The sequence below is a fragment of the Populus nigra genome, chromosome 16 (assembly GCF_951802175.1).
Source record: "Populus nigra chromosome 16, ddPopNigr1.1, whole genome shotgun sequence".
Classification (NCBI taxonomy): domain Eukaryota; kingdom Viridiplantae; phylum Streptophyta; class Magnoliopsida; order Malpighiales; family Salicaceae; genus Populus; species Populus nigra.
The window spans coordinates 10,484,012-10,553,440 of NC_084867.1; the positions used below are offsets into that span (position 1 = coordinate 10,484,012).

Here is a 69,429-nt window from a genome sequence, read left to right on the forward strand (position 1 = left end):
AAAGTCTCGAGGTAGTCTATTCCTTCTTGTTTAGTGAAACCTCTGGCAACAAGACGGGTTTTATACCTGTCAATATTACCATCTGCTCGCCACTTGATTTTATAGACCCAACGACTGTCAACAACATTCATAGAGGAACAATAAGGAACTAGAGTCCACATACCATTAGATTGCAAAGCTCGAATCTCATCTTGCATAGCTTGCTACCATGCCAAATGCTGAGAAGCGTCTTTGAACGTGAGGGGTTCATGCTCAGGAGAAGCAGAACACACGAGAGCAGGGGACTGAGCAAGACATACAGGAGCAGAGGATTGAGACACACTAAGATGCACCTGTTTTGGGTGGCGAGGATGAAGTGTCATGTGATGGTTGTGAGAGGAGTCAGCTGGCAGAATTGACGGACTATGAGAAACCTGCTGAAGATCAAAATTAGATAAATCAACTACCAAATTCAAGCCAGGAGAAGAGCCAGAGGAAGGACCCAAGGTAGGACTACTAAAAGGCCAAGATGAAGACACAATAGGAGAGGAGTCCACTGACAATAAGATCACCGTACCTGGAGAAACAGAGACCATACTTGGAGAGTGATTAGTAGTAGAGTAAAGTTGAGATGAAGTAGAGGGATTGTTACTCATGGGATAAGGTGAAGAAAACAGAAGGTGTTGAAATTCAGATCAAATATTTTAAACCATCTCTTTCTCCTTTTAATTTAACTTGAAGTGAGAGATTTGTATCAATTGGCATTATATATATATATATAGACACACACACACTCACGTGATTAATAAACACCGAAACCCCCCTCAGCTGACTTTCACTGGGGTGTCGTGCTTTAAAATTATTATTTTTTAGTTTAATGTGGGTGTCCGGGCTAGCGGGGGGTGTCGTGCTTTAAAATTATTTTTTTAAGTTTAACGTGGGTGTCCGGACTAGTTTGCGCGCACCTCGACTAATCCCACGGGTCCTGAAGTTAACAATTATGTAAGTCTCCAGTAGCTATCATATGAGTAACCATAAGATTCGAACCTGAAACTACAAAGAAAACAAACCTCTTGATCCAAGCTTTTATCATTGCGACACCACCTAGTTTGCTTTTAAATTTAATAAGGCTGTCGGAGGAGGGAGAGAGGAAAAGAAATGGAGACAAAAAAACGTGGTTACCGAGTGGCCAAGGATGGAAAACGAGAGGAGACAGTGCAATCGCGGTAGCCTTTATTTATGTATATTATAATAGCTTTATGGCTCTCCATACAACAACCATGTTTAACACAAGGTTTCGCTTCTCAAACTTAAAGTAATTAAAACAGAAGGTGTTGAAATTCAGGTCAAATACTATGGACCATCTCTTTCTCTTTTTAATTTAACTTAAAGTGAGAGATTTGTATCAATTGGCGTTATATATATCCTCACGTGATTAATAAACACCGAAACCCCCCTCAGCTGCCTATAAATACACCTGATCTCTGCAACTGTTGTTCACTGCTCTATTTCCCTAACCGATAAAAAACTAGCCATCTATTGAGCATCCTTGCCGAAGCAACATGTCTACTCCTGAAGCTCATCATAATGAGATTATTCGCCGGACAGCCAATTTTCATCCAAGCATTTGGGGTGATCAATTCATTTCCCATCTCCCCAAAGACAAGGTCATTGCAAGCAAAAAGGACAATACTGTGTGTGTGTGTGTGTGTATGATTCTTTGTTATTTTCTTCTCCCTTTAAGAAATTTAATGATGCGTTTAATTAATATGGTAACTAAAGCAGGTGCATGAAACCGTTGAATTGCAAGAAATTGAAAAGCTGAGGGAACAATTTAAGAGGGAACTCGTGGCTGCAGCTAGTAATTCATCACAACAGCTGGATCTTATAGATGCAATCCAGCGCCTAGGTGTGGCTTACCACTTTGAAACAGAGATAGAAGAAACACTACAGCATATCTACAATAACCGTATTGATATGGAAGATGATGACCTCTACAACACTGCTCTTGGTTTTCGACTGCTAAGACAACATGGCTACAACGTTTCATGTGGTAATTAGTATATGTATGGCCATTTGTTATAAGAAATGTGCATAACATAATCTTCATACAAATTTTCAAGTCCATTTGTTTGGTAATTTAATTCAGATATATTCAACAAGTTCAAAGATGACAAAGGTTATTTCAAGCAATCCAATGATGTTCGAGGCATCCTAGGTCTCTATGAAGCAGCACATCTAGCGGTGCATGGAGAAGATATTCTTGATGAGGCCCTTGCTTTCACAACCATCCACCTCAAGTCCATGGCAACTAGTCCAGACTGTCCACTAACAGCAAAAGTTTCTCATGCCCTAAAGCAGCCCATCCAAAGGGGCGTTCCAAGACTGGAGAGCAGGCGCTACATTTCTATCTATCAGGACGAGCCGTCATGTAACAAAACTTTACTAAGGCTTGCAAAGTTGAATTTCAATCTCGTGCAAGAATTACATAAAGAAGAGCTTGCAGAAATTACAAGGTGATACTTGTATCCAAATTTAGAATGAATGCACGTTGACATGTTAAAATGAATATTGACGCAGAGAGCAAGTTGTAATGCGTGCATAAGCGCCTTTCTTTCTTTTTCTTTTTCTTTTTTTGAGGATTACTTGTGAAGCTATTTACTTCTTCAGATAGTGCTCAATATTTTATTTGTCTTCAGGTGGTGGAAGGGTTTGGACTTTGCTAGAAGGCTTCCTTTTGCAAGGGACAGGGTGGTCGAGTGCTTCTTTTGGATAGTAGGTGTATATTTTGAGCCTCAGTACTCCCTCGCTAGGAAAATACTTACCAAAGTAATAGCCATGGCATCGACTATTGATGACATCTATGATGTTTATGGCACCCTTGAAGAGCTGGAACATTTCACAGAAGCAATTGACAGGTTTGTTGCCTGGAAACGGCTCTTTTATTTTATTTGATTTTTTTTTTAAGCAGACCTTAATTAAGAGACAAATAACGGTTACAATGCGATTACAAAAACCTGGAAACTTAATTTTCAGGTGGGACACAAAAAGCATGCACCAGCTTCCAGATTACATGAAAATATGTTATGAGGCAGTATTGAATGTTTACAGTGAAATTGAGGAAAAAGTGGCGAAGGAGGGATGGTCCTACAGAGTCCACTTTGGAAAAGAAGCAGTATGCGCCACACTCTTGACTCTCTCCTATCAAATACTAATATACTATGTTATAGAAATTACTCTATTATGTTTAACTTAGTAATGATTTTTATATCTACGATGTATAACAGATGAAAGCTCTAGTCCATGCCTACTTTAACGAAGCCAAATGGTTCCATGAAAATCATATCCCAACGATAGAAGAATATATGCAGGTGGCTCTAGTAACGTCGGGTTATTGCTTGCTCGCAACCGTGTCTTTCATTGGCATGGGCGACATGGTGACCGAGCAAGCATTTGACTGGGTGTTCAATCGCCCTAAAATTGTTAGAGCCTCAGAAACAATTAGCAGACTCATGGATGATGTAAAATCACATAAGGTATGAGCTTATTTTAATTTGTTAAAAAACATTTAAGTAAAGATTGTTTGAAATTCATTGAAAGTAATAGCTGTTGGAGTTAGGATAACATGATAGTCTGGAAATGGATGAACTGCATGGATTGTTGAGGAGGAAATAAACAACTAATTACATTGATGCCATAAATATGGTAGAAGTTTGATACATTTATTTTTACGTCAATTTATGGATTGCTTTACTAATTAATTATAGCTTCTACGGTTTTGTATTTCCAACCAATACAAAAACTCCACCCTCTACATGTCATGTCATAAAGGTCTGAGCTTCTTTTAATCTTATTATGTGTACTTTTCAGTTTGAACAGGAGAGAGGACATGCTGCCTCAGGAGTTGAATGCTACATAAGGCAATATGGTCTCTCGGAACAAGAAGTGTATAAAGAGTTTCACATGCAAGTCGTCAATGCTTGGAAGGATATAAATGAAGAGTGTCTCAAACCTACCGCTGTGCCTATGCCTCTGCTTGAACGCATTCTCAATCTTTCGAGAGTCATGGATGTCATTTACAAGGAGGAAGATGGGTATACCCATGTTGGACAAGTAATGAAAAACAATGTTGCGTCATTGTTTATAGATTCAGTGCCAATATAACTGCTAGCTAGGTTGCAGATTTCCGCTTGCGGGGGAAACAAATGCCTGCCTATTATAGCCTTTTTATTACTATAAATGCTAAGGAGGAGGAAAGGAGACTTTCTAATAGAATAAGGACACTTATTTTTCTTAATTTGTACCTTTTTCTATTTTAGTTTGATATATATAGTTGGTGTGCTGTCACATGCAACTAAAAATAAAACCAAGATTGTTTAACAAAAAAATAATACTGCGAGTATTTATTGTTTCCACAAAAATAATCTACCATAATATTGTACTACGCAAACAAAGATGGGGTTTTGAGTATGAAAAAACAGTTTAAAGAAAATAACTAAGAAAAAAATCAAATTAAAATATTGAAATCAATCAAAAGAATAATTCTTGGTCCAAGTCAACATTCATTATCGAATCTTTTACAACTGATCATCGATGCATATATATATATTCGCACTTTAAATAGTTATCATTAGAACTATTTTCCTATCTCTACTTAACTATAGTCAATTAGAAAACAAGAAATCTAATTAATCCTAACTACTAAATTGTTAAAGAAATTCAGATCAAACATAAAAGGAGGCTAGAATTCTCAATAAGATGTTTATTATGAGTGCTTAAGTTAACCTAAATACAAAGGAATTATATATAGGTTAAACTGAAAATATTATTCTACCCTTAATAAATAAAACTAGATAAATATTACTTAACATCTCCCCTCAAACTCACGATGCGGCATCTACAAGCATCGAGAGTTTGCCAACTAGAAAACGAAAACGAGATATGGAATGTGTCTTGGTAAAGAAATCTACAATCTGCAAGGAAGAATGAACAAAAGGCAAAGTAATGGTGTCATGCTTGAGATGATGACGAGTAAGATGACAATCGATCTCAATGTGCTTAGTTCGCTCATAAAAACCGAGTTGTGAGCAATCTGAATAGAACTCTGGTTGTCACAATTCATAGGAGTAGGATGAGAAAATAAAACTCTCATATCAGCAAGTAACCAACGTAACCAAACAATCTCGAAATAGATGCCATGACAAAAGCTGTAGGAAAGTCGAAATACCAAATTGTGCAGAAGCAGAAGACAAAATATCACTCCAAATTTTTTTATTTTTCTTGCAGAAAGTTAATTCAAATACCAAATTGCAGAAACTGAAGAGAAGACGAAATACCAAAAGAATTGCAAAAACAGAACAGAAATACCAAATTGCAGAAGCTGATACCAAATTGCAGAAACTGAAGAGAAGACGAAATACCAAAAGAATTGCAGAGACAGAACAAAAATACCAAATTGCAGAAGCTGATACCAAATTGCACAAACTAAAGAGAAGACGAAATACCAAAACAATTGCAGAGACAGAACAGAAATACCAAATTGCAGAAGCTGATACCAAATTGCACAAACTGAAGAGAAGACGAAATACCAAAACATTGCAGAAGCTGATACCAAATTGCAGAAAGTGAAGAGAAGACGAAATACCAAAACAATTGCAGAGACAGAACATAAATACCAAATTGCAGAAGCTGATACCAAATTGCAGAAACTGAAGAGAAGATGAAATACCAAAACAATTGCAGAGATAGAACAGAAATACCAATTTGCAGAAGCTGATACCAAATTGCAGAACTGAAGAGAAGACGAAATACCAAAACAATTGCAGAGACAGAACAGAAATACCAATTTGCAGAAGCTGATACCAAATTGCAGAAACTGAAGAGAAGATGAAATACCAAAATAATTGCAAAGACAGACAGAAATACCAAATTGAAGAAGCTGAAGAATCTAAAATAAAGTTTCAGATATTAATTCTTCAGCCGCAAGCACAAAACTTGATCTTCATCCTTCATCTTTTAATAGGTCAAACAACCAATGTCTGATGTTTTGAAAAATGAATATGAAGTTAAGCTTCAAAGGAATGCATTGAGCGTGCTGGAACATCTTACAGGGAATGAAGTGGATGATGATAACGATTTTGATACGAGCAGTGGCTCTGACATTGGTGAACATGATTTCTACAAGGACAGCGAGTTTCATAAAATTAACAAGCCAAGGGTTCGATCAACTAAGCTCTGATACCATGTTAAAGAAATTCAGATCAAACATAAAAGGAGGCTAGAATTCTCAATAAGATGTTTATTATGAGTGCTTAAGTTAACCTAAATACAAAGGAATTATATATAGGTTAAACTGAAAATACTATTCTACCCTTAATAAATAAAACTAGATAAATATTACTTAACATAAATAACATAAAACAAGCCTTAAAATTTAATCTAGTAGCTACCTTAAAAATTAGAGAGATTGATGAAGCTAAACAACACAAATACAAGCAACTACAAGCAGTTGCATTTAATTTAGTTGAAAGTTCTTTCTAGGATTTACTAATTTCTGATGCAGCAAATCATTAATTTTTAGTTGTTTCGTAGATTAGAGAGATTAAACAATTACATATTTGACATTTAACTTAGCAATAGATGCAACAAATAATAAACTAGAGGTGGATAAAATTGTTAATTGATTATGATTGTATGATCTAATATCACCTAGACAAGGCAAATGTTATTGTTGATGCCTCGAGCGAAATGTCTATGGTCTATGTGTAGTTTGGCTCATATTCAAAGGTAACGAGACCTTTAATGAGAGAGTTACATAGATTATTGGATGAGAATGTCAGTTTTGAGATTGGTGAATCTAAAGCATTGTTGGTTCGTTTTCAAGCTAGATCAGACTTAATAAACCAGATTAAACTAGCCTCTCGCCCCCCTCACACAACCAGTAAAAGGTTGTATGCAAGGATTTTAAGGAACTTTTAAGGGTTTTGTATGGAGGTTATTTTTCTTGTTTCTTGTAAAGGCTAGTGGAAGTTGGAAAATCAAGTAAGATCTTGATGTTTATGTTGATATTGGTATTAATAGAGAGTAGTTAGTATTTGTGCACATTGTATTTGTATACCTAGCTGGTGAGAGAGACATTAATTTTTATGCGCAAATAATCATCTCACAGTGCTCTATTCTAGAAACCTTAGGATTTCATATATTATCTATTATCTAATTAGACATGTATTTCACTACCATGTGTTAATATGCTTAGTGTATGGGTGTGTGCATGTGTGTGTGCGACTTACAATTTATAATGTCTAAGATGTATATCAAATGTTATTTTCTTACTGATTTGATAGAATTCACCCTTCCTTTTTAATATTACATTCAAATTCTTAGTTTCTATTAGCATATTAACTATATAATTTATATCCAAGATGTATATTAAATGTTATTCTCTCACTGATTTGATAGAATTCACCCTTCTTTTTTAGTTTCTATTAGCATATTAACTATATCGAGTATCTTGTTTGTTTCCGTAAAGCTTTCTTTTTAATCTTGATTTAATGTTACTTCTTTACTACATTGTTTTATTCAAAGTTCTAAGAAGTATTATGGATTATGATTTGTTTATATTGGTCTTGAAGGATATTTGAAATTTTACAAAAATGCTACGAGATTTTAACACTGTAAACAAGTTTTTTTTCTTTCTATTTTAGGACTTCTTTCTGTCAGTCCAACAGTAGTTTGCCAAATATCATGATCACGGACAAGAGCTGCTGGAAACGAGCAAAACTTGTTTCTTCAGAGGACTGTAGCAGCTATATTTTACATATTTTGGCTTCAAAAAATCAAGATTCATCAATTAACACCCTGCACGATGTTTAAGGAGCGCAAGGATCAGCTTAATTTTCTGCTGCAGCTTTTTTACTAGCCAGTTTATGAAGGATTCGGGGATTTTCTAGATTTCATTTGTCACTTGTGAAAGAGAGACGTTCAAAATTCGAGTCCGAGGTTAGAATGACGAGGACTGTTAAATCAAAAATAACGAGGAATTAGACAGGCTGCTTGCAAATCAACATTCTATTTATCATTCTCAATAGATTTCCATACTGTACACTCTTGGAGTTGGGTTAGCAGCTTGCTACAACACATTCAAATATCCTGGGACTAATGCCCCCGTTGTTTGCAGCAACAATTTCAGCAGACAATCAACAAGCCAGTCCATTCCTCAAATCCTACGATGATCTTTTGCAAAGAAGGGATGTCTGAGAGCTTCTCGAGCTGTTAACCTGTCCATGGGATCGTACCTGAGCAATCCTTGCAAGAGATGTATAAGATCTCCAGCTGAATGGTCCACATGTTGCATTACTAGATTCTGCCAAAAAAAAACATATGCATACAAGAGATCGTGAGAATAGAACAAAGTAAAAACAAAATCCTCAGCAATAACTGATCTCACAGAAACATAGGGATATCAAAAAAAATACAAACCTGGAGTCGAGGTAGCTTCAAAACAGCTTTGATACTTTCTCTTGAAGCAGCTCCCTCTGGCCAGTCCAATCTACCCCTTCTAACATACTTCTCAGCATGTCGACTGAGAAAGCACAAGATAGGATTAAGCAAAAGCTGAAATAATAACATATGATTATATATCAATTTGCAGATATGATATATAACTCACTCCACTCTCTTCAGCATATTCTGTGGCATAGGACCAAGCACACGTTCCATCATTGCAAGATGCTCCAAATTTTCATGTGTTTGAAATAAAGCCTCGCCCTGTTCAACAGATGCAAAGTTGTACCAAAATCATTTGCATTTGCTACAGTAGAAAAGTAGAAATGCAAAGTTCAGAAACATACTGTGCACAACTCCACTAAGATGCAACCAACACTCCACACATCACAAGGATAACTCCATCCAAGTCCTGTGTTGAAAATTGAAACTTGTAATCTCCAATTATTTACAAAAAAAAAAAGTTTTAAAAAAAGGACAAATAACAAAAGTATTACCAAGAATAACTTCTGGTGCTCGGTAATGTCGTGTTGATACAATGTAATTCTGATCTTGACGCTCATAGGTAGTGCTACCAAAATCAATCACCTTGATGGCACTTGATTTTGGGACTCTTTTATAGTAAGAACTGTCCTTTGGAGAGCGAGTCGAGTTCTGCTCATAGCAACATATGTCAGCGGCCTTAAGAAACCAATTCATCCAGAATGAGTTGACAAGGATAAAGCAAATGCCACATGAAAACCATAAAGCATGGCCAGAGCACAGCATAAATAGCAAGGTAAAAAGCTAAGCATCACCTTGTAATCAGGAACTTTTACATAGTCAGAAGAAACTAGGAGTATGTTCTCAGGCTTCAAATCAGTATGAATCATATGAAGGTCGTGCATAACTGCAAGATTTTAAGTACAGAAGCAACATTAGTAAATGAAATACTAGACTACTCTTTACTTAATCTAGCCTAAGAATACAACTACCTACTCTAAAGAGAACTACCAAAACAGAAAATCTCCCTAAAACATATACATTAGCTAATCTCATTATGTATTTCCACATAGCTAAGAACTTAACATTTGATTAAAAAAAAGATAGAAGGGAAAGAAAAAAGATAAAAGATGCATGAAAAGAGACTAGCTAAAGTAATTACTACACACATGCTACACATTCCAACAGTTGTCTGCCAATCTCACGGACATGATCAATAGGAAATGAGCGATAATTGTTTTTGCGAAGAAAATCGTATAAGCTTGGTCCAAGCTTCTCAAATACCTGTTAAAACCATTTACATTCACCCAGAAGTCTTAACCCCCAAATTATTTGTGAATTGAGGAAATCATTCCATCAGAAACTAATCATATATACTTACAATACAGATATGGTTACGATAGTCAAACCAGTTCCGTATTTGCACACAACTGCAAGGAATAAACCCATTTAACCATAGACAAAGAGGCATAAATAAGCAGGTCACATGGTTGGCATTGGCAATAAATCAGGTAAGAGGTAGGTCAAGAAAACTCACCGGTTGCCACCTTTATCATGTTTACCAAGCTGTTGCAGCACTTCAATTTCTATCATGGCTGCCTCCTTATATTTCTTGATGCCACGTACAATTTTGATGGCAACCATTTCCTTTCTTTCTCTGTCCCAGCATTCCAAAACCTGACCAAAGGTGCCTATACATCGAGCAAACAGTATAAATCCAAGAGGTCAGATGAACAAAAACTAAACCTCACAGCAATGAGGAATGCAAATACGTGACAGGGCATACCTTCTCCCATTTTGTTATGTATCTTATCTGTAAGGAAGAGGGGAAAAACACTCAGTCAGCAACCATCACGATTAACATGTCAAAAGAAAAACTCAGTCCTATTTTTACTCGTTAATAGGGACTCTAATGCATCAAACGATTCAAAGTCAAATTTAACTGATACACTATTAAATCCATAATTGGTGGAAAAGAATTCTTGAAAGCCCCAGTGGCAAAAGATTTGCAACTTGAGGACCTTATATATAAACCTATTCATTGTTTATAAGGTATGGATGGTAAAGTGTAATTACAGTGAGAAGTTAAATTATCTCCAAGCGCAAACATGTAATGGCCATCCTTGTCATCTTCCCTCCATGGGGGAGAACCATTTTGAGCCACTCCTTTAACAAACAGAGAATTAGTATGGTCTGAGATTGCTCCTGAAGATGCATAGCTTGCTACATTCCCAACCTCTTGTCCACAAAAATTCCCTACCTGAGCCTACACACAGCCACCCATTTATGTACCACTCAAGATATAAAATCAAAATTTTTCACCTGATAGCTTCATATACCCTCGGCATCCCCTTTCTCTTTTCCAAAAACTCATTTGTGAGAGAAACAAAAAATTACATAATCAAATAATATTGCTAACATTATGAATAGAAGAAATCTTCATTTTTAGCACAAGATTTAGGTCTGAATTACCTTAACAACTTTCAGCATATCTTACCTAATTATTTTTAAATTAAAATAAAAACTTTAATCCAATTAATTATTTTTCTGCAAATAAAACATTTATTAGCATATATAATATAGTAATAAAAATACAATATTAATCTAGCATCTTGATTTTTGTGGAAAATAATGAAAAAATAACTATTCAATTAATTTTATAAACCAACATCAATATAATCCGTATACAAAATAATGATCTGCGAAAGAATAACCATAAACAGATAAGAACTAATCGAAACAGATCTAAAATCAAAAGTCAAGATCCGATATTTAAAAAACAAGAGAACCGGAACTAAATTCAAAACACAATAAAATATTTTAGATCTTTCACGTCAAGAACAAAATGAAAAAAAAAAAAGAGCTGATGATACCTGAGGCACGTCCCAGCCGAAACGAGGTCTTTTCCTAGGTCGATCCAGGTGTGTTATGGGAAAGATGGTCACGTGTTCCATCTCCATGATCGAAGGGAAATCCAGAGAAGATTTAGCGATCTTGACAGGAAATCAAAAGGGAGAAATTAGGGATTTGTTTTTTTAATTGGTGCGAGGAGAAATTTATCTAGCTAACCCTAGTTTTAAGTAACGTGCACATAATGGGAGGCGAGGCGGTTAGGAAGAGATCTGACCGTCAACGTGGGTTGGTTTTAGCCGTGGATTTGAACCTGACAAGTGTTTGTTAGGGTTTATTCTTTTTGTTGATTCCATGATTCGGTTCGGTTTGTTTGACTACAGTTAGGATTTAACCGTGGTTTAGTTAGCTGTTTTGCGGACCATGGGAATTGTCTAAGCGTGACAACACGCACATTTGTGTAACCTTACAAATTTTTATTTAATCAAAAAATAATAGAAATAAATAAATATAAAATTTATTAAATAAAGTAAAATAAATATTATGTAAGGTTACACAAATTAGAAGTACTAATTATATGACTTACACTCTACCGCGGGTCAATTATTTTAATTTCCTATAAAAAAATTATATATGTAGGTTTTTTCAACTCACTTATATAGTTTGAAATTTTTTAGTGCAAATCACAAGGTTTATGTATGCATGTAATCAAATAAACCAAGAACTATATATGTTAATAAATAAATAAAAATTTATTAATGATATTTAAAAATAAAACTTGAAAAATCCAAAGACATGTGTAGATCAAAATATTTAATCTCGTAAGATGAGATATTTACTTGATTATTTTTGTTGCATTTTATTTATTATAATATATTTTTTATTCAATCAAACGATAATAAAAATAGACAAACACATTAAATTGATTGAATAAAATAAAAAAAATATTATGCAAGGCTAGACATATTAGAAATATTATTTGATAGTAAAAAAAATATTATCAAAAATATAGTTCATTCATACAAAAGATAAAAAAAAATATAGATAAATCAGAAAAACATCTTCAAAAATTAAATATATATAACCAAAAAATAGTGACCATTTAATAGAGGCTCTCTAAACAAAATAAATGAGAGAATGTATATTAATCTAAATATAAATAATTTAAAAAAAAACATATAAAAAGAAGCATTCATTGGAAAACAATTAGGAAAAAAAAGTCAGTATTACTAGGCATGGCGAGCCAGGCTAGATCGCCTAGCGCATTTTGTTAGGTCTTGCGCTACTGCACTTGAGGTGGATGACACGTCGCCTACTAAGACAAAAAACGTGTCATCTGATCTTGCCCAGATTTTGGCTACTGTAGTAACTGGAAAATCAGGGCACAAGGTTTGTTTTAACTAAAAAAAAATTCAATCTATTTTGATCTAAAACACCTAAAGAATCATGATAGACCTATTTGTAGCCTCAAAAAACCGTTCTAAAAATCAAAATCAACTGTAGCTCGGATCTTTTTCTTTTCACGAATTTTAAAAGTAAAAAAAAAACACTTAATATGAGCCCCTCTCATCAAAAGTAATAATTTGATATAAATATAGTCCATTTTGGTAGCCTAAATCGATATCAACGACATGTCTCTCTCTCAACCATAAAACTTTAGCTACCTCTCTCTCTCTCTTTCTCCTCTCAATTAGAGACTATAAAGTAAAATTTTGTACCAAAATTGAATTTGAAAAATATTAAGGTATCAAAATTGTATAATTTACGTTATTTTTTAAGTTCAAGGACCAAAATGCATCTTTTTCAAAACTTATGACACGCCACCCATGCTTGACACATTTTTCATTTATGTCCCTCTTTTTTAATCCCCACCCTTTCATAAAAATGGAGCCTGTTTCAAACACTACATATTAAGTTTGCTAAATGGAGCCTGTTTCAATGGTCCTGGTCATTGCTGCGCAGTATGCTGGTTTTGATGAGGTTGCTGCTGACCTTATCCTCTAGCTATTTGTATCGGCTGATCCTTTGGGCTAGTGCTTGCTGCATGGGATTTGTTTGGTGGAAGCTGTCGCCTTTGCTGGTTGAATGGCTGCTATAGCTGGTCATTGTTCCTAGTTTGTTGTCTGCTGCGTTACTTTGCTGGAGCTGATGACTTTTAGATTCTGTTTTTTTTTTTTTTAATTACAAGATAATAAAAATAAATAATCATAAAAAAAATTATAAAAGAAAATTTTTTTTTCACAAAAATTATATTTTTTCTGTCTCGTATAATTGTTTTGACAATTAAACAGTTTTTTTATTATTATTATCACAATAGTTCATTCAAGAAAAAGCAGCAACAATAAATATAGATGATTTTATACATAGTTATGAATGAATTCATAACCGTGTGTGTTGTGAGCTTTGGGAGTTGCTTGTAGACAGAGTTCAAGAATCAACCATTGACATCATAAATCACTTTTTATCAGTTAAAGAGTTCAAAAATTAATTTTCAATAAAAAATTTTTTAACAGTGAACATTAAGAGGTTAAAATAAATTGTTGATAAATAATAAATTGATCTCAATAAACCCTCAATTAATATATTTTTATGAAACTTAAAACTTTCTATCTCTCGCACATATATAATAAAAAAAATTATAATATAAATAATTTATATAGTGAGAAGTTCAGAATCAAAAATTATCATGATTAAAGTGGTTTTGAGCTAAGTCACACACACTCGCTGGTTTGATACTAGCTCAAGCCACTAACCTCAAACTTAGATTTGTTGTTAGATTTTTTTAATTGTAAAATAATTTTTTTATCTATAAAAATTATTTTTTATTAGCCTATTTATACATACTATGAATAAAGAGTTTGAAAAGTCTTTTTTCTCTTCCGGACCGTTTATTTTTACAAGAAAACCTCTTTGTTTTTAAGGAAAAAAAACTATTAGATTTTATTATTTTTATGGTAAGTAATCAAAGTAAAATAGAAAAAATTAATTCAGCATCAATTTTAATTCCAAGAATCAATACAAAAAAAAAGGTTGAAGGAGAGATATTTTACACAAATTACAATACCTCTCTAGCCATTTTCTATATTGTTTTTAAAGGAAGTCGATCCTTCAAAAATATGGATGCTAGTATATTCTCTAAGAGGTTAATTGCTTCAATCTATTTGCACAAAGTAGCGAAAATAAAATATTAAAGATAAAATATTGATTCTTGTCAATAAAACAAAATTTATTTGAATTGAAATCTAAGTATTTTAATAAGTAAGTACATTACATTGTCTCATTTTAAGTTTTGATACTTATTATAGATTTCACTAACTTTTTAACCCGCGCTGCGCTATTGGTCAACTTTTTTTTTCTAAGAAATAAATATGCATGCTTTTAATGTGTTTTTTATAAATAAAAAAAACTTATGCATACATCTAATAACATAAATTGAGAATTATGTATATTAATAAATAAATAAAAGTCATTAATAATAAATAAAAATGAAAATTAACAAACTGTGAGTTAGGTATAGAACAAGATATTTGGTCATGCAACTTGGATCTTTGACATTATTATGCTTAATAAGTTTCTTAAAAAAATATTTTTTTATTTAATTAAATGATAATAAAAATAGACAAACATGAAATTGATTAAATTAAGTATGAGGCAAGAAAATATTATACAATGTTAAATGTATTAAAAATATTTTATGAAAATAGATATCTTGAACATGCAACCTTTCTCAGCATGTTTTTTTACATAAAAAAAATTAAGTGTAAATAAAATTTTTTATAAACACATCTAATTAACTAAATCGAGAATAATTTGTATCAATAAAAAAAATCATTAACAATAATTAAATACGTATATGGAAAAGTCGAGAAGCGAATGTAAATTAATATATTTGATCCTATAATACAGATCATTTATCCAATTATGTTCAATGACTATGTTTATTAAAAATAATTTTTTATTTAATAAAATGATAGTGAAAATAAACACACATATAAAATTGATTAAATAAAATCAAAGGGAAAAAATATACTCTTGCAAAGTTGCACTTATTAGAAATATTATAAAAAATTATTTTTTATTTTTAAAAATAAATTTCACTTATATATAACAAAATAAAATTATAAATGAATTAGAATAATTTCTTTAAAAATTAAATAAATACAAAATAATAAAAAAACAACCACTATTTTAAAAAAATTACTAATTAAACACAAAAAAATGAAAAATTAGAGAGAAGGGATATTAATTGAAATATAATTTAAAAATGATTAAAAACCACATATAAAAAAGCATGAGAAAAAATTACAAAAAATATTAAGGACTATATTAATTGCCATCATTTAACAATAATTGTGTCAGTTCTATGTGCATAGTGATGAACAGCAACCCCAAAATTTGAAAGAAATAAATTTGTTTAATGAATTATATAAATTATATTTTGAGATTTTTTTAATAATATTGGATTAATTTTTTGATATGATATTAAAATTTTATTTATTAAATAATTAAAAATTCAAATCTCACAACTTTCCTTTTATTTAATAAAAAAAATTAAATTCTAAATATATTAAAAAATTATATAAATTATACTTTGATACTTTCGTTTGCTGAAAAGATAGATAGCAAAAGAACAAAACTACTAGAATCAGGGTAGTGTGAGAGCCACTCATTGGTAGTACACCCGAGATAAGAGGTTATGACATGATCTCATCTGTCTATCCAGAATACAGTTCTAAATTTGTGAAAATGTTAGAGGTTCATGCAATGATATTGCATCCATACTCTCTTGCCTGCCTTCTTTTTATTTTTGTTACCAAATGGTTCTTCTTCAATTCTGCAAGGAATAAAAACTTACCACCTTCACCATTAAAGATTCCTGTTGTGGGCAATCTCCTTCAGTTAGGCTTGTATCCCCATCGCTCTCTGCAATCTTTGGCTAAACGCCATGGTCCACTCATGCTCTTGCACCTTGGCAACGCTCCTACACTTGTAGTCTCGTCTGCTGATGGAGCTCGTGAGATCTTGAGAACTCATGACGTCATATTTTCAAATAGGCCTGATTCAAGCATTGCAAGAAGACTTTGTATGACTACAAGGACTTGTCCTTGGCCCCTTATGGCGAGTATTGGAGGCAAATGAGAAGCATATGTGTCGTGCAGCTACTTAGCTCTAAAAGGGTTAAGTTATTCCAATCCATCTTGATGAAGTTATTGAAGAATTTAAGGCAAATAGGGTAGGTGTGAATGAGGATAAAATGAACTTTGTGGATGTTCTGCTTGAAATCCAAAAAAAATAGCACAGATGGTGCTTCGATACGCAGCGACAGCATAAAAGCCATCATTTTGGTAAGAAAACTGACTAGCCTAATTTGAATATATCTATGATACTGCTATGTTAATGTTGGTTTAAATTTTCTTCCACTTACAAAGTGATTTCTCTCTTATATCTATGATACTGCTATGTTAATGTTAGTTTAAATTTTCTTCCACTTGCAAGATGATTTCAATCTGATATTGGTTTCCATTAGAAAGGAAAACAGCAAGTTAAAATAATTTGGATGTCTGACCTATTCATACCCTCTTGTAGGATATGTTCTCCGCAGGAACTGATACAACACATACCGCCTTGGAATGGACAATGACGGAGTTGCTAAAACACCCCGAAGTTATGAAGAAAGCACAGGCTGAGATTAGAAGGATCACCGGAAGCAAAATAAGTGTAACCCAGGATGATGTAGAGAAAACGCTATACTTGAAAGCAGTTATCAAGGAATCTCTTCGTTTACACCCACCAATTCCCATGCTTCTTCCGCGAGAGTCAACCAAGGATGTCAAGGTACAGGGCTATGATATTCTAGCCAAAACCAGAGTAATCATCAATGCTTTGGCAATTGGGAGAGATCCTTCATCGTGGGAAAATCCAGAGGAATTTAGACCAGAAAGGTTCTTGGAGAGTGCTATAGATTTCAAGGGAAATGACTTCCAATTCATTCCCTTTGGAGCTGGAAGAAGAGGCTGCCCAGGAACACCATTTGCTTCTTCCCTGATTGAGATTACGTTGGCTAGTCTTTTGCATAAGTTCAATTGGGCATTGCCTGGTGGAGCAAAACCTGAAGACTTGGATATAACAGAAGCTCCAGAGCTAGCCATCCATAGGAAATTCCCACTTGTTGTTATTGCAACTCCTCACTCTTTCTAGAGTGGAGAGGTCCTACTGTTACCATTGTGCTTAATTGGTATCCAAATATTCTACCTTCTACATGAATAATTGTTTTCATCTTTATTTCCTTCCTTCACCAGTGAGGATCTCACAGTAATATTGTCACTTTTTCTGTAATAGAATAAAACTTGTTCTCCCAATGGTGAATGATGTTTTAGGATGAACTTATTGTTATAGTTACACAGTAATATAAAATTATTCTTAAGATTTTATATAACAATTTAAGTTCTTGGATGAGATGATTCGTTAATATGATATCAAAATTTTAATAACCAAGTAGTTATGAATTTGAATTGCAAATCTTTGACATATTAGAAAATTATATAAATCATTCTCTTTCAAATTGAGGTAATTATTTGATATAGTATCAGAGTTTTTTGACCAAATGGTCACGAGTTCTAATTAATAGAAACTAACTATAAAATAGTATGAGCTTGCACATATTTCAAGTTCAAAGAGCTTTCATTTGAGGGAGTGTGTTAGAGAGTAATATAAAACATATCTTAGAGCCTCATCTAATAGTTGAAGTTATTGGGTTGAGATGATTTTTTGACATGATATCAGAACCTTGATAATAAAAAAATCATGAGTTTGAATTTCAACACACTCATTTTCTTGATTAATTAAGTACAAGATAATGTGAGCATGTATAGATTTCAAACCCAAAGAACTTTCACTTGAGGAAATATATTAAAGAATTATATAAATCATATTCTGGAGCTTTCACATGAGTTTGAATCTATATGAATAAAGCTACATATCTAGAAGGTGTAGAAGAAAAACACTTGTATAAAAAGAATAAGGAACATATTTGGAGTATCTATACAACAAGTTCAATAATTCACTTCAAGAGCATAATGACCTAAACTTGTTTTTGTTTTATTGACACATTTTTTTGGCGTGGTAGCATCTAGAAAATAAATTTTGGCTTGCTAATCGGAAACAAAGAATAAAATCAAGTACTTCCACTTAGTAGATTTTTATTATCAGTCCTCATGAAATTCAAAATCACAATAGAAGAATAAATGAACCATTTATATAGCTTAGTAGTAAACAATACTTGATATTTAGTCTATTATGTGCCCAAAGAACTCTCAATCTCATAGGTCACATCTGTAGTCTCTAAAATTTTAGGCAAAAAAATTAAAACTGAATAGGAAAGATCATCGCTCAAGTTAATGTGTTAAGGTTTCAGTTTCAGAAAATTTCAACATGTATTAGGAAAGCCAGATCTCTAGCTTTAATTTTGATAAGTCAACATTTTTTGTTATTGATATTTATAAATAGAAATAATCTTAAAAACATAATAGGTTTAATAAACATGTCCCACCCGAAGGACTTGGGCTTGACAGTTAGTCAAGCCCAGAGTAGCATAGGTCTAGCAAACATGCTAAACTCTAAGGACTTGAACTTGGTAGTTGATCAAGTCCAAGGTAACGTGAGTCTAGCAAACATATCATACTGAAAGTACTTGGATTCATCAGTTAGCCATTTGGGTTCAACCATTACCAAACTCTGAGGCTATATACATGATCATAAATGATTCCCTAAATTAAAAGTATTAAAGACATGATAACCCATCATGTCTCTCCTTCTAGAATAATTATGTGAGCTATTTATATTTGATGTAATGATTTTTCTATATTCATAGGTGTACACAAGATTTCTCAAGGGACTTACCATACTTACTATCTTATTAATGATATGTAAGAGATATTTATTCTTCATTACTGTCACAAAAAATAAAGGACTTTTCAATCATTCTTTTCTTTAAAAATAACAAGGTTCAAGGGGTATAAATACATTTTCAACCATCTAGATAAGAGTTCAGAACTTTTTATTTCTTAAAATAAACTTATATAAATTTCAGAGCATTAACCATCTTAAAACTCAAGAACAAACATCTTTTTTTCTTGAATTTAAAGCTATTTTAAGTCATTTAATGTTTTTCCCATAAATATATAGATTTTATCATTAGAGGATCTTTAAGTTCCCGTGATTGGAACTTTTTTTACAGATACTAAACCTTTTACCACTAGCTTGGAATTCCTTGGTCTAAAGAGAAGAAATCCAATTATATAAACATATTGATTCACCACTATCTCAAACACTAAATAACCTATTATTTATACATCTTGGATTTTAGGACATCATCATTGGCACCCTTTGTGGGGAGACTTCCAAAAAATCATATATAACTCTATTAGTTTAGTGTTTTCTCTAACTATCATCATCAATGACAGATAATTAGGACACTATAAGAATAGAACAGGTTATTGACCTCTCTACCACAACAGATAATCTAGCCCTCGCATAGCCAATCCTTTAATAACTTATGGAACAGATACAACTCCTTACCCAGATAGTAATGACAAATCAACAAATAAGAGAAAATCCAACTCAACGAATCTTAACTTCTTTTTAGTAAGTTACTACATCTCTCTGCTTACCTCCTAGGTAGCAAGCCCCACTTAGTGTCCATGGACGGTTACACTATCCAGAATAATGTGGACAAAATGATCAAATAAATGATTTTCAATCTTAGGGGTCACCGATTCATTTCAAGGAACATAAACACCCTCCTGACGCTCGGGGTGCGAAGTGGTTTTTCTAAGCATCCATTTATGCAGCTTAAGAAAGAGGTTGTTCGTGTATTATGCTATCCTACACTAGAAACTTCAAGTTCCCCTGAACCTGATAGATGTAGAAATGACAAATGGTTAGAAGAAGGATTCATATAGAATGATGTCTACACTCATTAAATAAAAAATTCTCCTTTATTCAGAAGTATGTTGAACACTCATATACCCAGAGACTACATCGCCACTAAAATGACCCTAGATAACTATGATGGGTTCACAAATCATAGGGAGCATGTACAAAATATACATGATAGTCTAAAGCTAGTCATTCGGGACAACCATGCCATATGCAAAATCCTCCCTATGAATTTTAGAGGTTCAATAAAAGCATGGTACAACAACCTGGAGTAGGTTAAGTCACCAATTTTAGTGTGTCAAGCTAATGGCATGTTTGAGTATAAGTATTCCAGCCAAAAAGAGTTCCACCAAACTCTTTGGAATCACTCAAATAGAGGATGAGTCTACAAGAGTATACGTGAAGAAATTCGATGAGAAAATGCTTAAGGTTGAATATTTAATCAAACCTATAGCTTCAGAAGCCCTTATTAGTGGATAGAGGGGGAAAAAAACCTTATAGAGGGAGTTGTACGCCGTATCGAGAAGGTGATGACAGTACAAGTAGATGATGACAGTACAACTAACATCCTCTTCGTAGAAGTTATGGTTTAAATAGGAATCCCCTCTTCAAAACTAACACCTGTAAAAACTCCCTTCATTAGGATAGAGGGTTCGAGCATAACGGTAAAGGGTGCCTTGGAGTTACCTGTTGTAATGGGCACCCCTCTGAAATGTGTCTCATTTCAACAAAGCTTCATAATGATTGATATGACATTGGCTTATAATTTAATTCTAGGAAGGCCTTTTTTACATCAAATCAAAGTCATCATCAATAACAAAATGCTTTTGGAAGCAAAAAATAAAATATGAATTCCCTCAATAGGCTTTTTAGTCTTTTTTTCAATGCTTTTTCATAATTATTAAGTAAGCCGAGGGGCAATTTAGTATTTGACTAAATAAAAAAAAATAAAACACACAGTAAAGTGACCAAAATTCTCTTAGGATCCAAAAATTTAAAATTGGCCTTAAGGGTTTTTTTTGTATTTTTCACAATGATTTTTTATTATTATCAGGTCAACTAATGGGTAATTTGGTATTTGACCAGATATAGAAAAAAAACAAAAAGTGGTTGTGCACGCACCAACTTGTGGGAGGCATTAGTGCCTTTCAAGAAGCACATGCAACACCTCCTAAAAAATGATAATGGGTGGATGATTTATCACTAGTGAGATTTTTTTTCTCTTCTTCTTAAAAAATGATAGTTTGGTCTTTTTATATTAATATTTCAACTTCAGTCCTTATTCTTTGGATTTCTAATTTTTTTCTTGTTCTTTTGTAAAAGTTTTATTTGTTTTCGGTTTTAAATTCAAATTTATAGTTTATTATTTTTATTAATTTGATCCTCATTCTTTTGATTTTTTTATTTCATGAAAGTTTTTTTTATCAATTTCACCTTTCAATAATTTTTTATTATTATTTTTATGTCAATTACGATCCTCATTTTTTTATATAGTTTTTTTAGTTCTTTTGCTAAATATATTTTTCTTTTCGATTTTACCCTTTAATCAAATATAAAATTTATTTTGTACTTAAAGTTTGATCCTTCTTCTTCTTCTTCTTCTTTTAATTTATATTTTTTTTATTTTTAATCCTTTTGTATAATTGAGATTTTATTTTTAATTTTATCTTTCAAAATTTGATTGAGAATCGAGCTTCATGTTTAATTTTTCAGATATGATGCTTCAAATCTAATGACTCGAGCTATGAGTTTGAAATGCTAATACAGGCTGACATTTAAAAACAAAATGGGCCTTTTGATTTTCTTTACTTTTTCTCTATCAAATTATTCTGATCTCATAATTTTGGCTTGATAGAATAACCAGAGTTAGCTCAACACTGAATTCCAGGGTTAAGAGTTTTTTCATGTTAACTTAGGTTAACCACTATTGATTTTTTTAGTTTTTTTTATCTAATTTTATCCTTTTATATTTAACGATTTGAGAATTGAGCTATATTGTTGTTTTTTTAAAAAAAAACTATTTTTTCCTAGGTTATCGTATTTACTTTTATAACAAATTTTGTCAAAATGCTATAGTTGTCTAATTTTTTATTATTTTATTAAAATTAAAATAATTTATTTAATCCAATTAAATTTATAACCAGAGTCATAAATTTTATTTATTTTTTAAAATATATTTATAATCACTAGACATTATTTTTTTATATAAAAAAATAGTTTGCCCTGCCCCGTAGTGCAGTTCCATACCTGATTACATATCCAAATCAGCAGGTTCAAGTATTCATGAGATTAATTGGCTTTATATATTTATTTTGGAAGTATTTTGTTTTACTTGTTTGTTCTTTTGTTTCTTTAATGAATATGGTTGTTTCCCTTTAGAAATTAATTAGGTTACTTTCCATTATATTGCGAGTTGAATTAAATCTTCTTAAAATAAAAAAAAATGTTTAGGCTTTGAGGAATTCTTACGCAATGTCATTAAATTTATTTTTGTAGAGTCAAATTTAAAAACTCTCTACTTGATTCTATATATAGAATAATGAACTTCAAATTAAATTGTGTAAATGTTGTGCTAATATAATTCAGATGACTTTGTAGGTTTAAAAATAAAAAAGAAAACAAAAATTATAATAATAATAATCAAAGAACAAAGAAAATAACAAGAAAAAAAGATTAGGCACATGGATCTAAATGCAACTTGGATGACCAGTAAAAAGTGTTTTGGCTTTGATTTTGTTTTTCAAGATGACATGTTTTTTTAAAAAAAACTATTTAGACAATGAGTTATTGAATCAACTCAAGTTAATCGGGTTAACTTATCAAACTCATAACTTGAGTTATGGACTCTAATGAGTTCAATAATATTTTTATATTTAATTACATGATAAAAAAATAAAAATTAATTCAATATCAACCAAATACTAAAGCTGAAATTGAAAAAAATAACTAAATAAAAAATTCAAGGAAAATCAATATAAAAAATTGAAATGAAAAAAAATATATTAAGCCAAACGCGCAGGTCTGGGTGACCTAGCGTTTCAGAAACTTAAAAAAAAATAGAAGCTCATGTGCCTAGGCCAAAGGCAGCCCGTGTGCCTAGGCCATATTTCTTTAATTTACAGATTTTGCATCTCCCTACTCTCCTCTCTTCTTTGGCTTTCTTCTTCTCCTCTTCTTCCTCTAGGCTTCTTTCTTTTCTCGGCTTTAATTTTTTTGCTTGTTGTCCCGCGTCACAACCTATCAACCCCAAAACACTCCAAAATTATTAAACAAATGATATTCAACCAAGTAAGAAAATAAAAAGGAAGTCGATCTTTTTTTTCAGGTATATTTATAGGAAAAAAACCATTAAAATCGAACCCTTCATTGAATAGAATGTATTAACACTAAGAATAACAAATTTTGTCATATAAAAAGACAACTTTTATTAACTCCAAAAGGCATGAGTGTTGTTGAAGGAAAGCAATGAAAAAAAAATCATTAGATAAAGTATAGGAGACAAGGATAGTACTTTTAACCACCAAAACCATTGGTTTGAGATTCATAAATGTTGAAATCAGAACAAAAGATATATCAAGAAATTAAATAATTATATGTGGGATCTTTAGTATTGGAAATATTTCCAGCATTTGGGGGACTATTCTAAAAAGGAAAAAAAAAAGGTGAGGGTTTAAGCATAGCTATAGATTCATTTAGCTTAGTATTTTATGATAAAAAAAATATGTTTAGTCAAAGAGATAAATTGGTTTTCCAGATAATTTTAAAATTAATTTTTATATTTTCAAAATAAAAAATAAATAAAAACATATTTCATTCTATTCTCTCGATCTTTCCTGTTCACGAATGCACTTTCCGCTTGTATGAAGCTGTTTTCCACCATTAAAAGGGTCATTTAAGCATCCATATCAATTAGGAAGGGTTGCTTCAATTAAAAATAAACCTATTGAAAGAAAAAAAACTTTTAAAATAATAACAATAAAAAAAAAGACAGTAGCTTAACTGTCAAGAACACTCCATAATAATACCACATTTCTCAACACCTGAGCAGCAAGGTCAGGGATGGAGGAGGGTCTTTACCTAAAAACTGCAAGACAAAATACCTCCACTCACAAACTGATCTTCAAAAGATACAGCTATATTGTATTTGCAAATCTCTTGAGTGACAAGCAATCTTCTCCACAGTCCACATTACTATGCGTGCATTGCTTGTTTCGAGCTAGTATAATATGTGCACATTCCAATCTGCAGGCAAAAAAATTCATAAATAAATGCACTATGTCTGAGCTTCCATCCTGAGAAAGTCGGAATTAATATAAAAGTAAGTGGAAAGATTACTTTACTTGATCGGACATTGGGTATGCAAACGATCGAATTCACCTAACATGTAATTGTTTTGCATGAGAAGCCGAATTATCTGTCAGTGGCCATAGTTTTGCGTACTTTTTTTTAATGTTAGAAATTTAGAATCATCCAAACGAATTATGAGAGTGCATGGTTGATAAAGAATACTTCGCCTTATTTGGTGAAGTAATATGTAGCAACTAAGATGTAGTTATGTCTCCTTCAAGATGGTGAGTGTATTTTACTAATGATGTCTAGTGTGTAGTTCCTAAAGGCTATGGTTTGACTATTATATTAAGCTTAATTGATGGAACTTGTTGAATAGAACCAAGTTGCTGGCATGTTTGACACTCTTTTTGCATAACTAATGCAATATTTGGTTATACTTGGCCAATAAAAATTATGATTCATGATTGATCATCTTAGATATATTCCATAATATTGATGAACTTGTTGATCGATTGATAATCTTCATAGAGATGATGTTAAGATAATTGATGACCATTTATATTATAATTCATGTTAGGTTAAAACATTGGCTTTTGTATTATTTTCTCCCAACAAAAAAAAGCAAAGATTAAATTAGAAAACCTATCAATAATGTTTTTGGCCACCACGTAGTTTGGAGTTAGAGGTAGAATATTGTTCATACTAATATTCACCATCCAATTTATTAACCATGCTTTAACTCCAAAATGTATTTTCAAACATATAATTAAGGCCTTATACTCAACTTGATTACTAGTATACAATAGGGATGAGCAAAAAAACTAAAAAATCAATTAAACCGAAAAAAATAAAAAAAAAATAACCGAAAAAATTGAACCGTGAAAAAAAATCGACCGGTTTAGTTCGGTTTCGGTTTTATAAGCCTGAAACCAAAAAAACCGAACCGAACTCAAACCAAAAAAAAATCGAGCCAAAACCAAGTCAAACCGGTTTGAACCGGGTTTTTGTCCTAAAAAACCGAACCAAACCAAAACTGATTGGTTTGAACCGATTTCAATTCAATTTCAGTTTTGGTTTTTTTTAAAAAAAAAATTTGGTTTGGTTACTTCTTTTTGATAAAAACCGAACCGAAAATGATCGCCCCTAATATATAGGAAATCAAGCTAAAATAATAAAGCCATCTTATAATCTACTAGAAAAATTACTAGTGGGTACGTAACAATATTTTTCAACCTCTATAAGAATACAACTGAGATAATAAACATCCTGCTTTGTTCTTCTATAGTAGCATGCTGCCAATCAATCCTTACATAGCTAAAATATATAGCCTTAAAGGCTTTAAGGTTCTGATGGAGCCAATACTAGAGGTTTGTCTAGATAAGTCCTTATTTGCTCAAAGGTAGCTTGATGCTCTTTAGTTCATGGAAACATATATGCGTTACTTCCTTTCAAGAGTGTACTAAATGGGATCAGAAACTATCATATTTTCGGGTTTTTAATTATAAAAAAAAGAAAAAAGAAAAAAAAGTATTTTCTAAGCAACTCAAAGAATTCGTAGAGTGATATGGTATTCATTTGATGTTAACATTGACGTGAATATATTGGAATATGTGGCTATACGACAAAATTGGAAATTTTGAGCTCTAATTTCCACCACTATATACATGGAATGGAAGAGTTGTCACAAGTGAGAATTTGAATTTTAATAGAATTCTATTTCACACTATTAAAGTGGGATAAGGTTTTCATATGATAAGGTAAAAATCACTAAAGATTTTTATATTGATATAAAAATTATAATGTTCCAAGTCCGAAACATTTCAAGAGCATCAATTATTGGACAAGAATAGGAAGCCAAGTTGAGACAGATAAAGGTCACGACAGTACACAGAAGACAAGAAAGATGGAAAACAGTTGATGTTTAACATGCTTAGGCTTGCTTTGATAATAATTTCTTGATTTATTCTGATTTTTCTTTAACATCTAGCTTCATAGGCTAAACATCTATATCCCATTCAACAAATCTCATCCACCTCCTTAGGTTACGCTAGAAAAACAAAAAAAAAAAAACAAAAAAACTCTACATCCACTGCTTGAGGATTCGTTCGATCTTACTTCGTAGCAATAGTACTTTAATTTCAGTCACATTACTTCCTTTATAAAGGTGTGTCTGGCTTAATTTGTGGTGTCAACACTGTAAACCCACTCAATCCACTTAGAATTGTCCAGGGGGAAGATCCATTAATGGCTTTTCTACAATGGCTGAAAGAAAGCTCCAATCCTACCTTGCTCTTTGTAACTATTTTTCTATTAGTAGCGCTCAAGTTTCTCATGAAGGGGAAACTGAAAAACAGAAAGCTCAATCTCCCACCAAGCCCTGCGAAGTTGCCAATCATTGGCAACCTTCACCAGCTTGGTAACATGCCTCACATATCTCTCCGAGGGCTTGCCAAGAAGTATGGTCCAATCATATTTTTACAACTTGGGGAGATCCCAACTGTAGTGATTTCATCAGTGCGATTGGCAAAAGAAGTTCTGAAAACCCATGATCTTGTACTCTCTAGCCGTCCTCAGCTCTTCTCGGCCAAACACTTGTTCTATGGTTGCACTGATATTGCTTTTGCTCCATATGGTGCTTACTGGAGGAATATAAGGAAAATTTGCATACTTGAGCTTCTTAGTGCCAAGCGTGTCCAATGGTACAGCTTTGTTAGAGAAGAAGAAGTTGCTCGCTTGATTCATCGGATTGCAGAATCTTATCCTGGCACTACCAACCTTAGCAAGATGATTGGACTATATGCCAATGATGTCCTTTGTCGGGTTGCGTTAGGAAGGGATTTCTCTGGAGGAGGAGAGTATGATCGGCACGGGTTCCAGAAGATGCTTGATGATTATCAAGCATTGCTTGGAGGATTCAGTCTTGGAGACTATTTTCCTTCAATGGAGTTTGTGCACAGTCTAACTGGAATGAAATCGAAACTCCAGCACACCGTCAGACGGTTTGATCAGTTCTTCGATAAGGTAATAACCGAGCACCAAAATTCTGAGGGGAAACAAGAGGAGAAGAAGGACCTTGTTGACGTTCTACTCGATATTCAAAAGGATGGATCTTCTGAAATGCGTCTCACCATGGATAATATTAAAGCTGTCATCTTGGTCAGTGAACATTTCATTGGTTTAGTTGTACCTTCAATTCCAATGTTCCAAACATCAAATTACTTGTAGACTGAGTCATTCGCACATAATTTACAACTCATGAATATATTATGGTTCTGTTGTTTCAGGACATGTTTGCTGCAGGAACTGATACAACCTTCATAACCCTTGATTGGACAATGACAGAGCTTATCATGAATCCTAAAGTCATGGAGAAAGCACAAGCTGAAGTGCGAAGTGTTGTCGGAGACAGAATAGTTGTACAAGAGAGTGATCTGCCCCGACTGCACTACATGAAAGCTGTTATCAAAGAGATCTTTCGATTACATCCTGCGGTTCCAGTTTTAGTCCCAAGAGAATCTTTAGAAGATGTTATCATTGATGGGTTCAACATTCCAGCTAAAACACGGATTTATGTCAATGTCTGGGGAATGGGGAGGGATCCAGAACTGTGGGAAAATCCTGAAACATTTGAACCAGAAAGATTTATGGGCAGCAGTATAGACTTCAAGGGGCAAGATTTTGAGCTAATACCATTTGGAGCTGGTAGAAGAAGCTGCCCAGCAATCACATTTGGAATAGCAACTGTTGAAATTGCTTTAGCTCAACTCCTCCACAGCTTTGATTGGGAGCTTCCCCCTGGTATCAAAGCTCAGGACATAGATAATACAGAAGCTTTCGGCATCTCAATGCACAGGACAGTTCCACTACATGTCATTGCCAAACCACACTTCAACTAACGTAAGTGTCTAGATTTTTATATGTCAGTCAACTTGAAAAATAATTTTCTTCTAAATAAAAGTTGCCAGTTATCGTTTGCTTGTAAAAGAAATTGAACTTATTATTAACTCCGTGACATAGGAGTGTCACCTAATGATTACTCGAGTTTGAGTTTGGGTTCGTAATGCAAATTGGTGATAATTTTTTTTTGTTATTTATGGTCAGCCAATGGATGAACTTTGAGTTTGAATTTTCATGCCTTCATTGCATTTTTAGATTAATGCCCAACCATACATGCATTAGAGTTTTCTACAAGAAGTTATGTCTGTTTTAATTTTTAAGATTTCTAAGTGTTTGTTTATGTTTTTTAAAAGAAAAAAAAATATGTGATAATTGTTATTTACCTAATTTTCTATCAAAGTCATTTATTTAGGTCTCAATTATGATATTTTGGTGTTTTTCTAAACTTAGAGGGTTGTTCTAAATATATAATGTTGAATCAAATCATGTATTCAAATCTTTTGGCATAATTTGAATTGAGAAGGTTTTGACTTAGTCTTTTAGCAATCCAATAAGTTATGTATCCCCTTTTTGAGTAGTGAATTTATTCCTTTAACTTTGTATCTCTAAACTAGTGAGTAATATGTATCTTTAGAGTGGTGAGTTTATTTGTTATTGTATATCTTTAGTTTTGTACCTTAAGGTGATGAGCGGAAATTATCATTTATATGAGTGACCTATTACATTTCTATATTCATATCATCCTGATATCATGTTGGTATCAAAGTTTAGGATTTACAATTATGGTTGTTAATGGATGTCATATGCAAAACTTTGAGGGGGACATCCATATTCTTGAAATGGATGAAATAAGAAGGCAAATCCAGCAACTCTAGAAGCATCTTAAATGATATGAGAATTGAGATGATGACGACGATGACGATGATGAGAATAACATTGGAATTGGTTCCTTTAGCAATAGTAATGAGGATGCTAATCCTTTCCATCGCAGACCACACCATGATGCTAGTGACAATTCTTCTTCACAATATCAAAGAAGAAGGAATAAAAAACCTTATTAAGATTTTGATATGAGAGTTGATATTCCTGATTTCAAATGGAAAATGTAACCTGAGGATTTCATTGATTGACTTTAAATTGTTAAAAGAATTTCTTATTTCAAAGAGTATCCTAATGATAGAAAAGTGAAGTTAGTGGCTCTTGAACTCAAAAAATATGCTTCCTTGTAGTGAGAGAATCTTAAAAAACAAAGGGCTTGTAAGGGTAGAAGAAGATTAAGTCTTAAGAAAGGATGAAAAGAGAGCTTAAAAAAAGATTCTTACCTAAACACTATTGACAAGAGACTTTTCTCAAGTTTTATAATCTGAAGCATTTTGGACTGATCATTAAAGAGTATACGATGGAATTTGAATTGTTCATGCTTAAGTTCAATATTGTTGAGCCTAAAAAGCAAACAATAACTTAATACTTGGGTGGGTTAAGAGAATAAATTTTTAATGTGGTTAAGTTGTATCCTTATTGGACATTCAATGATGTTACAAAACTTTATTTGAATGTGGAAAACAATAGGAAAAGGTTAAAAAGACTAGCTAAAAATCAGTATCTATGAAGAGTTCTTCCAATCGAGGGAGTAATTCATTCTCAAAAAGTAATACAACAATAAAGTCTTTTTTTAAGGCTCCAAATAAAGGAAGTATTGGGGTTGGTCCTAAAGCTAATGGTTCCTCAAGTTATAATTCAAAAAAGTATTTTAAGTGTGGAAAACTTGTCGAATAAATCAAATCAAGAAGATGAAGTGAGTTATGTTGATCAAGGTGAGTTACTTATCATTCAACAAAGTTTGAGTGTTGTTCATGATGAGACTAAAGAATGGGTTTGTTGCAGCATTTTTTACATACGTTATAATGCAAATGGGAGAGTTTGTGATGTGATCATTGATAATGGTGTTTGTGATAATGTTGTATTTAATGATATGGTAAACAAATTACAGCTGAAGATGAAAGCACACCTTTAACCCTACAAATTAAGGTGGGTGGAAAAGAAGCATGAACGGAAGATAATGAATAGATGTTTTGTTTCATTTTCTATTGGGAAAAGGTATTCTGATCAAGTCTGGTGTGATGTAATACTAATGAATGCATGTAGTTTTTTGCTTATTCATCCATTGAAATATGATTGGAAAGTTCAGCATAATGGCTTTAAGAATACCTTTTCTTTTATGAAAGATGGTGTAAAGATTATTTTAGGTTCTTCAAAACATAGAATTACTTCCAAACCTTCTAAATAGACGGAAACATTTTGGTTACTTGTTCTTAGCAAAGAGAGAAAACCTATTGTTTTTTATAGTAAGAAGCTCAATTATTTATAGAGAAAATATTCAGTATATGACAAGGAGTTTTATGTCATTGTTTGCATTTTAGACCATTAGTGTCAATACTTGCACCCAAAACTATTTATGTTATTTCCTTATCATAAGGCTTTGAAGTTTATTAATAGCTAGAGGAAACTTAGTCGAAGACATACCCTATAGGTTGAATTTCTACAAACTTTCATTTTTTTAAGCACAAATCTGGAGTTCATAATATTCTTGCTAATGCTTTGAGTTGAGGACATTTATTATTAATTAATATGCAAGTGGAAATGACATGTTTTGAAGTGTTGGAAGATCTTTACAAGCATGATGGTGATTTTGGCAAGATATGGGTTGAATACGAAAGTGATGTTTCCAAGCATTTTGTTGTGCTGAAGAGTTATTTTTTCAAAGAAAACCATTTATGTATTCCTCAAGGTTCTTTGAGAGAAGCCATTATGTTTGAAGCTCATAACGATGTATTTGGTAGACACTTTAGGAGAGACAAAACATTTAATGTTATCGAGGACAATTTCTTTTGACCAAAAATGAAGAGAGATGCTAAATCACATGGTCATAATTTAGGTTTACACACTCCACTTCTAGTAGCTAAAGCTTTTTGAAAATATGTCAGCATGGATTTTGTGTTAAGCTTACCTAGAAGTTCAAGGAACAAAAATTCAATTATAATGGTGGTTGATTGTTTATCTAAAACAATGCATTTTGCTTCATGTAGCAAAACACTTGATGTAACTAATATTGTTAATTTACACTTTAATGAGATTGTTAGACTTCATGGCATCCCGAAAACAATAACATCATATTGAGATTCCAAGTACATGAGTCATTTTTTATGTACACTTTAGAGGAAACTTGGAACTCATCTTCAATTTAACACTACTTGTCATCCACAAATTGATGGGGAAATTGGTCATCAACCGATGTTCGGGAAGTATTTTGAGAAGCTTGATGAAGAAGAATATTTGAGATTGAAATCTTGTATTGCCACAAGATGAATTGGCTTATAACCATTCTACTAGTCAAAGTATTGGTTGTAGTTCTTTTCAAGTTGTGTATAGTCAGAATCCACTGAGTTCATTAGACTTAATTTATCTTCCAACAATTTAAAATTTCAGTGGTGATGTCAAAGAAAGGGCCAAACAACTTAAAAAGTTTCATGAACAAGTTTGTGATAAGATTGAAAGGCAAAATCAAAAGTATCAAGTTCAATTAATAAGTATTGTCAGTATTTAGAGTTCAAAGAAGGTGATTTGGTTTGGGTGTATCAGGAAAGGTTTCCACAAGGTAAGTTTGTTAAGCTTAAACCTAAAGCTAATGATCCATTTAAGGTTCTGAAGTGGATTGATGAAAACACCTACAAGATTAACTTACTCGCACATCAAGACATTCTAGACATTTAATGTGACTAACTTAGCTCCTTATTATGGTGATGATAACACATATGACCTGAAAATGAATCTTTTTCAACTAGGAAAACATGACATAGGAGTGTCCCCTAATAGTTCTATTAATGTTGAGTTACTTGAGTTTCGATTGGCAATGTAAATGAGTGAAGTTCTTCATATTGTTTACAGTCGGTCTATAGGCCAACTTTGAGCCAAGTTTTCATTTCTTCATTAGATGGGAAAATAAGCTTATACCAAAAGGATTTCAAGTTAAAAATATTATCTTTCTAGATTATCTAACCATGCATGCATTAGAGTTTTTTACAAGGAGTTATATTTGATTTAATTTTTAAGCTTTTTAAATGTCTGTTTGTAATTTTTAAGGGTATAAAACATATGATAATTATTATTTGCCTAGTTTTTTATCAAAGTTGTTTATTTGGATATGTGTTGAATTAGAACATGTATTCAAATCTTTTGGCATAATTTGAATTAAAAAGTCTTTGACTTGACACTTTAGCAATCTAATAAGTTTTGTTCCTTCTTTGTAAGCAGTGAACTTGACTCCGTATCTATAAAGTGATGGGTAATATGTATCTTTAAATTAATGAATTTGTTCGTTCGATTTTATACCATAGAGTAATGAGCAAAAACTATTATTTATATGAGCAACCGGTTATATTTACATATTTATACATCCCGGTATCACTTAGTCGTTGGTGTTGGAAACTGAACACCATAATCAACTGATAAGTTGTGTAACCTTTGAGCTTCAATTAGATACATTTCCTCAGGCCACAAAATACTAAATTAAAAGAGAAAAAAAAACATTTTTTTTTCATCGTATGCATTCTTAGGTGGAATAAATAAGATTAAGGGTAAATAGGATTAATACCAATCAAATGACAATGGTGCCACTAGTAAATGCCTGATCTGCTTTGCCTGAGAACTGGATTGACTCTTAACATTTCAAAAAAGAAAGTAAACGACATCCATGACATTGAAAAATAAGCTATGTGAAGAAACTATCAACTCCATAAATAAGGACTTGAGCAATTCTCTTGGATAATTGAATATAGCGAGACATAATTCAGAGCACATACATCATAGCACATGGAATAAAGTCATGCCTAGATACAACATGATTGAACAGTAAAGACATGAGAAGGAGGTATGTACTTGGCATTCTACACTACTCTTGGCTTCAAAATTGGTATCCCATGCAATCTCAGTCTATGTTGTCACTGGAAATGCAAAAACATGCTGGTGAATCAATCATGTGCCTTCAAGCTCAACTCAATGTGATCTTAGATCCTGAATATAGCGACCTACTTGCTGAGCACCAATAAACAAGGCATCCGCAACGAGAAAGATTCCAACCTGTGCCAGAAACAAAGACACTAATTTTCTAGTCTAACAACTGGACTTTGCAGATGATTTTAAAGGAGATAAAAAAATATATACGATTACCAGACGAGCAGAGAACAATAATCGATAACCCCAACCTTCTTTGGCAGCAGCAGCCCTTTGCTGATCTGTCCAGCTGAAAGTCATGCGGGAATTAGCAACAAATTCAAAGTATGGAAAGGTCAGATATTATATAACAGTTTCAAATATTATAGGGCCAAAGACATTCATTTGTCAACCTAAAGTGCATAATAGGAAATTGTTAACATGAAAAAAAAATCAAGAGAGTACCAGAGGTATGATAATATATATATATATATATATATATATATATATATATATATATATATATATATATATATCGCCCTGCATTGAAGCCTCTCTACAAGCAGATATACCCAAAATTACAAGGACACAGTTTAGTCACAGACCATAACTATAACTCATAAATTTCAAAATTGATTGTGATGCCGATCCACGGGAGACCAGCATTACCATTACATATCGTCCATAATAGCATTGATTTTCCCACCTCATCTCTCTTTTCCTAAAGTATGAATTTTTAAGGTCAGTGAATGCATTATTTAGTCAACATAAGTTAACTGGCATAAAAAATTATAGATGGAGCGTGGGCCAGGAACAGGCACAATGTAAAGCAAGATCCACATGCACAAATACACGACTGAATAACACGACCAGCATTACCATTACTTACAACCAGAGTAATCAATGCCAATTTAACTTACAAGCATTTACAGGAATTCGACCATGCATAATCATGGAAAGGCATAGATACATCTGCTACATATTTGGGCATGATACCATCATAGACAACTTATGTATTGCAGGATAGACATTTTATTCATGTACTGTGTCAGTGATCCATATCTGAGACTGTCAGGTACATTTACAAGGAGAAAAAACATCAAACTTTCCCCTGCAAAGTTAAATATTAGAAGGTGGTAAAGATGAGACATACCCCAGGAATTCAGAAACCCCACCAATTCCAGCAAACTTAAGGGGCTGAGGACCTTCACCGATAAAATCCTACATCAGAATCATTAAACTTGTTCAATTTCTTTACTTGATTAGCATAAAGTGAAAAAAATAAAATGAGAAGGTGATGCATAAGAATGAAAGGGAGTGTTCAACTTCACATTGGAAATGCATATACCTCTTCTTCAGCAGCCTCAAGACCCCCTTGGACCCAAAAAAGGTTTCTATACCCAGCATTGTTTAGCAAGTCACAAGCAGCTAGAGATCTGCCAGGAAATTATGGTTGAAATGATGCAAGCAAATATATTTCGAATATAATGACAATTACATTGATTTTCCCACCTCATATCTCTTTTCCTTAAGTATGGCATTTTTAAGGTCAGTGAACGCATTATTTAGTCAACTTAAGCTAACCGGCATCAACAAATAATAGATGGAGCCTGGGCCAAGAATAGGCACAAGGTAAATCAAGATCCACATAAACAAATACACATGACTGAATAACAATAAATTGGCTCTACTTTTACCCCCTGCCCCTTTTTTTTCCCTTTTTCATGTTATGTTGACTGACTACACTAAATAAGTTCCAAACTGTTCAGCAATTCTCTAGAGCCATTAAGTTTCCACATATATTAGTGTCCGTGTCATGGTCTTCTTACGTTGCGTTAGAAAAGAAAGGAATTCTCATCTCCATCATCCAATCAATTGTTTAGTGTTGCTTGGGCATCCGAAGAATATCAAATCTCACAATTAACTAAATCAAAAGTTCATTCTTTCAGATGAAATTATTGCAGAACATGCTATCAAGTTCAAGTCCATGACATAAAATCACATTGAAAGATGCGATTGCTATAATATATCCTAGTTTCTTCAAATGAAACTGTAGCATGTCTGACTCATGGTGAGAAATCACATGTTGCTGCCCATATATTTCACACAACCTTGCTTGACATGTAACTAAAACAAAATGATTCTTCTGGAATGATAAAAATTATTGCAAACACAAAATGACAAATTCACTCCTACAAATGCATGTTGATGGATTGATATCTGCAGTTGTGATTGTATTAAACTAAGAGTTCACCTCAATCCTCTCTGGCATGCAACAATAAGGTCTGCATCTTTTGGGAACTTCTCCTCAACCTTTGATAGGAACTGCCTGGTTAAAGAAGAAACAAATGAATATGGAACTGATTTTTTAAGCAGATAAAAAAGTAAAACCAAGTACTTTGGGGAGGAAAATGGCAATATTCAACACGTACTTGTCATAAGACAATGTAGGCATACCACTCCACCAACCTCCTACAAAAACACAAACCACTTGAGATGATTCTACTATTCCCAAGTAACATTATTATTATTGTTATTATCTGTGATGCCCAAATAACAATCATATAATATCATCACATTCCTGCTCAGGGGCCCGGTAGATGTGTTAACACATGATGTAAAGCATATGGTCAGCTCATGAGTTTAACAAATATATAATCTACGAAAACTGAAATATATGAGAGAAGGAATTGAAAAATACCCATCACAAAATTTGTGACCTTTCTTGTAACAGTTCCAGCATCAAAATTATCATCAGCTTCAAAGATTGGAATCCAAGTTGAGGCTTTAACCCATGCCTTCAAACAGGCGAAAAGTCATTAACTCAATTATGAAAGAGATGATACCATCCATATAGTTATTGAGCATGACAAAAGTTTCCAATAAATGGAAATGGGATGAGGGAAGGAAAAGGATTCAATTACCAGTTTGTCAAAGAACAAGCAAAACATGAGTTAATTATGGGAGAAATATGAGCAGTCATTGAAAACGTAAGACCTCTACATGGCAAAATTACAATATAATGCTTTCAATGATAATAACAGATAGAGCATGGCTATTGCGAAATTTACCGTTACAAATACTAGCTATTCATCAAATAAAAGTTGGCATATCTATGTTAATTTGGGTTAAGAACTAGTTAGTAAAGCAAATAGAAATCCCAATTGGGTTAAAAAAGCAAGCATCAAGAGAAAAGCTATCCTACCTTTTTCCGTTCCACAGAGGGACGAACATCAAGTAGAGGTTTGTTAGACAGTTGAATTGCATACCCAGCTTCCCTTGGTGTAAGAATCTTTACTTTTCCTTCCCTAATCTACACATAACGAAACAGTCACATTTATCGAACTTAAAAGCATAAAGCACATCACTTGAATTTAGAAGGTCAATCTAAAAACTCGAAGCAATAAAATCACTTTTTTTTTCTAAATACTTGAGACAATGATAGAAGAATTGAATCCAAGATTCGTGCTTTTCCTTGTCGAAACCAGTAACATTATACTAAGACAACATAAACAACAAACTATGATGCTTAAATAATACCAGAGCATCCCATCTTTTCTTAGCAGCAGCCATGTCTCTCATTTGCTTCAATTCAAAGTCTTCATCACCAGCTTGCATTTGTATCACACTCCTTCGCTAATCAGAGCACAAAAAAAGGGACAATTAATGTACAAACCCATATAAAAATAACAAGAAATCAAGAAAGATTGAAACTTGACATACTGAACGTTGAGCTCTATAAGTTGGACAGAGTTTCAAAGAAGGTGGTTGCATTGAAGAGTTGAAGTGATGCACTTTTGATAACAATCTTGTGCTTTGTTCTTTTGGCAAGTTAAAATGTGAGATTTTGTGAGCATTGAGAGAGGGAAGTTCAAGAGAATCCATTGTTAAGAGCTTTCTGTGAGAGATTCGAGTTTTTAGAGATTTTTTTTTAATTAGTTTATCCAGTTTGCTTATTCTGGATAGCTATATGCTTGGGACAAACTTGACTGGATTAGTCTTATCCATCACCTGAATTGGGTTTTGTGTATTCTACATTATAGGCTAAGGCACCGTTTGGGAACGCGGCTGCGGCTGCGTTCTCAAAAAATTTGAAATTTTTTTTTTTATTAAAATTTAATATGATTTGTACGTTTTGGATCGTTTTGATGTGCTGATGTCAAAAATAATTTTTAAAAAATAAAAAAAATCATTGAAATGCATTTTGGCACGAAAAGTTATTTGACAAGCACCCGCCCGCAACCACACTGCCAAACACGCTCTAAATTGCACAAAGCCCACTAAATCATTTTGATGGACATCCAATGACTAATATTTTCTTTATTTTGATGCTTGGTTTTAGATGACACCCTCTCAATTAAATTTCTCTTTAAACAATTCTAATAAGTGTAGTTTAACTGGTCAGATTCTAAGTTTGTTTTTTAATAGTCACCAGTTTGAGGTTTTAGGTTTATTCCCTAGTAATCACCAGTTCGAGTTTCACAAACCTCAGAACCACTGGAAACTTACATGATCATTAACTTCATGAACCGTGGAATTAGTCAAGGTGCGCACAAGCTCACCCAGACACTCACGTTAATAAAAAAAAATCTCTTTTAACTCATGAGTTGTTCCCTAAAAACCTCTCATTTTATTTTATTGAAATTCTAAAATCTTTAATTTGATTGAGTTGGATTTATTTTGTTTTCCACAATAACGGTATTTTTTAATAGTTTTTTATTAGTTACTTTTTCTAAGTTGTTGTAATTTGTTTTTACATTTTACTTTTCAAATTTCATAGTATTTACATGTAGGGGAGGGGGGGTTATGTTAGGTTTCTTTGGTAGTTTTAATTTCTTTTTAGATAATATAAGATTGATTAAAGTTTGTGTGAAGATTATCTCAAGATCAATTCTTTTTCCTAGGTTTTGATAAACTCTTCAAAGTTAGTTTGTTGCAAATATTGAGTCGTCATATTATCCTACCACTAACAATAATTTACACAAAATACTAAATCAAAAATCTCATAAACTTTTTTAGAAAGGAATGATTGTTATGCTTGAGTCTTAACTCTCTTTTTTTATTTTTATTATGTTTTTTCAATTAAGAAAAATATAAGATATATCATTTTATTTATAAGAAAAACCTGATAATTCTATTAATGGTAAAATATCATTTTGTCTCCCTGAAAAATATCACATATTCCCATGTTTACTATGTCAAATCATATATGTCATTAACATCATAGGCATTGATTCTTTAAATAAGATTTTAAATTCTTTTTAAATTTTATTTCACCTTGCGCAAAGATTTTTTAATAATACTATTTGAGAACATATATAATATATTTTTTAATTCACTTAGAATTATGAGTCATCTATTGATCACTCAAAATACCTTTTTATATAGTTTATATTATTACCTTTAGTTAAGGTAACGTGTGGTCAAAATCAAAACATAATATTCTCTATATAAAATAATTTTATAATCTCAAATATAAAAATTACTTAAATAACTACTACGTAAATCTTTTTATAGACATTGGTAATATCTCTATATGAAATTCATATGCGGGTTAGTTCAGTGTACTTGTTATTTAACAAGCACGTACATATTAATTTCAGGTATCTCTCATACACCAACTTATAAGATCAGTTGTTTCATTTCATAAAGAAAAAAATATATAATATGTACTAGTCTCAACATTTTTAATGAATGTGTAGTTTTAATATAGTGTTAAATAAGAATAATATTTTGATGCAATAGAAATTCACATGATTATAATCACTTTATAATTTCTTTTTATAAATTATTTTTGTCTTAAAAACTTTATATTTATTTTATACTTATTAATCAAACTTAATGAATATTAAAGATAAAGAATTCATTATAAATAATAATAATAATATATATTTTACATGAATAATGTTAGTTAAACGTGTAACCATCTAATTACTTTTACAATTGTAATTTAATTTGAATACAGTCTACATTTACAATAATGGTAATATAAAATAAAGAGATTATAACTATAAACAATATTACAAATGAGAAAAACTGTACATATACAAAAATTAATTATGAAAGTTTTTTATGAAGAAAACCAAAAGAAAAGGAAAAAAAATCAATTTAATGATAATTTTTAAATACATGAAGGTTATCATAGAAATTAATTATTGGTAGATGATCTTTCAAATGTGAGCTTATTGGTAAAATAGAACTAAAATTGATGCGACAAAAAAATGATAATCTTTTTTCCATTTATTAATATCATTAAGTAGGGATGATCATTTTCGGTTCGGTTTGGTTTTTATAAAAAAAAGTAACCAAACCGATTTTTTAAAAAAAAACCGAAATCGAATCGAAACCTGTTCAAACCGACCGCTTTCAGTTCGGTTCAGTTTTTTTAGAATAAAAACCGGTTCAAACCAGTTTGGCTCGGTTTTTTCGGGGTTGGCTCGGTTTTTTTCCAGTGTTTTTCGGTTTTGGTCCGGTTTGGTTTTTTCAGTTTCAGGCTTGTAAAACCGAAACCGAACAAAATCAGTCAGTTTTTTCAAAATTCTAATCGGTTTAATCGGTTTTTTTTCACGGTTCGGTTTTTTAGTTATTTTTATTTATTTTTTCAGTTTAATCAGTTTTTCAAATTTTTACTCACCTCTTAATCACTAAGGGAACAAAGTATTTTTAGATATTAATTTTAATTGCTCATAATTTCTATGCAATAAACAACATATAAAAGAAGTGCTCACATGAGATGAAATATCCTTGAGTGAATTTGTTTCTTAGTTTTTGTTTCAGTTTTTAGTTAATATTAAAATTCTTTTTATAATTTATTAGTAAATAAATTTTATAATTTATTTTATTAAACAGAACCATCAATTTTCTAATTCTTAATTAATCTTTTTGACAGTGTCAAAAAATTTAACTTAAAATTTTATCCACAAGCGTAATACCAAGATTGGAATAGGAATACGAAGAGAAAAATGAAAGTAGGAGTTGGGGCGTCCCCATACCACGATAACAAGGAACAGTTTGTACAAGGAAAGGAAACTTCCAAGAACCAGCTCTCAATGCGATGCAGTAAACAACAAAACATCCACGTTACTTTCTTTTCTTCAGTTCAACTTTAACCCTACAACCATCTCCACTTTGCTGTCTATCTTTGTGGACTCCTCCGCCCACTGATATCACTCTCACCCTTTGTGGAAATGCGGAGGAACCTCAACTCTTGTTAAGGTATCTTTTTTATTTAATTCTTCTAGTATAAAGAATCTTGTTTCTTTTCTTGAACCATTCTAAAACAAAAATGGGTTGATCTGGAATTTGGAAAAAAACGAGTTTTTCTTGAATACTGAATGTAGATTGTGACTGTAAATTTGTATGATCACTGGTGTGAATTCTGAAGGAGTACTAGAGAAGTATGTTGATGTTTCCGGTTTCAAATTTGGAACCGTGTTTCATGGTTATTGACCAATGAGAAAAGTCTAGATAGTAGATATATGTGGAAAAAGTAGCGCTTCAATAATGAAAAACAGGTTGTATAATTGTCTTTTTGAAGAGTTTGGATGGCACTCTTGAGCCATAGAATGTCTTGAGTCTTGACTAAATGGTTTTACATTAGGCAACAACTTGCAGGTTGCCTTTTCAGGTCCCACATCAGAACCAGATAAGAAAACTTTGAAATGGAAAGAAATTGACCTGTGTTTTTGGCATGTCTGATTTTTATCGTTTTCAATTTCATGAGCTAATAATACTTGCTTTCCTTGAACTTTCTTGCCCTATGGCTATATCAACATTTTCTTCCTCACACAGTATTTTGTTTTTAAACAATGTAGTTGAGGGGGCCGAAAAGGAATCTTTCCCTTTAATTAGGAGTTTATCTAGCTTTACTACTATATCTTTTCCCAAGTTGTTTCATAGAATTTGTGGTAGTATTTATCATTGAGACTTTAAAGAGTGCCACTTTTCACTTAAATATTTAGAGAAGTATCTTATCAACCATAAAGAAAGGTTTACCAAAACCAATTCTTAGAAAGACTTAGTTCCCATGATGATGGTTATTTTTCCATTTCATCTATTTGGGAGAGTGAATTGTTTTTGAATTCGTTGGAATCGCAGAGAATTGATAGTTTGGAGCATTAATGGGAGGGATACTCTCCACACGTACAAGATCACGCTATCCTTCTAGTTCACAATCATGGAGTCATAACAGCTATCCCCAGTCACCATATGCTCAACCAAGCCAAGAACATACAGCATACCAGCACTATGCACCTCCACCTCAGAGCTATGGTGATCAAGCACCAAATTCTAGGAGATTGGAGAGAAAGTATTCAAGGATAGATGATAATTATAATAGCCTGGAGCAGGTGAGATATGCTTTTTAATTTCTCTGTATATCAGCATAACCACAGTACAGTTGTGGAGGAACTAATAAAATGTAGCTGATCTTTGTTGCAAAGTGTGGGAGATGCTATCTTTGAGAATGTGTTATAGATTTTTATAATAGCCTGGAGTAGGTGAGATATGCCTTTTAATTTCTCTGTGTATCAGCATAACCACAGTACAATCGTGGAGGAACTAATTAAATGTAGCTGATCTTTGTTGCAAAGTGTGTGGGATGCTATCTTTGAGAATGTGTTATAGATTTGCTTCGCATGAAATAATAAAATATTTATACCATCTTGAATTTTGAAGCTTGTTTTTAATGTTTTGACCATTCTCAGGGACAAGGGTGAATTACTCTAATGAAACCAAGATATTGATCTCTTAAGAAAATAATTAAATGTCTGGGTAATGAATTTGGTAATGTTGATTGTGATAACATCTTGTTGCAACAAAGAGTGTGATGTTGTGCTAAAATCAAAGTATTCACAGGTTACTGATGCCCTGGCACGTGCTGGCTTGGAGTCTTCAAATCTTATTGTCGGTATTGATTTCACAAAAAGCAATGAGTGGACAGGTTTGACCTTAATAGTGCATATTCAAGCTTTTTTTTCTTTTCCTTTTTCCAAGTTGCTTTAATTTGTTAACCTTTTTAAATATCAGGTGCAAGGTCATTCAACAGGAGAAGCCTGCATCACATTGGAGATGAGCAAAATCCCTATGAGCAAGCAATATCTATCATTGGAAAAACATTATCTTCCTTTGATGAGGATAACTTAATTCCCTGTTTTGGATTCGGAGATGGTATTTCTCGGAACAAGTGTTGCATTGACTGCTAAAATATTTAATCCTCATGATAACTTATAAATGTAATTCTATAAACTATCAGCATCAACGCATGATCAAGAAGTTTTCAGTTTTTTTCCGGATGAGAGGTTTTGTAATGGATTTGCAGAAGTTTTGACACGATATAGAGAATTGGCCCCCCAGCTACGACTTGCAGGTTGCAAATCGAATCCCTTTCTTTAGCTTCTTTCTTGGTTTCTTTCCTGCTTACTGACTTTTCTCATATTTTTTGTATTGTGATAGGACCAACATCTTTTGCCCCTCTCATTGAAATGGCTATTACAATAGTTGAGCAAAGTGGCGGCCAGTACCATGTTTTGCTTATAATAGCTGATGGGCAGGTACTTTGTGGTTGTGTTTGATATTTCATAGAATGTAATGAGTTACCAGCAAAAAGTTGCAACTGATGAATTTTTCACCTTTCTAGCCCAATTGGATATATGACATTTTTAAACCTTCTGTGGCATTTGAAATAATTAGAAACGATACTATTTTGTACCAGCATAATTATAACTTTGATGCTGGCCTTGAAATTCCGTTAAACAACTTAGCTTCAGGTGAGAAAGCTGCATTTGAATTTTTTAATGTTTTTGTAACTGAGCAATCTTGCTGCTGAATAAATATACTGAAAGAAGTTATGCTCAGGGGAATGTGATCAACAGAAGTATGGTAGGATTTTCTTTATGTTATTATTTCTATTTTGGTCTGTTGAATATTTTGAAGTGGGGATGATTTGAAATGGTACTCTAACTGTGATGTCTCAGCTTTTAGTCCTTGATCACCGGACCAATGTTTCATTGGCATTGATAGAGTTTCTTTTTTATTTGATTTCTGGTTATTTTGTTTGGTGATTTTAGCTGTTTAGCACATCAGGCAGCACCTCAGGGTACATAGCTGGGCTTACCTAACTTTCTAATGAGCTAAGCAACTCAGCTGAGTTCCTGATTAATCAAAGTGGCTAGTATTTCAAAAAAATAAAAATAAATAATAATTAGAAAGCAAGTGAGATCACTTATAATTACTAGCTTTGGAGCTTGTACAACGAAAAACTAAAATTTTCAATAGCACTGCTTAAAATTTCTTCCACACTCAATACCTATCACATGCAGCAACAACATATGTTGTCCTCACTTCACACATGCTCGCTTTTATCTCATTTATTTAAGATTGATTATATGAACTGTGGGTTGCCACAGGTGACAAGAAGTGTTGACACTGAGCGTGGCCAACTAAGCCCGCAGGAAAAGGGAACTGTTGAAGCAATTGTGAAAGCTAGGTAAGATGTTTAGCCTTGTTACATAAGTAGCCTTTTCTTCCCCGAAAATCCTTTTGATGTCTTTGTTAGTTTGCAGTGAGTACCCCCTGTCCATTATATTAGTTGGGGTTGGAGATGGACCATGGGACATGATGAAGGAATTTGATGATAACATCCCTGCCCGGGCATTTGACAATTTCCAGGCAAGAATTTTTTATCTTCACTTTTATTTTCAAGTTCTGTAGTTCCTAACTTGTTCTTGGTCAGTGCTAAACTGGGAAATGCTACCTTTTGTAGTTTGTGAATTTTACAAAAATAATGTCAAAGAACATGGACCGATCCAGAAAAGAAGCAGAGTTTTCTCTTTCTGCTTTGATGGAAATACCTTCTCAGTATAAAGCAACACTAGAGCTTAATATTTTGGGGTAACTTTTGACTTCTCTACACTACACAGAGGTTTTTACTGCCCTGGAAGTGCTGAATGCAAATTGTTTTTTTTTTTATTTCCTTTCTTTATCAGTGCTACTAGAGGGAAGGGCATCGATAGGGTTCCTCTTCCCCCTCCCCAGTATGGTGCTGGTGCAGATTCATTCAGGAAGGGCATTGATAGGGTTCCTCTTCCCTCTCCCCGGTATGGTGCTGGTGCAGATTCATTCAGAAACCCAGAACCTGCTCAATCAAGCAGCACTCGTCCAAGTGCGCCTTCTTCTGACAGACATGATGGCACAGCATTTCCTGGAAGTTCTGCTTCTGATAATCATGTACTTCACGTATTCATACCTATATGCTATTGAGTTAATATTTAAAGACTCCTTTTGTTTCACATTGTGCTTCTTCATAATAGTCTTGCTAGTGCATTTACTCTTATAGAACACGGTTACGATGTTAGATCCAAAGTGAATGAAATGAATTTAAACTTCTTATTTTCATTAACAGCTTTGTCCCATTTGCCTCACCGACCCTAAGGATATGGCCTTTAGTTGTGGACATCAGGTAAATATAACTCTCTCTACATACACACACACACACATCCACACGCAATTCTCTATCTCTAGCATATAAATGGGAATGCATCTTATGTTAAGCTTTATTTAATTGCAGACATGCTGTGACTGTGGTCAAGATCTCCAGTTATGCCCCATCTGTCGAAGCACCATCCACACCAGAATAAAGCTCTATTAAATGGCATCTGCTTGCATTAACGAAAAACAACCGAGTGAGTGCTTGTCCCAAAATATTGTATTTCTCTATTGTCAGCACTGCAACTCCATGTTATGCTATGTCTATGGATTACTACTTGGTGTGGATGTGCATAACAGATCAGATGGAAGGTTGTTCACAGGATCTTTAGCCTTGTAAATAAAGCAGTTCTGGCTGTTCATTGCCTTTAACTATATATAGTTTGATCAGCTATGGGAAGCCGGGTTCCATAGCTGGCAGCCTTGATTATGTAGTATTGTTGTTTGAATTTAAGTTTACCCTGATTAAGGTGGCGGGGACACCGGACCTGGAAATATAGTTCACACCCGTGCTTGATTGTAGATGATGGAGTATAGCCGAACCTATTATTATTAGGCTTAATTTATATTGTTTTATTACATATTTTATATAGTAGGCCATAAACCTATTTATTGGTTTTTGTTAGAGTTTCTTTGTTTTGACTATTTATATGCTATTTTCTGCCATATGGACAAATTTATTAATTATGAAATAGGGCTATGGAATGCTATCACTATAATATTGTTGAAATCGGTCTCACCTTACTCGGATATGCTATCTCCCACAAACATTTGTTCTTATATCTTCAAAACTGGTTTTTTTTTTTCTCATCAACGAAATGCCTACACTAATTCTTCAACAACAATCTTATTTTTTGAAACTTCTGAAATGATAACCTCACAATGCATTTCAATTTTATTTTTTTTTGTTTCGCTTTCAATTTCTACATAAATATAACAAACATAAACTTTATTTTCACCTTGCCCTGTCCATCTTCCTTGGTTATAGTCTGGATCAACTAGAATGTTGTTGCATGAATATTTCAACTCGTCATATGCATGCCGTTCATCATTGTAAGTTCCATGAGACTTCATTAGTTTCCTCTCCATCATTACAACCTTTGCCTTCCTATCCTCTTGTCGTTGATTATCCATGGATTAGAATTCTCGTGTTTACCCTATTACCTCATCTCATGGTGTCGTCCTTTACCTCACCTCCTTCTCCTCTGTCTCTCGATTAGAGAACTCCTTGCACTACTCCATCATCGGTCCCTTGTCTACCCCTCCATCTAGTTCCTATTCTTCAACTCCAACACAGTCTCGTACTGTCTCTCATCATTTATCCATCTCTAGGACTCTGCCTGCGTATTTTGGTCTTAACATTTTCACAGACACTAGCTCATCCATTTCATCTTCTCCTTCAAATCACCCACCTCCTATCCATACTTACCCTATGACCTTTTGTTCATGCCAGCTCAAACATTATCATGTCCTACATTTTTCCCTAGTCAAGGTTGTTTTACCCTCTTTATACAATTTGTTTCACTGAGGCCAAAATGACATCCCATGTGGAAATCAGTGATGATAAGGGAAATTGACGTGTTGATTTGCAAACTCACCTCTTCTTTGGTTCTTTTTGATCTCTCTATGAATGTTACAAGGCTTGGTTGGTAGCTAAGGGTATTATCAACAAAAGAGTATTGAATTTGACGACACATGAATTCCTAATCATGCAATGCAAGGAGATATACCTTTCCTGTTCTGGATTTTTTTTATACATTATTACTTCAACCTCCACTAAACGCATTCTCCTACTTTTATTTTTTAAGAATTGCTTTTATTCGATCAGGGTTGAGTTGATTTGAAAAAATTCTTGAAAAATGTTAGATTGGAGGAGCCGTGGGATTAATCTAATAATAATTAATTGCTTTAAAGGACTTGATCAGAGCAATTAAGTCTGATGCAATCATAACTCGAAGAAAAAGACGTACATTTGCTATTTTTATTGTCGGTAACAACACTATCTTAACCTTTCTTCTTGATAAATTAATCTGCATCTACCGACACTTTTGTAGATCTCTCCGAAAAATCTGAGGTTAAAATCTCTTCCTTACTAATTAAAAAAATTAATTAGCATGTCCCAGTCTCACCAGCATATTTCAGCTTCTTGATGCCTTGAATACACTCAACGACTTTCTGTCTCCTGTCACTTTCATTTTAAAGATAACAAGACTAGCTAGCTACCGATCTGTCCCTTTAGATAATGGGAAGTAAAACACCACACTCTGATTTCCTTCAAAAACTCTTCTGGGTTCTCTTCAAGAATCATTAACCACATCTCTCTTTGACATGTCATCAGTCAGAAAATATTCTTATTATTACAGACTTGGACACGAAGGTTGGTTCGATGAGGAAGCTGAGGAAGAGAGAGCTTTGAGGAGGGTAAGGAACTTTTCTAGGCTTAAAAAGTTCACCATTACGAAGCGTCTGAAGCTTCGAGTTCCGGGCTTGAGAAGGTTCTTGAGGAAAAGAGCTAGGTTATTCTCTAGGGTTAAAGTTTCCTGGCTCAAGGCATGGAAGAGGCTGAAGAATGGCCAGGCTCATATTAACGACCTTTTTGGTGGAAATTTTCTAGTTATGCAGGTCAACCGTGCACCTTTCAAATGTGGTGAGAGACGTTTTATAGCTCACAGCCTTCATGGCTTGCCTCCAAGATATCCTCTTGGAAAAATTGCATGAAGAGTCTTCTATGCAATCAAATTTGCTTGTGTATAATGTGTAGTTTTTCTCAGCACTCGTATAATGTGTTTGAATAAACTATAGTTTGTCGGTTTATATTTTATTTTATTCGTGAATGGAGGTATTTTATTATATTTAGAATAAACAATTATTGTCAACGTATCTTAATTGACATTAATCAATAGATATTTCGAGTTCAAATCTATTCTTTGTAATAAAAAAATCCAAGAAATTGTTCATCGACTCAATTATAAAAACATGTTGAATTCGATGAAAAAAAGGTGCAAGTTAACTTTCAAAAAACGAGTATTTTTTATGATATTTCAATTCGAACACATCGTATGCAGCAGGTAGGTGTTATTTTCTCGTGATTTTTCTTTTAAATCAACAAGTTCATTACAACCGATGGCAACATGTGAAGAACATCCTTCAGATAAATAGGTTGATGCATGTTCGCAACATATTATGTATCTGCAAAGAAGCTGTATTGGTGAATATTATCGACAATCAATCGGACTGCAGAAGTTGTGATTGCAAACCCAGAGCCAGAGAGGAAAAAAATATATATGATGTTGAACCAATGCCACAATTTTTTCCCAATTGTAGCTGCCTCTTTACCTTGAACTGCGAAAATTAGGTACATCTCTTAGCATGCTTAAATTTAAATGAAAGAGTTTACTGCAAAGAAGATTCAATACCCTCAGCCCATGAGAACATCATTCAATACTCGCACTTTCAAGAAATATTGTTTGTTCAACAGTGATAAAGAATATGACACATAAAAATGTTATGTTTTGAAAAAATAAATTGATAGATTGATAGTTAAATTGATAGTTAAAGGCTATCTCCACTAATTCTTGAAAAGAAACTCCCATCATGAGCAAAGCAAGGAAGAGCCCGGTTAAAATGGGATGGTTCTTTTAAAATCATAAAAGTAGTCAAGACGAACAATTATCATTTCTAAGATATAAAAGGAAATACTCTCTTTCACTTTTAGCATTTTGATCCTTTAATATTATATCATACTAAATAAGAATATAAGTTTTTAATCTATGAATGTCTTGTTCAAAATAATTATGTTTTCATATTCTCCGGCTAAAGCCTAAGGATTCCAATAGATGGGTATGTAATCTCCCTTGGGAAATAGCCCCACCGCTTCCCAAGAAATAGATATGCGATCTCTCTAAGGCAATAGCCCCACAATCTTCAAGGGAAGGTTCTGAAGCCTTTTTAGTGCAATAGCACCATTCTCCAAGTGAAGCCTCAAGGCCTTTCATCAATTTATTTATTAGATTTAAGCTCTGAAATTTAGTTTTGCAAGAGTCGAAGAAAGATAAGATAAGACGAAAAAGGCGTAGCGAACATATTTGAGTGAAAAACCTATATTTGAGTGAAACACAAGGGGAGTTTAAATACGTAAGGAAGAGGGTGAAAAATATATATTTCTTATCAAATAACCAATTTAAAGATCTAAAGATGTTGGAATTAAGCAACTTGGCACCATAAAGAGGAGACAATGAAATTGTAACTTAGTTACACATTATGAACAACGGATGGATTAGACGACCAATGAATTTGAAGATAGGTTGGAGAGGCAACGTGTTAATGATCATGGTATGGTTTGAATTAGGCCTGAGCGAAGATAATTTAATGTTAGAGAGCTGCTAGACGAGTTAACACTAATATGAATGAGTTTATGACTGATAATGCAGACATGAGTGATGTTAATTTTGAAGATGTGTCTGTGGGATATGAGAAATGTTTTGGATAGCAGTAGAATAGTCAGTTTGTAGGGGAATGATATGGTGATGATTTTAGCCAGAGAGGTAATTATAGGTATCGGGATCATAATACTGAGTTAGGTGGAGGTTTGGATACAATTAAGTTGATAATAACTTTTCAGGGGAATAATGATCCAAAAGTTTATTTAAAATAGAAGAAGAAGGTGAAATGGGTTTTTAAGTGTTACATTTATTCAGTCTAAGAAAGTCAAGCTTATTGTGATTGTTTTTACTAACTATGCTATTGTGTTGTTGGATTAATTAATAACAAACCGCATGAGGAATTATAAGAGGCAAATTGATACTTGGGATTTGATAAAATCCTTTATGAGGAGGAGATTTGTGCCTAGCCACTATTATAGAGAATTGCATCAAAAGTTGCAGAGTTTGAATCAAGGTATAAAAAGTGTTGATTGATACTTCAAGGAGATGAAGCTTGCTATGATTCAAGCTAATGTTGAGGAGGTTATGAAGGCTACTATGACTAAATTCATTAATGACCTTAATGATTATATAACTCATATTATGGAGTCACATCATTATATGGAGTTGAAGGAGATGATGCATATGGCCGTGAAGGTAGAGAAACAACTTAAACGATAGGGTACCATTCTTGTGCATAATGAAGTGACAAATAGGTATTCGTTTGAAATGAATGGAAGACCTATAACTTTTTTTATCTTTGACACCTAAAAAAATATATGAGGAGCAATTGAAATTAAAGAATGAGAAGATTGTTAAAAAGAAGAGCTTGTATGTCAAAAAGACATTTACTAATAAAGAGAGTTTGTGACAAAACAACCTTTTTTTACAGAGACAAAGATCATACACAGACTTATCAAAAATTAAATAATTTCGTAGTGTCATTCACACATACTCAGAGTTCATAAGGTTATTTCTATATCCCACGAAGTTGTCTGCTCCCGTTCCTGATACCATCGTCTGACACTGACATATCAACCAGCTTAATAGAAACAATCTTCTTCTTCTTGCTTTTGCACCTCTTTCCTTTCTTTTGTGTGGCTTTCAAAACAGATTTCTTCTTCTTTTTGTTATCATTTTCCATCTCAATAATTTCATCTGGCTCAGCAATAGATTTGATAAAGTCTTCAAAACTAATTTTCATCATTCCAGATTATTATCTATTTCATTAAAAATTACTTGATCACACGATTAAAAAAATATCCACATAAAGTATGAGATATTTGCAATTCCACTACTTTTTAATTAATTAGGAACGACCTCCCCCAGATTTTCCTTCCATACTTTATATAAATTTAATTTGTTTTTTTCTTCTTTAAATTTTTCTCATACCATCTTATACAAAAGTGAAATAACCAACGACTTGAAGTCATTCACAAAAATATGTAATCTTGTCATCAGAATAGCCCAGCTGGTCTGGCCACCCGTTTCCATCATCAAGAACCAACCTTTCTCAATATTGAAATACCGAGTCAAAATCAAACTATGACTACAATCCATCTCATGGGCACGTCTGCTGGACTTTCCAGTCTTAACCTATCTTGTTCTTTAGCTTTGACCTCCGCGCATTCAGATCTGCCCTAGTTTTAATAAACTTCAATTAATTAACTCCATGCCACAATTCAGGCATAAGAAACTATATTATTTTTCTCTCTCATTTTATTAAATTATGCGTCGAAAAAAAATTCCCAATACCGGTCAAATACAAGACAGTAAATGCAAGACCATTTTGCTGACGAGGATAAAGAGGTTCCAGAAACAATGACTCGGTGCACCGAAAGTTCCATTCTCTGATCTGATCTACAATCTTGTCGACTAACATTTTGTATTTTTGTTCGGAACATTAATCATAAGAAAAGTCGAGAACTTTGAGGATCAGTTATTTTAATGGCAGATAAAGATAATGACAATCAAAATATATATATATATATATATAAAAGTAAAAGCAGGGTGTTTCCCCTAAAGAAAAAAAGAAAAAACACAGCAGCCGGAAAAATACGAGTATAAATAGCTGCCTTGTTTGGTGAACTTCTCAACACATTGTTTTTTTTCCCATCAAAATCTGTTCGCATTCTTTCATTCCCCAGTTGTCCTCAACAAACTTTACTAGTCTTCAAGATTGGTCTTATAACTTCCCTCGGGCAAAAGCTTGTACCTGTGTTTTTTAAGAGACATAATACTAATTGCAGTTTTGTTTCGACTAAAATGACAATCAAAGCCACGCCTATCATCAAAGATGGCTGCCTCATGGTGAGAGGCAAGGTGGTTCTGAGCAGAGTTCCGCAAAACATTCTTGTTTCTCCGGCAAGCAATGGCTCTGCTTTCTTTGGTGCTACATCTCCATCTCCTAGTTCTCGCCATGTGTTTAGCCTTGGAGTTCTTGAGTAAGTTTCTGTACCTATTGAAATTTTTGCTTTAATGATATTGGTTTCGTTTTACTTTATCTGGCTTCACATTCTATTTGAAAAAGGAAATGCAAACTTGAGAATTTTACATCAAGAACTAATAGGCCCTCATCTTGATTTTGTTTGCGCCGTGTCACTAGTCGTTTCATTGTGATTTATTTGGTCATTACAGGAAGTACAGGTTCTTGTGCCTTTTTAGGGCCAAAATCTGGTGGATGATACCTCGTGTTGGGAAATCCGGTAGTGAAATTCCCATGGAAACTCAAATGCTTTTGTTGGAAGCAACAGAGGAATCTGCCCTGAATGATGAGGTGAATTCTTCTGAAACATCAACTGATAACACTTTCTACATTCTTTTCTTGCCTGTCTTGGATGGACTATTTCGATCTAGTTTGCAAGGAACTTCGGAAAATGAGCTCCACTTCTGCGTTGAAAGCGGTTAGTTTGAGATTATTTTGCCTTCACTGATTTCTATATAATTCAATTAAAGGCTTTATTTTAGTATCAATTCAATTTCGTATGTTTTGTGTTTGCTTGTGATATGTTTTCGGTTCTTTGATATGATTTCTTAGGAGATGCTAATGTCCAAACCTCACGAGCACTTGAAGCAGTATTTGTGAACTCAGGGGAGAACCCTTTTGAGCTTATTAAGAATTCTGTCAAGTATGTTTCACATCAACATAAATTTATGATCTTTTACTTAATGAATTTCTTCTTAATGTCATTCCTTTTGTATGTACCATTGATGAATCATACAGGATACTGGAGCAACACAAGGGGACCTTTTGCCACATTGAGAACAAGAAGGTATAATGTTTAGTATTTGTTTAAAATGTAGACGGATGACAGTAAAATCTCATTTCAAATGACTGGTTTTATGGCAGATTCCTGCTCATTTAGACTGGTTTGGCTGGTGTACTTGGGATGCTTTTTACACTCAAGTAAATCCACAAGGAATCAAAGAGGGTCTTCAAAGGTACAATAAGAAAGTAGAGAACCTTCTGTATGTGGGAAGAAACCTATTTATTTATCTGATGGAATTTTATTAATGTTGTTTATTTGCACTATGATTTCTAACAGTTTCTTAGAAGGTGGGTGTTCACCAAAGTTTCTTATTATTGATGATGGATGGCAAGACACAGTGAATGAATTTCGCAAGGAAGGTGAACCTCTTATCGAAGGGACACAGTAAGTTTAATCTTCAATCTGACGAGTATTCCTCCTGTTTTAACCTGAAATGGTAAATAAGCATTTTCACTTCTTCCTATCTACACAGGTTTGCTACTAGATTGGTAGATATAAAAGAAAATAGAAAATTCAGAAGTTCAGGTCCAGATGAAGGCTGCACCAATTTGCATGAATTTATTGATACCATCAAAGAGAAATATGGATTAAAGTAACCATTCCTACCAATCTGGATGTTGAATTTAAATTTTTTTTTCACCGTAGAGATTCTTCTATTGTTATTGTAATTGTATAGTTAACCATAGAGAAAATCTTGATAAATGCAGATTTGTTTATGTGTGGCACGCTTTAGCTGGTTATTGGGGAGGGGTTCTTCCATCATCTGATTCAATGAAAAAGTACAACCCAAAACTTGTATATCCAATTCAGTCACCTGGTAATGTGGGGAACATGAGAGACATTGCAATGGACAGCTTGGAGAAATATGGAGTTGGAGTCATTGATCCCAGTAAGATATTTGATTTCTACAATGATCTTCATAGCTATCTGGCAAGCAATGGTGTAGATGGAGTCAAGGTGGACGTCCAGAATCTGATTGAAACTTTAGGTTCTGGATGTGGAGGTCGAGTGACGTTGACTAGACAGTATCAGGAAGCACTTGAGAAATCTATTTCAAGAAACTTTAAAGAAAATAATCTAATTTGTTGCATGAGTCACAACTCTGACTCAATTTACAGGTTTTCATCTTTCCTGCCTTTTCAATCTTAAAATATGCAACGCCAAGTTATATGCAGAACTGTCTTGTAATTCTGATTACAGTGAATATTTGTTGACAGTTCGAAGAGAAGTGCAATTGCAAGAGCATCAGAGGATTTCATGCCAAGAGAGCCAACATTTCAGACCTTGCACATTGCGTCTGTAGCTTTCAACAGCTTTCTTCTTGGGGAGATTGTTGTTCCAGACTGGGACATGTTCCATGTAAGATATCTTGCATATTCCAAAAATGATATCTAATAAACATGTAGTTGAATATTCTGTATCATGCATGGAACCTGGTATAATTATCAAATTTTTCATGAGTTGCATTAATGAAAAGCTTTGTATTACAGAAACTGTCTGCAGTTGAAACCCAGTGAACAGATTTTTTTTAAAAATTACAAATAGACATCATTTTTGTATCCAGATATTAAAAAAAAATGAAGCATAGGTATTCAAACAATTAACTACAAATAGAAGTGGAAACTTTCTTTTCTTTTCTTTTCTTTTCTTTTCTTTTTTTATGAGAAATAGTACTGAAGCTTAACATTACAGAAACAAAAGTAATATTCATTCTTGGTTTTCAGAGCAAACATGATACTGCTGACTTCCATGGTGCTGCAAGAGCATTGGGTGGATGTGCAGTATATGTAAGGTGAGGCAAAATGATTAAGACCCTTCTCTCTTTAGATTTTTGAATCTCTTCGGGAAAAATCTATGCAATTCTTACATACCTTTCATTGCAAAAATATTTTATTATTTCATATGAATACAGTGACAAGCCAGGCATTCATGACTTCAAAATCCTTAAGAAGCTCGTGTTGCCTGACGGGTCTATCCTGAGAGCTAGACATGCTGGCCGTCCCACAAGAGATTGCTTATTTGAAGATCCTGTCATGGATGCGAAAAGGTGAACATGCTATCCCAGATTGCAATCCCAAGTGTCAATAATAAACATCTAACTGGCCTTTTACTAATCAGTTTGTGCTTTCAACTCTTTTGTAGTTTGTTGAAAATATGGAACTTGAACAAGTTAACTGGGGTCATCGGTGTTTTTAATTGCCAAGGAGCAGGAAGTTGGCCTATGAAACAAGAAGCTGAAGAAATACCTGCTGCGCCTTCCGGGCCTTCATCCCTTTCAGGTCATGTGAGTCCTATTGATGTTGAATTTCTCGACGATATTGCCAGTGAAGATTGGAATGGAGATTGTGCAGTCTATGCTTTCAACTCAGGTTAGTTTTCCAATCCGTCATTTTCTTTATCTTATCAGATACTCTGCATCCAAAACCAACTTGTCTAGAATTTCTGGTAAATTATTTCCTGTTGCAGGATCTCTTTCCATGCTGCCAAAGAAAGGGATTCTTGAGGTGTCCTTGACCACTCTAAAATACGAGATATATACCATCTCTCCAATTAAGGTCAGTAAATTAACCTCCTTGCTTTACCATTATGTTATCTTCCTGTAAAGTCTACTCAGAACCAGGCTGATTTATTATGTAACAGGTTTTTGGTCAGAATCTTCAGTTTTCTCCGATAGGATTGCTTGACATGTACAACTCAGGAGGAGCAGTGGAAGCTGTGAACTGCATTATCGATGTTTCATCTTACACAATCAAAGTCAATGGCCGAGGCGGTGGCCGATTTGGAGCCTACTCCAACACTAAACCAACCTTTTGCAGGGTGGACATGAAAGAAGAAGAGTTCACTTACAACGACAAAAATGGATTATTGACGGTCAAACTTGAATGCACAGGCAATTTAAGAGAGATTGAATTCATATATTAGGGTGTTTGTCCTTCCATAGAAATATGCATTCTACAAAAGTTCAAGAGTTCCATTCCAGGATTTGGCTTTAATTGATTCTGTAGACACGATTTTTTAAGCCTTAAATTAAGCAATCACAATTGTATAAATATTTGATTTAATAAAATATATGATTGTGTATCATTTTTATTTAAAATATTCTTATAAAAAAATAAAGTCATATAATTTTTTTCTTGAATTTGATATACGACTTGATTTATTTGTGAAATCAAGTCAACATTTATACTTTGTTGGAACGTGAATTTAGACGTGTATTGCAGAGAATGATTTGATACTTTAAAGAGTACATTTGTTTTATTTTTAAAGTGTTGTTGATGAATTTTTATAAAGTGTTTAAATTTATTAAATAGCGTAGTAGGTTTAAGAGTTTTTGGTACACATTACAAAAAGAATTTGTCTTGAAGAAAATTTTTTTAACTAATTTCTTTTTTTTAACTCTTTTAACTCCAATAATTTTTTTTTTAACTAAGGTGGGAGCTTTTATTTAAAGAAATTTGTAGAGTTTTTAAGATTTTTTTTTAATACCACATGATATTACTTTATTAGTTAATTTTTATTTATGGAATCTTATATTTATAATAAGATAACTTAAATATCTTATCACGTGTGTCAATCTTTCATCGGCAAAAAAATAAATAAAAATTTATTTATATTTCATGTCTTTTATTTTATATTTTTATATAAAAATAAAATAAAAATAACATGTTTGATTGATAGAAAATTTTTATTTTTACATGTCTCTCAAAACAAGTTTACTAACCTTTAGAAATAAAAAAACAACTTTACTCACCTTTAGAAATAAATGGGCATGTCTTGAAAGTACAGTGAAGAGAATTTTAAAATTCAAATATATTTTTGATTAAAATTTGATTTATTATATTAAATTTTCATAATAAATTAATGTATATAGGTTTTTTGTGAAAAAAATATAATTTTCAAAACTGAAAATTTAGAATCAATTTTGATTGAAATTTATCAAAGCAAATAATAAAATCAAAGTATAGATACCCAATTAAAACAATTGCAGATTTTAGAGACCAAATAAAATATACTTTTATGTATAAATAGTTGTTTTGTTTTTTTTGCTAAAAGTGATTACTGTGTGGTTTTATTTCAAAAGTCCTAGCGCAATCCATTCACAATTATAAATTTCGAAAAAAAATACTAGTTGTTTTTATATTTTAAAAATATTTTTAAAAAAATTAATTTTTTTATTTTAAATTAATATTTTTTTAATATTTTTAGATCATTTTAATGTGCTGATATTAAAAATAATTTTTTTAAAATAAAAAAATATTATTTTAATATATTTATAAATAAAAAATATTTTAAAAAATAATCTCAATTATATTTTTCAATTGCACTGTAAATGCTGAAAAGTTATGGCCTCTGGAAAATTTTATTTTTTTCTTTGGAATCATGCACTCCTCTTGATATACTTTGTATGTCAGCCACTAACTTTGCCTATGTATATTTGGCTGAATCCTTTTCCCTTTTATATATATATATATATATATATATATATATATATATATATATATATATATATCCCTCGAGATATTTAATCATGGTGAAACATGAGACTCTAACATTTTTTTTGCTATTTGATGAGGTTATTATCCCACATCGATTAAGAGACGAGAGTCTTAGTTGCTTATATGGCACGAAAAACACCTTTCTCATCATGAGGCGTCTTTTAAGGGACAAAATCCATTGGAAGTCATCTGGAAAAATACCTCATAGTGAGCCTACTATGTTGCGGATATGGACACACCTCATCAATTGGCGTCGTCTGTGGGGACGAGCCATGTGCTTTACCCAAGCCCCTTGTCTAGAAGGCTCTAATGAGATCATTATCCCACATCGGTTAAAAAACGAGGGCCTTGGTTGCTTATATGGCACCAAGAACACCTATCTCATTGCGAGACACCTTTTAAGGAACAAAACTCACTGGAAGCCATGTGAGACAATACCTCGTAGTGAGCCTACCATGCTGCAGATATGGACACACTTCATCAGTTGACGCTGTTTGTGGAAACGAGTCATGTGTTCTACCCAAGCCCCTCGTCTAGGGGGCTTTGATGAGGCCATCCCACATCAGTTAGGATATGAGGGCCTTAGTTGCTTATATGGCACCAAGAACACCTCTCTCATCACGAGGCTCTTTTAAGGAACAAAACCCACTGAAAGCCATGTGGGACAATACCTCGTGGTGAGCCTACCATGTTACGGAGCTGATGAGATGTTCTTGCATGTATGGTTGATCGTTTCGATTCGAGATTTCACATCACTTGCTTTGATGTTTTGGATTTTCCATAGTGCTTGGTTGTTTCTCAACAACTGTTGTTTTTCACGAGGCTTGATGTGTGAACCATTTCTCAACGGTTGCAGCTTTTGGTGAATCGTTACTCAATAGCAGTAGTGTTTGAAGAGTTGTTTCTCAACAGTTATGGGGGCTTAAAGAATTGTTTTTCAAAGGTTGATCAACTTGATAGACCATTTCTCAATAGTTATGGAGCTTGAAGGGTCATTTATTAATGATTGTGGAAGTTGAAGGTCTATTTCTCAATGGTTGTGGAGCTCAAATAGGCATTTCTTAATGATTATTGAGCTTGAGGGAGGCTTTTGATCAATGTATCTTCTCCAATTTTTTTAGGACTTGTAAATATCGTTGAACTTGTAATTATGTTGTTTCTCTTCTTTCAAATATGCACTTAATATCTATTTTTTCAGATGATGACTTTTAGGAATTCATCTTTTTTTTATAAAAGGTTCTTACCAATTGAATACAAATATCATCATGAACTTGTCATTGGTCCATTCACTAAGAAGTGATCTTTCGAAAGCATCAAACATTTAATTTTTGGTCATTAAAGATTTTTTGTGAACTTTTATGGTCGTGGTGGTTCGCATCAAGAAGTTTTACAACTTCAATTCTCCTTTCCACATTCAATGTGGTTGATTTGTCGCCACTAGACTACAACAAACATGCTAGTGACACTACTTATAAGGATTACTTTTCAATCTTTAATGCACTTTAGTATACTTTCAAGTATTGGAAATGGACGGAAGATGTTTTGAAATACTATGAGTCGATTCTCAAGAAGACACATATTCAAGATGCCATTTTTTCATGCCTTTTTACATATGATTGACAGATGAATGTTATCCGTTTTTTATAATCATTGTGATCCTTTATTGACTTTTAGATCACACATTTATATTTTTATATATTTTGATGATAACAATAATATGAAAATTAAACTAATAATATGTTTAGCTGGGAATAAGTGTTAAACAAGTTTTATATAAAGATCATATTAACAAGTATAAGGGATTTCATGAAGAAATCAATTAAAAAATTTAAGAAGGAAATAAAGTGAAGACTTAGAATTTAAGTGTTCATTATAGTGTTTTATGTAAATATATACATCTTATCTTGATAGCACAATTAAAATGAACTCATACACTTTACTATGCATGTCGTTTAAAGGATCTTCTTAGAGGTTTTTTTTAGTTTTTATAGCTATATTTATTTTGATCTTGAATCGGTTTATGAATATTTTAGAGAATTTAGTTTTTTAAAATTTTTAAAGAAACAAATAATATTTATCATTTATATATAATATTTCATTCAGAATATTCTATCTTATATGATAAATTAATATATAAGAATTATTAAAATCACAATTCATTCTTCTCATTCAGTAGTTAGCATTTTTTTCATTATGAAAATAATATAAAATTATTATTTTCAAATGTTATTGAAAAATTCATGTGAGTTAGTTTTTATTCTACTCGATAAACTATATACAAAAGAGATCATGAAAAAGTAGATAAAAAATGGTAGCAACACGACTAGGATTAGGGGGGTGCCGTAGTCAATTGCGAGCGCTAAATCTGCAGGTCTCCAACTTAAATGACAAGTCGTCTCTTACGAAAGACACCCTTCATATTCCATAAAAGAATCTTCAAGAAGCCCACTACCAAATCTAAAAGGCCCACGATTGCAGTCCATGAAAATAAATAAATAAAAACTTCTCTAGCTTTAAAAACCATCCTCTCTTTGCAGGCTGCCTCTTATCCTCTACCTTCTAAACCCCTTAATTCTCCTCTCCTCTCGTCTCGTCTCGTCTCTCGAAAACATGTCTGCCACTGCTGCTTCCACCTTGAAGCCTTTGCTAATGGCAGAAACATGCATATGTTCGTTCCCTTCAATTTTCACTTCAAAACCCCCACTAAAACCTCTCCCTATCTCACATAGACCCATCAAGCTCCAACTCTCATACTCTCACTCTTTATCAACGTTCTCTGTAAAACCCAAAACCCATTTATCTTTAACAATCCCTTTTGTGGCCCAGACCTCAGATTGGGCTCAACAAGAAGAAGAAAACAACACCACTATCACTTTAACTGAGTCAGAACAAGAAGACTCCATTTTGGAAAATGAAGAAAGTAATGATTTTGAAGGTAGAGTATCCGATTGGGAGGCTGAAGGAGAGGATGCAGCTGCTTCCGAAACCGATGCTGTTAGAGGTGAAGGAGAGAGAGGTGACGAGGAGGGGTTTGTGGAGCCACCGGAGGAAGCTAAGATTTATGTAGGGAATTTGCCTTATGATGTTACTAGTGAGAAGTTGGCTATGCTATTTGATCAAGCTGGAACTGTTGAGATTTCTGAGGTAAATAAATGTCCTTGCTTTTTTGTTTTGAATATTTGCATTTTAGTGTGTTTCGAAGTTTTTATGGAGGTTTTGTTTTGAGGGGTTGTAGGTTATATACAACACGGAAACTGATACAAGTCGTGGCTTTGGGTTTGTGACGATGAGTACCGTTGAAGAGTCTGACAAGGCTATAGAAATGTTCAATCGTTATGTAAGTTTCTTCCCTTATTATTATTATTATTATTATTATTATTATTATTATTATTATGTTTTTTTTTTTGTTGAACTTTTGGTTATGTGTGATTTGGAACGATATAAGACTAGATGTTAACTTTTAATAGATGCTACAAATGATTGAAAGAGAATAGGTAGAGGGGGAGATGTCATATAATGTTTCTATGCCTTTAAGGTTAGAAGAAAGATGCTGGCTTTGTGGAATTTTCCTTGCTCTAATTAATTGAACTTCCTGTTTGGTTCAGATGGCTGAGTATTTTGTATGATATGAGAAGAAAAATTATCATTTATGGTTGAGTAACATTACTTTGTTTTTGTTTTGAAGATAGCATTCATGTGGGATTCAACTGTATATGATAATTAGAGTGTCGCATTAGGTCATTGAAATATACAATCAGATAAAATGTGGTGAAACCCCAAAGAAGTGTTGCTAGGGTGAGCGCCTTTTATTTGATTTTAAGGGTGGGGCACATTGCTAATAATGGCCAATTGGTGTAGAGGTAGGACATGATAAATCCTTATTGGAGATTACATGACTCAAGAAAAATGTTGTCGACCATGATTTATTTATTTTATTTTGTATTTTTTTTAGGTGGCCATTATCAGCTGGAGCTTATTGTTTTCATAAAGCTATGTTATCATCTTTCTCTTGCATGTGATTTTTACCAACAAGATGCTGTTTAAACTATGTAATTTTACTGGAAAGGATGAAACTTGCTTATCTAGTAAAGCAAGCATGTTATTTATTTAGAAAATTTCCTGATCTTGGGATTGGTTGCAGATAATAAAAATTACAATTGTCAATAGTCAAACACCAAATCTTTGCATGGAAATTAATGACCATTTCATTTATTTTTCCTGGATGCTGGAAGTTTTTCATATTTTCCATGCTGTACTGGTTTTAATACATGTACTAAGTGCTCTGTTTTGTTTCAGTGCTTTGGCTTGATGAGTTAATATTGGCATGCTGGCTAAACTTCAAATGCTAATTTTTACAAGTAGATTAATGCATTGTTCATACAACATTTCTTCAACTTGGCGTGGTGGATTATGATTTAACATTCTACTTCATTAGAGTTAATTCTTATGATTAAGTGATTAACATTAGTGATAGATGTTCTCCTTGTTAATCAAGTCGTAACAATTAGAAAATCATCAAATCTTGCGATGACTTTTTTTTCCCTAATTAACCAAGCTGTTTTCTGTTTGATATTGTATTGAACAGAACTTAGATGGAAGGCTCTTGACTGTAAACAAGGCTGCTCCTAGAGGATCAAGGCCAGAACGCCCTCCTCGTGTGTCTGAACCCAGCTATAGAATCTATGTGGGCAACCTACCATGGGGAGTGGATAGTGGTCGTCTTGAGGAAGTCTTTAGCGAACATGGTAAAGTTGTGAGTGCTCAGGTTGTTTCTGACTGGGAGACTGGCCGTTCACGTGGTTTTGGCTTTGTAACTATGTCCTCAGAGAGCGAGTTGAATGATGCCATAGCCGCACTTGATGGACAGGTATGACTTGAGTGCTTACTTTTGAAATTCATAACTTATGTATGTGGAAAGGCAACTACTCGCACTATAAGTATGGTCAATTCATTAGGAAAAAGAAAGAAAAAAAGAGGGCTGATAACTTGAGTTCTTCAGAATCCAGATTATCTTCTCAACACTGGCATCAATCTATCAGTAGTAATTTATTCTATAAGGACCAGCAGCATGCCTTTCAAATTTCTGTTCGATGATATGCATGCTTCTGGTTTTGCAGGATCTGGACGGGAGAGCAATTAGAGTAAATGTTGCTGCGGAAAGACCAAGGCGCAGCTCCTTTTGAACTGATATGAATTGAATAGATATCCTGCTGCCGGTTTTCTTTTTCCTTTATTCTTTTTTTTATCCTTTCGTTTTTTCTCTTATCAGTTTTGTGGTATCAAGTTTTTTGGCCAATTGAATGGAAGCTCACTAGGAGTTTTGTACACAAATTGTCTTCACAGTTCCATAAAAATTGTTTCTCGAATTCGAGTACATTGTGCTCTACGAGATAATATTAAATTTGTTGGCAGAACATCAAGTCTCAGACAATCCAATAATGGAACTTTCAGGATGCTGAAATTTGTCAGGCCAAGGACATCTATGAAGAAGTTGGGTTTAAAACGTGGTCCGGTGGCTGGTGTCTGGCCGTGCGCACTCAGCTGACTGGGGACATGGTTTTTATCTGTTTCTGGCCCTCTGGATGGAAAAACACCAATGTTTATAGATCCTGGTGAGACGACCGGCTGGTGAAATCTCAAAGCAGCAACAGTGCTGTCTTCTACATGCCTGCTTTTCTCTCTGTCCACGCCCCATCTCCTTTGAATTATGCACAGGACTTGAACCCCATATCAGTGATCTGCTGTTTCCAATTGAAATATGGATACTGCTTCTGCTCGTGACACAACTCGTGCACCCGGAAAACGAAAAGGCAAACGAATTAAACTTTTTTCTTAGGGTGCTAAGTCAGTGCACCGCGTACGGTCATGTCCCCGCCTCAGAAAAATTACGACAATTAAGTTTAATGTAGCTGTAGCCTTATTTTTAGATCCATAAAAAGATAATTTCACTACAGACATTATTAGCAAGTTTACAGTCCCTGTTGGCCGGATAAAAAATAATAATAAAGGCAATAAAAAATATTCTAAGAGAATTATTTGAAATTTTTATTAAACTTGGTTTAAGTAGTTAATTTTATTTATTATTTAGTTTAGGTTTAAAATTAAATTATATAGAAGTTGTTTTAACATGATTTTATTTTAGTTGATCATTAAAAAAACCTTGAGAAAAAAAAAACACCAAACAGCAATAAAAAAACAACCAGCTTGGCACTTTAGACATTTATCACTTTAGACATTTATTTAAGTGCATGTCTGAATTTTATCATGCATGTTTGAATTATGTATGTTTAATATACGGTTGTTGGTTGAACAAATTTCCCAGTTTAGAACTGGTGTCTTGTGATGTACAGTAATTTATTTTTTTTAATGGTAATTGTAACGTAGTAATTCCACCATCCACCAACATGCACAAGCTAGAGTTCAAGCTTTTTCTTGCAGCAGATACGCAACTTCTAATGACCGACGACCGGTCAAAATATATGTACAAATAGTTCTTCCTTTACTCCGCTGTAAAGTGAAAATGACACACTTTTAAGGAATTGTTGATTAACATGGATTTCAATCAGCTGAAGGTCAGAAGCAAAGATATAAACAAGAGATGGAAAATATATATATTATTTACAACTCGAAAGCACGAGCTTAAGAGGGTTTTGTGAACACCATACTTGGCAGAATCTCATACATCTGCACAACTTCGAAAGTGATGGCATCGGCATTTCTCCGACAACCTCAAACCTCTAGTTAAAAGACATTCCAGCCCTAATAACCCCGCAATTGGGCATCTCGACTTGTTAAAGGGACATATCGAACAGAAGTTTCACTCCGAACACTGATGGAACCATCCTCCTTCTTGTCAACCACCTTCAAATCCTGAAATATGTTACCAACTGGAATCACCATCCTGCCACCAGGCTTCAACTGATCGAGAAGTGGCTGTGGGATTTCTGGTGCTGCTGCCCCAACATGTATGGCATCATATGGAGCAAACTCTGGCCAGCCTTGTCTTCCATCTACAGATAAAAATAACCATTGAAGCTCAGTTACTAACATTGTTAAAGCTGATTTCTTTTGAAAATTCATCAGCAGAAGATTCAACTTCTTTCAGCAAACACATTAAGTTCGCCAAAGAAAAAACTTGTCATGGAAATCCTTTTTTTATGACCTTTACTTACAGGAGATCTGACATTCATAAAAATCAAACAAGAGGACTTCCATACGAATGCCTACTACGATTTGTCCTTTTTCGAATAATCTTCACCCTAATAAGTAACATATATGGAAATCTCAAGTTATTGTACTGTTACGGCAAGTAGATTAGCACCTACACTCTTCTCTTGGGATACAAAAGAACATTCAAGAAAAAATTATTATTTGCAAGGTTGAAACATACCACCAACATGAATTGAGAGGGAACCTTCTTTCAACAATGGGGCAGCTGCGCTTTTCTCAATGTTCTTTAAGGAAGAATTAGCCAGCTCTGGAATATGTTCCACACCAACAGCACGACCTTGTGATCCAACCATCAAAGCAAGGCATGCTGTCAAATACCCAGTCCCTTCAAAAGCAAACAAAGTGAGAAACTCAGGATTTAATTGCATGCAGAGAGAAATGTTCTAGAACTATAAATGCATGAGTTTCGTTATTCTTAAATGAAGTCTACCCACTACAACCAAGCTAAGCAAGCCTTACCTCCCACCCCCTACCATTGTAGAACGAGTTTGCCATCAATGATGCCTACACTCACCCAGAAGCTTTGCACAACTAATGACAATCATCAAGACCATTGGCTTCTATTGACTGTGGTCAACAGCCATTGAAACAATTTAGAAAAAAATTGAGCAAATTGAAACAAATTTCTAAAGTTGCTTTGCTTGTTATGGTTCTTAAAACTTTACAAATTGCAGTCCTCTTCCTAGTTGAATCAGGATTTGTAAATCATAGTTCCCTTACGGTTTCAAAACCCTCGTTAGATCCAACCAGGAATATCTGGTCACTGAATAAGTTCTCCAACTTGCTCAGCATCACGACCTGCAGCATTGTCCAATATTTTTATATGCTTAAAGCCTAGTTATTTCAAACCTAAAACTATCATGTTTGTTTGTTAACACTAAGTCTTCAAGAGACCTCTACAAGTAGCCCTTAGAATGAAATTGCTACAAGTAATTTATAATGCAGATTTGAAAGGATTAATGGAGATAGGAAGGATGTAAGGGAAAAGCACCTGAGCCAACATCTAGGGCATGCATTCCGGGCTTCAACTTCTCCTCCAACAACTGCAGGCAAGTTGCATGCATATGAGGTGCAGAAATGGTGGCATTGTAACCTATTGCCATGGGACTGTCAACATAAGCTGGAGTACCATCTGGCACAAACAAAGCCCTGTCGATAGTTTCCATTACTTCAGAAACCTTTTTAGAACTGATGACCCCATAATGCTGCAAATGCTCCACCATTGCTTTATTTTTATTGATGCTACTACCAGACCAGAATCGCTGAAAAATGACAAACAGAATGTTTAAAACAATATTCAAAGATGATAACAAAACACGCCTAGCAGGATGCACAAAGAACACAATGGCAGGTAATGTGCTATGGGAAAAAACACATAAAAGCTCAGTTGTTCCTATATAGAGAAAAGGAACACCATATTCTTGAAAAAAAATAAATTTGGTGATATCAGTAGCACAACCAGAGAGCATGGAAATAAACACCACTATTTACGATGAAGTCATATGAATGCATTGAAATCAGGTAGATAACACGGAACTGATATCTCCAATGGAAATATTTTCTCATGGGTGACCTCCACATTAGAAATGGCTATGGGCTGACTTTGTAGGTCCAGAGCCCCTGGGCTTGGGAAATATTGTGTATCACTACTAAGGAAGTAATTGGTCCCACTAATGAAGGCGAGAAGAACATAGCATGTCCACCCAACTTGAAACAGATTTCCCTGAAATCACACGCATCAAACATCCCAAAAAGGATTGCATTTATTGAGGGCGCATCTTAACAAGTACTTTCACAGCACAATATTATGAATGCAACCAACCTTTGTAATGATTACTAGCAAGACGCTCATCTAGAATCTGAAGTCACCATACTTTTGCACATAAGCAAATCCATCAATTCCTACTTTCAACAACTTTTCAGGACTAGTTTTTGGAGATACTTCAAGGAAAAACTCAAACCCCTTGGATTCTATGGTGAAGTACCTAAAAGTATATTTGTTGATCACTCAAGCAGCTAAAGCTGAAATCAACTTGCGTGGGGGTATGTTTTTGTTGGGGGCAATCAAACTTAAAATAGTCATCCTGAACTTACACACTTAACCACTGCATTGCATTTCCACTTGCATTATAAACAAAGTGATCTAGAACAGCTTAGCTTATTATTCACCTGTCAGCGAATGAATTTTACTTCGCACTACAAACTTTGACTGCAAAAACCATCCCGCAGCCAATAACCCAGAAATAGAACTTCAGATCATATGAGCTCTATTATAAGCAGCATTAATCACAGGATAAATCAAATGTGAACATAGCAATCAATCATTTCAGTGAAAGGGTTATCCTAAAATCACAGAAAAGAATAAATTTTATGGGAAAAAAACCGCATTAACAAATTCTCAGATTGTAGAGATCAGCAAAAAATAGACCACGTAGTTATCTTTATATATAGATATTCTCAAACCAAGAAAAAAAAAATCATAAATTTCTCCTTATACAAAAACACTCATTATTTCACTTTCAAACAACCCACTAATTAACAGTCCAAAAAACGAACACGTTCCGAAAATATCAACAAAATTCGACAACAGAGCTAAAAATAAATAAAAAAGCTCACGACTTTGCTTTAATCCAACCACAAAAAACACTCATTTCCTTACTTTAGCAGATACCCAATTCTTTAGGAGCAGTAAGAATACAAAAAGAGAAAAGAGAGAAACCAAAATGGTGTCGGTGTTACCTCCATCCTGAAGAAAAGAGAGTTGCCCGTGTGGAGACAATTAAGGTTTGTTGGGAAAAATTTAAAACAGAAGAGAGAGGTAAGTTGAGATGGAATAGTGTTGCAGCTGCTGCGAAGATAAAGATAGCGGAGGAGAGCGGTGTAGTTGTTGTTGTGGGCTAAGAGAGGCTTAAGAGGAGGCGAGTAGTTGCGGTAACCATACGCAATGACTCCCGCTGGCAGGGATAGAGAAATAGGCATGAGCAAAAGCAGCCTAGGCATTATTTTTTTTCCCTTTTTTTTTCAATAGTTAAAAAAAGTACACTTGTCAGCTAATTAGCAGGGATGACACGATGGTTGCTTTTGTGATGATAGGAAAGGAAATATGTGGGTTTGTTGCTGGGGTGGTTTTGGGCCGGTTTGAGTGTTTATGGGCTTCATAAGCCTTGTTGGGTCATTGGTGATTACTTTTAGTTTTTTTTTTTATGATAATGTATTTTTGATTCAGCTTGGACGTAAATTAATATTTATTTTTTATTATTTTAGCATATTTTTTACTTTAACTAAGGTCATTCCTAGTATATGAGATTATTAATTTCACTCCATATTTTATTACAAGTGATATCTGAAGCCAGCATTGTCGGCAACAACTCTAAACAAAATAAAGTCAAATTAATGATAATTCTGAATGAAATAAGTAAATGCCTTTTTTTTTTGGGTTAGTTTTTGAATTAGGTATTTCATTATCTATAAGATTTTTTTAATTTATTTTTTTTCTTTATTATATTAATTGTAGGGATGATCATTTTTTATTTGGTTCGGTTTTTATAAAAAAAATTAACCAAACCAAAAAAAATAAAAATAAAAACCGAAATCAGTTCAAACCAACTGGTTTTAGTTCGGTTCGATTTGGTTTTTATGATAAAAACAGGTTCAAACCGATTTGACTCGGTTTTTTTAGTTTGGCTTGGTTTTTTTGGTTTAGCTCGGTTTTTTTCCGGCTTGGCTCTGTTTTTTTTATTGGGTTCGGTTTTTTTGGTTTCAGGCTTATAAAACCGAAACCGAATCAGTCAGTTTTTTTAAAAATTTTAATCTATTTTTTTCACGGTTCGGTTTTTTCAGTTATTTTTTTCCGGTTTTCTCGGTTTAATCAGTTTTTTGGTCTTTTTGCTCCCCCCTAATTAATTGCATCAATTTCTTGCATGAATATTCAAGTTTTGAACCTAGAAAGTATTTAAAAGGGGAAATTTAAAGAAATTTAAAAGCATTTTTATAACTATTGTCGTTTAATATATAGAAATCCGATTGATGCAGGCTTCTAACATCCTTTCCATTATAAATTGCAAGTATGCATGACCAATTAGCAAACAAACTTCTATTCTACAAGCAACAATATTGAATATTCATTGGTGAAATGCGAAGAGAATAGTGGGTGAGGGGCTCTTGTACTTTCACCATATTATATAATATATGTATATATAGAAAAAATAATTAATCTCAGGAGATAGGTTTGAAAGTGGTTTGCATTTCTCGTTGTTTTTTTCTTTTTTCAATGTTAGCATAGAATTTATTTTTTTAAATACATCATAAAGGAGAAGTGTTTTTAAAATTTATCAAGATAAAGACTTGGTTTTAATAAATATTCTATATTTGACCCGTGTTGTACTACGGGTCAAATATTTTTTTATATAAAATAAATGTGTATATAAATTTTTATCATATATTTTTGTATATAAAAAAATTTAAAACAGGACTTGGAGTATTGACTCAATTGAGTTCAATAATTTTTTTATATATAATTATTTTTTTATAAAATAAAAAATTAATAAAATACCAAAGTAATCAAGAAAAAAAATCAAACAAAAAAATTACACTGATGCAATTAATAACTAATGAAATTGAAAAAAAAAACAAAAAAAAAACAAATGCAATTGTAATAGGTGAAAAAAAAAAGTGTTAATATTTTTTTTATTTATTATCATAAATTATTCTTAATTTCTTTATATATATATATATATATGTATGTATATATATAGAATTTTAAATTTCTAATTAAGAATTTTTTAGTAAAAATACATTTAAATATTTATTATTTTTTAATAAAAAAATAGATAAATTATTTAACCCAAAAGCAAGAGCGGGTCACATTACCAGTGGATGGTGAAGGGATTTTATTTTATTTTATTAATTATACATGAAAGAAATAAACTTATCCATCTAGCAAGGGATGTTGAGATGAGAGCCTTTAAACGGACGGACGAACCTGAGAAGGAAGGGGCCGTGGGGCCCATGTGGTCTGTGGCTCAAGGCTGCTTAAAGACTTTTCGCCCTCTGTGTTTGATTTGACCGGCCGGAAAAGCAAGACCTGTTGACTTGAAGACTTCT

At 33.3% G+C, this 69,429-nt stretch overlaps 8 protein-coding genes and 1 pseudogene across 15 annotated transcripts; 6 read left to right on the forward strand and 3 right to left on the reverse strand.

The window, feature by feature from the left end:
* The first annotated feature begins 1,498 nt into the window (after positions 1-1,498).
* LOC133675209 (sesquiterpene synthase 2-like) lies at positions 1,499-4,206 on the forward strand. Its single transcript, XM_062096514.1, has 7 exons — positions 1,499-1,646; positions 1,765-2,032; positions 2,129-2,495; positions 2,679-2,897; positions 3,016-3,154; positions 3,267-3,515; positions 3,850-4,206. Exons 1-7 carry the CDS (start codon positions 1,542-1,544, stop codon positions 4,141-4,143), a joined length of 1,641 nt encoding a protein of 546 aa, XP_061952498.1. The 5' UTR covers positions 1,499-1,541; the 3' UTR covers positions 4,144-4,206.
* Positions 4,207-8,031: 3,825 nt separating this feature from the next.
* Positions 8,032-11,551, reverse strand: LOC133675832 (serine/threonine-protein kinase AFC2). Of its 4 annotated transcripts, XM_062097338.1 has the most exons (12): positions 11,337-11,551; positions 10,540-10,729; positions 10,250-10,276; positions 10,001-10,154; positions 9,845-9,893; positions 9,633-9,747; positions 9,279-9,370; positions 8,979-9,135; positions 8,829-8,893; positions 8,648-8,745; positions 8,458-8,560; positions 8,032-8,341 (listed from the first exon to the last, which is right to left on the reverse strand). In XM_062097338.1, the coding sequence occupies exons 1-12, from the start codon at positions 11,421-11,423 to the stop codon at positions 8,195-8,197; spliced, it is 1,284 nt and encodes a 427-aa protein (XP_061953322.1). In that variant the 5' UTR covers positions 11,424-11,551; the 3' UTR covers positions 8,032-8,194. The 4 variants fall into 4 exon arrangements, with proteins under 4 accessions (XP_061953322.1, XP_061953323.1, XP_061953325.1 ...); XM_062097339.1 differs by lacking the exon at positions 10,540-10,729 and having other exon boundaries at positions 11,337-11,534; XM_062097341.1 differs by lacking the exons at positions 9,633-9,747; positions 10,250-10,276; positions 10,540-10,729; positions 11,337-11,551 and having other exon boundaries at positions 10,001-10,076.
* Positions 11,552-15,968: 4,417 nt separating this feature from the next.
* Positions 15,969-17,672, forward strand: LOC133675489 (cytochrome P450 736A117-like; annotated as a pseudogene).
* Positions 17,673-26,401: 8,729 nt separating this feature from the next.
* LOC133675566 (cytochrome P450 71AP13-like) lies at positions 26,402-28,630 on the forward strand. Its single transcript, XM_062096988.1, has 2 exons — positions 26,402-27,696; positions 27,825-28,630. The coding sequence occupies exons 1-2, from the start codon at positions 26,785-26,787 to the stop codon at positions 28,434-28,436; spliced, it is 1,524 nt and encodes a 507-aa protein (XP_061952972.1). The 5' UTR covers positions 26,402-26,784; the 3' UTR covers positions 28,437-28,630.
* Positions 28,631-33,210: 4,580 nt separating this feature from the next.
* LOC133675469 (rhodanese-like domain-containing protein 11, chloroplastic) lies at positions 33,211-37,386 on the reverse strand. Of its 3 annotated transcripts, none has more exons than XM_062096856.1 (10): positions 37,150-37,382; positions 36,967-37,062; positions 36,632-36,739; positions 36,128-36,224; positions 35,859-35,898; positions 35,681-35,755; positions 34,775-34,862; positions 34,580-34,647; positions 33,664-33,736; positions 33,211-33,573 (listed from the first exon to the last, which is right to left on the reverse strand). In XM_062096856.1, exons 1-10 carry the CDS (start codon positions 37,309-37,311, stop codon positions 33,490-33,492), a joined length of 891 nt encoding a protein of 296 aa, XP_061952840.1. In that variant the 5' UTR covers positions 37,312-37,382; the 3' UTR covers positions 33,211-33,489. The 3 variants fall into 3 exon arrangements, with proteins under 3 accessions (XP_061952840.1, XP_061952842.1, XP_061952841.1); XM_062096858.1 differs by having other exon boundaries at positions 36,967-37,057; positions 37,150-37,289; XM_062096857.1 differs by lacking the exon at positions 34,775-34,862 and having other exon boundaries at positions 37,150-37,386.
* Positions 37,387-40,439: 3,053 nt separating this feature from the next.
* LOC133676134 (E3 ubiquitin-protein ligase RGLG2-like) lies at positions 40,440-47,724 on the forward strand. 2 transcript variants are annotated; one of them, XM_062097724.1, is made up of 12 exons: positions 40,440-40,641; positions 41,524-41,774; positions 42,283-42,367; positions 42,454-42,594; positions 42,680-42,793; positions 42,880-42,977; positions 43,833-43,912; positions 43,989-44,094; positions 44,189-44,316; positions 44,412-44,652; positions 44,828-44,884; positions 44,993-47,724. In XM_062097724.1, exons 2-12 carry the CDS (start codon positions 41,547-41,549, stop codon positions 45,071-45,073), a joined length of 1,359 nt encoding a protein of 452 aa, XP_061953708.1. In that variant the 5' UTR covers positions 40,440-40,641; positions 41,524-41,546; the 3' UTR covers positions 45,074-47,724. The 2 variants fall into 2 exon arrangements, with proteins under 2 accessions (XP_061953708.1, XP_061953710.1); XM_062097726.1 differs by lacking the exon at positions 40,440-40,641 and having other exon boundaries at positions 41,187-41,774.
* Positions 47,725-51,350: 3,626 nt separating this feature from the next.
* LOC133675300 (probable galactinol--sucrose galactosyltransferase 2) lies at positions 51,351-55,697 on the forward strand. Of its 2 annotated transcripts, XM_062096639.1 has the most exons (14): positions 51,352-51,775; positions 51,969-52,234; positions 52,369-52,459; positions 52,555-52,603; positions 52,681-52,772; positions 52,877-52,984; positions 53,073-53,192; positions 53,308-53,718; positions 53,818-53,959; positions 54,325-54,392; positions 54,513-54,647; positions 54,743-54,969; positions 55,067-55,155; positions 55,241-55,697. In XM_062096639.1, the coding sequence occupies exons 1-14, from the start codon at positions 51,597-51,599 to the stop codon at positions 55,520-55,522; spliced, it is 2,259 nt and encodes a 752-aa protein (XP_061952623.1). In that variant the 5' UTR covers positions 51,352-51,596; the 3' UTR covers positions 55,523-55,697. The 2 variants fall into 2 exon arrangements, with proteins under 2 accessions (XP_061952624.1, XP_061952623.1); XM_062096640.1 differs by lacking the exon at positions 53,073-53,192 and having other exon boundaries at positions 51,351-51,775.
* Positions 55,698-59,621: 3,924 nt separating this feature from the next.
* On the forward strand, positions 59,622-62,510 carry LOC133676365 (28 kDa ribonucleoprotein, chloroplastic-like). The gene is made up of 4 exons (XM_062098036.1): positions 59,622-60,240; positions 60,332-60,433; positions 61,682-61,963; positions 62,214-62,510. Exons 1-4 carry the CDS (start codon positions 59,707-59,709, stop codon positions 62,277-62,279), a joined length of 984 nt encoding a protein of 327 aa, XP_061954020.1. The 5' UTR covers positions 59,622-59,706; the 3' UTR covers positions 62,280-62,510.
* Positions 62,511-63,625: 1,115 nt separating this feature from the next.
* Positions 63,626-67,380, reverse strand: LOC133675172 (protein-L-isoaspartate O-methyltransferase 1-like). Its single transcript, XM_062096461.1, has 4 exons — positions 67,066-67,380; positions 65,318-65,588; positions 64,487-64,651; positions 63,626-64,106 (listed from the first exon to the last, which is right to left on the reverse strand). The coding sequence occupies exons 1-4, from the start codon at positions 67,324-67,326 to the stop codon at positions 63,856-63,858; spliced, it is 948 nt and encodes a 315-aa protein (XP_061952445.1). The 5' UTR covers positions 67,327-67,380; the 3' UTR covers positions 63,626-63,855.
* Positions 67,381-69,429: the final 2,049 nt, after the last annotated feature.

Coding starts and splice junctions, on each gene's coding strand:
- LOC133675209 (XM_062096514.1), top strand. CDS start 1,542: ATGTCTACTCCTGAAGCTCATCATAATGAGATTATTCGCCGGACAGCC. Junction 2,496..2,678: donor GAGCTTGCAGAAATTACAAG/GTGATACTTGTA, acceptor ATTTGTCTTCAG/GTGGTGGAAGGGTTTGGACT. Junction 3,155..3,266: donor TCCACTTTGGAAAAGAAGCA/GTATGCGCCACA, acceptor GATGTATAACAG/ATGAAAGCTCTAGTCCATGC.
- LOC133675832 (XM_062097338.1), bottom strand. CDS start 11,423: ATGGAGATGGAACACGTGACCATCTTTCCCATAACACACCTGGATCGA. Junction 10,730..11,336: donor TCGGCTGGGACGTGCCTCAG/GTATCATCAGCT, acceptor GGCTGTGTGTAG/GCTCAGGTAGGGAATTTTTG. Junction 8,561..8,647: donor AATATGCTGAAGAGAGTGGA/GTGAGTTATATA, acceptor GTGCTTTCTCAG/TCGACATGCTGAGAAGTATG.
- LOC133675566 (XM_062096988.1), top strand. CDS start 26,785: ATGGCTTTTCTACAATGGCTGAAAGAAAGCTCCAATCCTACCTTGCTC. Junction 27,697..27,824: donor ATATTAAAGCTGTCATCTTG/GTCAGTGAACAT, acceptor CTGTTGTTTCAG/GACATGTTTGCTGCAGGAAC.
- LOC133675469 (XM_062096856.1), bottom strand. CDS start 37,311: ATGGATTCTCTTGAACTTCCCTCTCTCAATGCTCACAAAATCTCACAT. Junction 36,740..36,966: donor AGAAAAGATGGGATGCTCTG/GTATTATTTAAG, acceptor CGTTATGTGTAG/ATTAGGGAAGGAAAAGTAAA. Junction 34,648..34,774: donor TTGAGGCTGCTGAAGAAGAG/GTATATGCATTT, acceptor ATTCTGATGTAG/GATTTTATCGGTGAAGGTCC.
- LOC133676134 (XM_062097724.1), top strand. CDS start 41,547: ATGGGAGGGATACTCTCCACACGTACAAGATCACGCTATCCTTCTAGT. Junction 42,595..42,679: donor CTGTTTTGGATTCGGAGATG/GTATTTCTCGGA, acceptor ATAAACTATCAG/CATCAACGCATGATCAAGAA. Junction 42,794..42,879: donor CCCCCAGCTACGACTTGCAG/GTTGCAAATCGA, acceptor GTATTGTGATAG/GACCAACATCTTTTGCCCCT.
- LOC133675300 (XM_062096639.1), top strand. CDS start 51,597: ATGACAATCAAAGCCACGCCTATCATCAAAGATGGCTGCCTCATGGTG. Junction 51,776..51,968: donor TTTAGCCTTGGAGTTCTTGA/GTAAGTTTCTGT, acceptor TGGTCATTACAG/GAAGTACAGGTTCTTGTGCC. Junction 54,648..54,742: donor CCTGTCATGGATGCGAAAAG/GTGAACATGCTA, acceptor ACTCTTTTGTAG/TTTGTTGAAAATATGGAACT.
- LOC133676365 (XM_062098036.1), top strand. CDS start 59,707: ATGTCTGCCACTGCTGCTTCCACCTTGAAGCCTTTGCTAATGGCAGAA. Junction 60,434..61,681: donor TAGAAATGTTCAATCGTTAT/GTAAGTTTCTTC, acceptor TGTATTGAACAG/AACTTAGATGGAAGGCTCTT. Junction 61,964..62,213: donor TAGCCGCACTTGATGGACAG/GTATGACTTGAG, acceptor CTGGTTTTGCAG/GATCTGGACGGGAGAGCAAT.
- LOC133675172 (XM_062096461.1), bottom strand. CDS start 67,326: ATGCCTAGGCTGCTTTTGCTCATGCCTATTTCTCTATCCCTGCCAGCG. Junction 65,589..67,065: donor CTCTTTTCTTCAGGATGGAG/GTAACACCGACA, acceptor GTCATTTTTCAG/CGATTCTGGTCTGGTAGTAG. Junction 64,652..65,317: donor TGCCCTAGATGTTGGCTCAG/GTGCTTTTCCCT, acceptor TTGCTTTTGAAG/GGACTGGGTATTTGACAGCA.